We start from the raw sequence: 72,089 nt of genomic DNA on the forward strand, positions 1-72,089 counted from the left end.
GAACATCTCCAGCGACACCGCATCTTTGCCCTCGATGGAAAAGGTGAGCTGCGTATCATCGGCGTAATTAATAACCGAGATACCAAATGATTTAATCAAGCTCACCAGAGGGCGAAGATAGAGATTGAACAAAATAGGGCTGATGGCAGACCCTTGCGGTACGCCCTGCCCAGCTGCTTTGATCTCCGACTGGAATGGTGGCAAGGCCACTACCTGGCGTCTATCTCCCAAATAGGAGATCAGCCAGTCACGGGCCAAGCCCTTCACCCCTACATCCTCAAGCCTTCTGACCAGAATATCGTGGTTGAACGTGTCAAAGGCGGCCGACATGTCGAGCAACACTAAAAAGGCTGCTCGCCCAGTGTCGGCTCGCGAACGAAGATCGTCCAACACGGTCACTAGGGCAGATTCCGTGCCGTGTGCTGGTCTGAAACCGTATTGAGACGTGTCCAGGCAGCAGTTGGTCTCCAAAAAACTGGACAGATGTTTAATGACCAGTTTCTCCAGGATCTTAATGGGAAAAGGGAGCAGCGATATAGGTCTATAGTTCGCTGGACAGGTAGGATCCAAAGTCTCCTTCTTCAGTAAAGGTGAGACCACTGCTAATTTCCAACACTCCAGAACACGTGCCAAGGAAAGAGACTGGCAGCAGATAGCATACAATGGGGGGTAAAGCTCAGCTTGGAATACTTTCCAGTATTTGTGTGGCAATGGGTCCAATGGAGAACCAGAGGATACGCTGTTAGCTAACAGGCAGAACTCAAAGGCTTCACCATGGCTTCGTCCAGCGGCTCCCTGGCGATGATGACTCCTCCTCAGACACAGCTTACTGCCTTGCCCCACGGAACTCTACCTTCTCCTGGATTTTTCTTCAGAAACTTTTCCAAGTCCGAAGGTAAGCCAAGACTGGGCCCAATCCACCTCTTGTATCTGACCCGTGCTCCATCGTGGTTGGCCGTAACTTTTCACTTTGCCCCAGTCTCAGGTGAACAGCTACCCACTGTTGGTGCTTTGATCTTTTACATGCTAGATTTCACTAAAAAATGTCAGAATTCAAGATGGCCGCATAGGCTTATGGCTCTCGAGGGCCTCCGCAACCTCCCACGCCTATCCTGACTTAATCCTGGTTTCTTTGACGGGCTTTTGCTGATGAACTTGCGCTGCGGTGCCACCCGTTTTCCAAATTCAAATCGGACGCTGGGAACCGGAATGGTTGCGCTCCGAAGTTTGCGGCCTGCTCTTGCCTTGGTCCCGACCTCGAGTTGGTGAGGTGCCCGGGTACGAAGTGAACAACAGCGGCATGCCGGGCTTGACCTGCCACGTACCCCGCACTTTCACTTTCGTTTTCAAGCTTGTTTGCTGATATCGGCTGAGGGACTTCGGTGTTTCAGAGGAGCGCGGATGGCGGAGTGTCTGGCCTGACTCTCGGACTATACACGGGCTTACTGTCTACGACGGCTGTGTTCAATTGAATTAGCTGCCTGGTCCTTATTCCTGGTGCTGGCGGGTGCCAACCTTGGTGGCCTCCGGACGATGGCGGCGAGACTAGACGGAGACAAGTTGAAACCCAAGTCAACCCGGAGGGGTGCCTATACTCAGGTCAATAACATGGATCGTTATGCGCAGACAAAGGGATCCCCTAGTGGCTCGCATAAATCGCCTGAGAGGTCCAAAGAGGTCTCGGGCCCATCGGCAGAATTGACTTTGCTGGACGTCATGGGCGCCATTGACTAGATGAAGGCTGCTGTGGGTCAGCAGTTTGATACCCTGGCTCATAAATTGGACGCGGTCCTGATCGATGTGAATTTGGTCAGGGCAGACCTGTCCAAAACTAACGAGCGGGTCGACTCCTTGGCTCAGGCTGCGTCGAGCCTAAATGTGGACGTGGCCGCCCTGCAGACGGAGGTCCGTAGGTTACGGCTAGCCAGTGACCTGACGGACCGTCGACTTGAGGACTCCGAAAGCAGGGCTAGACGGAACAATGTTCGTATCATTGGAGTGCCGGAAAGATCGGAGGACTCTGCTGCTGATCTTTTTTGGAGGATCTGGTGATCAATCGTCTCGCGCCCAAGGGACTGAGCAAGTTCTTCGCGGTGGAGCGGGCCCACAGGATTCCGGGTGGTGCGCCCAAAGTGGGTGCTCCCCCGCGGCCTATAATCGCCCGACTCTTTAACTTTCGGGATAGGGATGCTATCCTTCAGGCGTCGAGGGTGGCCGGGCCGCTGAAGTTTGAGAACTCTAATGTCAGCTTTTACCCGGACTTCACGCAAGCGGTTCAAAAACAACGGCTGGGATTTTTGGGCGTCAAACGGCGCTTGAGGGACATGGAGCTGAAATATGCGATGTTATTCCCGGCTAGGCTGCGGGTTGAGTTCGGGGGTCGCTCACACTTCTTCGACCGGCCGGAGGCGGTTGGAGACTGGTTGGATGCCCTGCCTCGGGGACAGGATCGGGATGGTCGGATGGCGGAGAGCGGAGAGGGTTTGGCGGAGCAGGACTAGAACTTGGTTCCTGGTGATGGACTAGACTGGTGACGTTTTGTACCTTGGCTCAACTGGACTCTAGTTTGGCACAATATGCCCTTCAAATGCTTGGAGGTTGTGGGGAGCTTATTGGGGCCCTTTCCTCCTTCTGGGGTTCTTTTTGTGGTATATGTTAGGGCGACAGGCACACTGCGAGTTGGGGGGGCTGTTTGGGCTCAAGCAGGGGTGCAGGGAGGGGGGAGTTGTGGTTGGGGGATTGTGGGGGAGGGGGGGTGTTGGGGACTGTTTGTTTGTTTCGCAAGGCAATGTGAAGTTTCTCTGCTGACTTGTCCGGGTGGTGCTCTCCGGGATGTGGGTATCATGCACGGGAGTGGGGTGGGGGGTAGGGGATTGAGAATCCTTTCGTGGAATGTGAATGGATTGGGGGACAGGATCAAGCGCGGGGTGGTGTTGCAGTTTTTGAAACGGATTTCGCCCGACATTGTTTTCCTGCAAGAGACACATTTGATTGGGAACTCCTTCCATGCCCTGAATAGGCGGGGCTATCGCCTTGCCGCTCACTCTGGTTTCACTTCTGGCTCAAGGGGAGTGGGCATTTTGGTTAGGGCCTCTCTCCCATTGGAGGTGGACGAGGTGCTTCACGATGATAGGGGGCGCTATGTGGCACTGGTGGGGAGATGGGAGGGTAGGACTGTTTCGCTCGTTGCTGTTTATGTGCCTCCGGGATTGCAGACGGCTACATTTGCTGATTTGGGGCATCTGGTCCTGGGACTCCCTGGGGGGGTTCTGGTACTGGGGGGTGACTTTAACGCTGTTGTATCCGGGTCCCACGTCTGGGAATACCCATCCCACTTAGGGCGAAAAGCGTTACAACAAACAAATGATGGACGGAATGCTGACAATGCAGACATTCTCCCCCAGTCAAGAGATCTGGGTTAAATCCATCGTTCTTGGCTGGTTTTTAGGCAATCCGGAATGGATCCTTGAGAGAGCAATGCATTGATTATCTTGGTCCAAATGGGGATGATAGTATGGTTGATAGCTGTCAGGCAACTCGGCAGACAATAAGATTTTGGTGATGTCTCTATGGGCATAAAGTTTGAAGGAGGACCAGTGGGCTTTATTTTTGGAGCCTGACATAGTAAGTTTAGTTGGATGAGTGATTGGAGAATTTTTAGGGGAAGCAGCGTTATCAGCGGCAGTCTTGAGTTCCTACTCCCGGGACGTGGCTTTAGCAGTAAAGAAGGAGGATAATTCTTCGCTGTTTAAATGAGATTTCGATGTCAAAGGTGCAGATTTGGCTAGTTAATTTGATTATTGTTTTAGTATTTTGAAAAATTTCCTCGGTCTGTTTTTGGCGTTGTCAAGTTGTGATCTGAAGAAGTCTTTTTTTAGATTTTAGGATACGTTTGTTGTATGAGTTTCTGCCGCATTTTGCAGCCCCCCACCCTGCCCCTCCTCTGCCCCACGTCACCGCCCCGGTAACACGCCCTATACGGGCCGTGGCCATTCTATGCAGTCTTAAGTGAGGAGATGAAGGATGTTGTCTCTATTGCCATTCAGTTAGTCTCAGTTTGTGTCTTTCTTCGTTGAGAGAACCATTCAACCAAGGGTTTTTGTCTTTGTCCAGTATCCTTTTGAATTTTGGCGGGGCTAGATCATCAAGAATTTTTGTCATTGTGGAATTGTAGTATTCCGTGAGCTCGTTGAAGTTCTCCATATTGATGGGAGGGAGAAGTTCTTTCTTGTATTGTGTTTTTAGTAATTCCAACTTTAGTTTTTTTGTGTCATGAACCCATTGTTTAGGTTGTGAGGTTGGTTTCTTTCTTGTAGGGGGTATTTGGAAGGTGATAATACGATGGTCTGACCAATCGCAGGGGCCGATTTGGATTGTATTAATCATTTTCTCTTTGGAGATGATCCAGTCTATTGTTGCACCTTTATTGTGGGTAGGAAGGCTGCAGGCTTGGACTAGGGATTGGTCTGTAAGGAAATCTTTGGCAGCATTGACTTGAGGATCATAGGGGTTTTCCCAGTGAAGATTGAAATCCCCTAGTAAAATATCATTGGAATATGAGGCAGAGTTTGTTGTAATGATTTCTATTAGTTGTACAATGAATAGGGCATTTTTGCCTGGGGGGGGTGGCAAAATACGTGTAGTTTGCAGATCTGGTTATCTGTGGATTTTAAGGAGATCCCAAGGTATTCACAAGATTCGAAGGGGTCGGAGTGAATTATAGTAATAGAGATGTCAGCTCGACGGATACAGGCAATGCCTCCGCCCATTTCATGTGGTCTGTCTAGCCTAACAATGTTGTAGTCTGGAGGCACAAGAAGGTCTAAGCAAGGGAAAGAAGATTCCGTAAGCCACGATTCCGTCAGGATGGTTAGATCAACTTCTCAGCTCACAATGAGGTCAGGGATGTCAGCAGCGTGTTTCATTGCTGAGCGGCAGTTGAGTATAAGGCAGGAGTGTAATGGCTTATTGTTTGATCTGAAAATGCTACTAATAAAAGATTTTTTTTAAAAGCTTGTTTTAGAATGTTGGGTTCGCAGTTACATGCAGCAGAATAAAGATAAGTAATACTAAGCTCCTTGTGTGGCTTGGTCATTGGCGGGTGCCAAGAATGGGAAGACACCACACATAGGACAAATATTCACTTAAACGCAATTTCCACACCTTATCGTGCTACCTAATTTCACACCCTTACCACTCTCTTTTCGAATGGGTACAGCTCATTTGCACCACTTATTCTTTGTGTGAGGCTTGGATTTTTCCCAATCCTCATAAGTTCAGTGATGTAACATTGATGATGGCACCACCACTCAGAAAATTGTTCCAGCACCAGTGATTTGGCACGCCGACCTTTAATAGTGCCTGTATGGGTTTCAAAGCAAAACTCTGGGCACCAACACTTTTTTAGGTCTCGCCTGAGCCAGCGCATGCCCAGCACTGCGAGACATTTAGTTAGTGGATTTTTAAAGTGCTACCAGAGGCTTTTCCTAGCCTCAAGCTTGCGTTCACGAGCTCGTGCACGCGCGCAGCTGCCATCTGTCTTTCCTCCGTCTGGCCGTCATGGCTCATAAAGCACAGCGCTCTCCCAAGCGCCTCACTCTGCCCTTCCCCACCACAGAGCGTGTCCCTGCGATCACTTCCCGCTCACTTTTATTTTTTTTCCGCGGCCGCGTCAGTTTCATTTTTATTCTGTGCCGTCAGTTTCATTTTCTTCCGTGCCATCAGTTTAATTTTCTTCTGTGCTATCTGCTGTGCTTTCTCACGAGCGCAGCCGCTCACTTTTATTTTTCTTCCCGCGGCCACGATTTGTGCTTTCTCACGAGCGCAGCCGCTCACTTTTATTTACTTCCCGCGGCCACGATTTGTGCTTTTTCACGAGCGTGGCCGCTCACTTTTATTTTCTTCCCGCAGGATTGGTCTGTGCATTGAAAAGTAGGGCTGGTGCTGCTTTGAGCCAAGTGGCACAGGTGGTGAGGTGGGCAATCCTAGTGAAAGTCAGCGTGCCAACTTAGAACCAGCACAGCTAATGTCAAGGCACTCAAGAAGATAAGGGCCCGCTTCCCAGCATCATGCAGTGTCCATGGGTACAGCAGCACAAGCAGCTCCAACAGTACACAGGTCAGGCCCCTCGCAGCCACACTCCGCCTCCTTGGTTCGCACTGTGCACCAGAAGCGGGCGGCGCCTAGGTTCACACTAATGGAGCAACTTACACCTCAGCTCAATGTAGTTTATATAAGCAATGCACAACATTGAATAAATGCTTACCACCCTCCACCCCCAAATAAAAATCAGCAACATTTTTAAATTGAGACATTATGGTAATGCTTTTTGCTTTTAAGAAATGCTGCTCTGGCCCCCTTTCAACAATGAATTACACAAAGCAGGCCTTCACATGCACTCTTCCAGTCTGAGTCAATGAGGACTCACACAGGCCTTCTTTAGAGAGAAAATGCATTGTTATAGATTCAGTGGCATGTTTACACTTCTGGGAGAATAAGCGTTCACATATGATCACAAATGGTTTGGAGTTTGAATCAGACACTAAATCTTAATATGAAGGAGGGCCCTTTACTGAGACTACGGAAGCCTCTAGCGCCCACCTTCAGAGAGGCCTTTTATTTTGGCACATAATACCGCACTTGGGATGTACAACTACTGCAGGGTGAGGTATTTACCAGGCATGAGTATTCCCTCCTCGGTACCAGCTGCACACCTGCAAAACACTGTATATTATCTGCGTACATATGTAATATGTGTGCATTCCGTTGGTGTATGTGTGTGTGTGTGTGTGTGCGTGGGGCTGTGTGTGTGTGTGTGTTTGTGCATGTGTATGGCGGTGCCACTGCAACAATCAGCATCACCACAGCATCAGTCTGCACCACCACAGCAACACTCAGGGCCACCACAGCATCACTCAGGGGCAGCACAGCATCACTCAACGTCACCACTGCATAACTCAGGGCCAGCACAGCATCACTCAACAACACCACAGCATCACTCAGTGCTTCTTACACTATTTAATTACAACTTCTCAGCATGCTGCACAGCAGAAACACTTCTCTACAGCACAGCTTAGAAACATTGGCAAACTCAATAGCTCTACCTAAACACTTATAAGGCCCCCACAATGCATAGCCAATAGGTCTCATCTTTTGGACATCATAAGTGTTTAGTTATCCTGCACAATATCATTCATTAAACAACATCATGTGTTGCATGTCTAATCACTTATAAGGTCTCAAAAGCGAGACCTATTGGCTATGCCAATGCTTGTTGATTATTCAAATTGAGCACTGGTACTGGATGCTTATAACACGAACATTAGGGAGAGTTTGCCTGCTTCTTTCAGCATCCTGTGATGCTGGGCACATCATGTAATCTCTTCGTGCCTACGAAAATGAATGTGTCCTTGGGTAATGTAACTGGTGCTCATGCAAAGCGCTCCAATAACCTCGGGTTGACCGCGCAATATAAAACCGCAAAAAAAAGGATGTTCTCGGTCATTGTGTGTTAATTCGATCAAAGAGCAAGACCGAAGAAATGAGAGCAGTGCATTCACAAACAGGTCCGGGAGCAGCGTATAGCTCACAGGGCCAAACATGGACGACAGGGGCGCTAATGGCTTTTAAAAGACCTTTTCCGAGGGACACGCGGTCATCCTCCGCGTGCAACCCACACACATTCTCCTGCAGCCTGCTCGGGCTGTTTCACCTCGTGCTTTCTGCACACCAGGTGCTCGGGGTTCACGCACACATTGCTGTCACACCGAGATTAATGACAATAATAAAATAAAGGAGGAACCAAAAGCACTGGGCTTGGGTGAACTGACTGCTCTCTACTTGGTTTCCAGAGGGGCGTTATCTCTTCATGTTAAGCCCCGGGCGTAGGCGGAGGGAAATCGGCGCCCTCGCTGATGGGCGTGAATTCAATGAGGCGAGGGAGGGGTGCGGGGGTAGTGCCTTTGTGTTCACTGATCAGCACCTGGCTGAGCCCCTTGACTGGGCACTGAACACAAGCGTCCCCGGACCTCCCCCAGCTCACCTAAATCACCTGAACACAAGCGTCCCGGACCTCCCCCAGCTCACCTAAATCACCGATAGCTAAGCCGCCGCAGGCTGAAGATGGTTTGTTGATGTGTGCCAGCAGGGGTCAGAGGTGAAGAGAGGGCAAGAAAGGGGGCTGAAGGGGTGTTAAATCGCAGGCCGTATGATAATGTAGGACTAAAGACAGAAAAGAACAGGCATGGACAAGGACAGGGCTAGAACAAGATGAGAAGGGGCTTCTGTTGGCATAACCTTAATTCACATCACTCCGTGCGCCCCTCGCAAGAAATGGGCGGCCTGGGCCAGGCTCACTATGTTAAAGGCCGACGCTGATGTTAAGGGTGAGCCATGTATTGTCGATGATGTCATTCACATAAGAGCGGCTCACTCACTCTCCTCGACACGGTGCCCCAGTCCCCTGAGGAGCAGGTCGCTCGTGTCACACACTCAGGAACTGCGCTGGCACCGTTTCCGGTGCAGGAAGCGCAAAGAAAGAGGCAGCCGTGTGACCACGAGTGTACAAACACAATAGGTGGCAACACGTGTGAAGGCTGGTCGGGATGTGGTGGACGGGGAGGGAATGTGCCGTTTCAAAAGGACGTGAAGGTAAATTTGCGTCAGATAGTAAAGCCAAGGCGAGTTCAGCAGGCCGCAGCCCGGCTTCGTGCATGTGACAGTCATTCAGGGTCAGTCAGACGAGTCTGAAGCGCGAGCTGGGCCTGTCTTTTGGACTTCATTAATCTCGACAACACAGGATGGGCTCGTGAACTGTTGACATACTAATGTGCCCCAGTGGCATTACAACATTGTTCAGATACGGAACAAAAACACAAATTACGAGGTTCTTAACCCCTGGCTTCCAGGGGTAATTTAAGACGCTCACGCTAGGGGGGGGCAGAGCGGAAACTGCAGACCAGCCTCCAGGTCCCCTCTGCTGGGAAAACTTTTACAGGAGGGAGTTTTTAATGGAAATAAATGAGTGCGGGTAATCACCAGAGCTTGGGGCAGGTGTAAGCGCGGTGCAAATGGCGGGACAAAGGAGGGGCTAGATTTTTGACCTTTCCAAGCTTTGAATGAAATAAATCTGCTTGCGTTGTAAGGATGTCAAATGTACCTGTCTATGAGTTATTACACTAATAACTATTTATTTAGTATTTAGTAATAAGTGTTCATTGCTACACAAATTAACACTTTTAGCATCATTAAAATACCAAAAGATTGAGGGAAAAAACGTAAGGTTCTAAATATATGCCCTGTCATTTACATGCAGCTGCTTGTTGCAGGGTCATAACTCATTAACCACCACAGTTATTAAAACGCCATTGTACCCTGGAACTTGCTGGGTACACAACGATCTTTGTACAATGTAATATTTTGTAACGCAGCATGTTGTGAGCAGTTAAGCCAGAACAGTGGTGGCACTATGGAATTTGTCTTGTTGTCATATTTTTGGAGCAGAGTTAAAAAAAAAATGTATAAGATCAGTCATTGCTCTTTGTGACTCCATTCACTTTCTGCTGCCAACCCTGGACCCTTGCGTCTTCCCGATTAATAAAACTGGTGTTGACCTCACGCGCAATAAAAAAAAATCTAAAAGCTTTTGCCCTCGTTCACACACACGCTTAAACTCAGTCCCACCCTCGGCACTTCAACACCCATTTCATAGTCTCTGAAACACATTGCTTCACACACATGCACCACTTTTCATTCTCACAGTCATACTCACACGTGCAAACTCACAAACTTTGCTTTTAATTTCCATCTCTCACAAAATCTCATACACATGCACTACTGGACAGTGGCGGCTTTCAAGAATGTTAGCAGGGGCATCATGAAGGCTGGGGTCACACGGCACGCATGTTCGCTTTATAAAAAAAGTTCAGAGGCTTGCAGGGATGTGTCTTATGGGGACAGAGGTACATAGGACATGATTTGTCTGTTCCAACTCACCTAATTCATTTACAATTCTAAAGTAACATTTATCTATAAATGGCACACCAAGGATTTATACTAGTCCTGAAGATTGTTTTTAAATCATTAATGTATGGATTTAAGAGTAGATCACTTGTTGATATTTGTTTATATTTATGATGTGTGTGGACTCCCACAAATTAAATGGTTTGGGGATTAGTAGCTCCCATGTGCCTCCCTGCTACGTGACTTATTATTTGCATGAAGGATTTTTTGTAATCCCTTATAATGAGAAAAGGACACTACAAGTCCCAGAATGCAAAGCATTGCCAGCTAAAATCCAGAACTGCCGAAAGTGTCACACATTCCATAGAGCCTCATGTCACATTTAGTTTATGTCTGCTTTTTCATGTGAAACAAGAACTTGTTGGGGTTTAAATGTATTAAACCACTCAGTAAAAAGAAAACAAAACATTTGCTTTGCTTTTTATGTCAGGAATCAGGAGATTGGTGGAGATGGCAAGAATTTACATTCCAGTGAAAATGTTTAATTTGAATCGCTAATAGGGGAAGATTTTTTGTAATTTAAACCAGGCATGCTAAAAAGCTGTACTGCCCTGAACAATGCGTCCCACACCTGCGCCATTAGGGTTTACACCCACGTCTTTATTCCGCACTATTTAAAATTCAAGGATAAGCTAAACACACTGCAGTCACCACCCTGTTCTGATGACTTTCATAGCAGCGCATGCAACGCTGTGTCCTTGTGAAAAGAGCAGCTGGTCTGGCGCTCTTGTGCCAACTCAGTCCAGGACATGTTAAAGGTGTTGCTGAGGTGTGAGATATTGAACGGAACACCACCGCATCAAAGCCAGTCCCCTATGAGTACCGGTACTCTCCTTATCCGAGGAAAAGTTCTGGTACTCAGAATGAGAAAATGAAAAGGGGCTGGTACTCAATACCGGTGAGTACCGGCCCATTTAAAGCATTGGTTCACACCATACCGCGGGCTAAAGTGTATCACAAATCTCTGATACAATTTTCTCCCCTCTACCCAGTCCTGGAATTGGAAAAAAAAGAATACTCTGGAAACCCAAAAATTGGGGTTCAAGGTGTGGCAGAGTCACAAGTGGTGAAGCTTCAACAGCAGAGTCTGATAATCAACCTACATATCTATTTCATTTATGTATATATTTTTAAAATCAGCTGCAACTGGCATATGTGAGGGTAAATCTGGTTTAGCTTACTTGAATGGCTACAAAAGGCTACATTTCAAAATATCTTAGAGGGTTAAGAAACTTGCTGCAGAGATCTTTGCACCCTTGTTAATTCTGAGAGGATTATAAGAGTGGTAAGATAACTCTAGTGGTCAGTGGCGTAACACAGGCCTCCACAGCCCCAACGGTGCAGGGGGGCCCCCCGAGCTGCAGGAGGCCCCATCAGCACAGTACTCTGGCCTGACAGCTCCGGATTAAATTTGGAGCGTGGCCCGTCCATGTACCATGCAGGGGGCTCCCTCAAGTTTTGTTACGCCGCTGCTAGTGGCTAACACAGTTCTAGGCGAGTTCATCTATTTACTGACATGAAGGAGTTGCATGCAAACTTTAAGCTCTGGAATTAGATCCTTGTTGTTTTTTCAACTCAATCTTTTGTTATTCTAAGCCTGCAAAAAAGGGTTCCTCTGAAAAGTAATGTGAAGCACTCCAACACCCTATACATGGATGAGTAGCAATGTAAATTAATTAAATAAAAAAAATAGTAGGTGCCATTCAATTCATTTTTTGTGTAATTACTCAATACACACAGATTAATGTTGCATCATTACAGTGCGTGCACATTTCTTACACAGGGGGTTGAACAAAGTCAAAAACCTGCCTCCAAGTGACAGTTTCTCTAAAGCACTTGTGACGTGGTAACAACATGTGTGTCGTTGGTTCCTTCCATTACATTGGTGTCTAGGTGTTTGTGTTTTTGCCCGTTTTTGTAGAGTTTTATATAGTGCAAACTAGACCCGAGAAATCGGGTATCAGAGCACTTTACATGAGCACCAGTTTCGTTACAGAAGAACACATTCATTTTTGAGGTGTTAGGCTCCAGATAGCTACCAGCCAGGGTGATACTTCACCAAAAGAAGGGCTGCTGGCCCTTTACATCAGACTTTTGTTTTATATCCAGCTAAATGTCAAAATAAGAAAGTAAGAAAGCCCCCACACCACCTGCAGGTTGCTGCAACAAACATAATGCAGACAATGCTCTGCTGCTGCCACATTTTGTCCAGGTGTCCGTAAATGACACCAAGACAAATTCAGCATGGTTCCATGTGTCAGCTGGTCCCAGATCGGGCCAGACATAGTTCCCAGACTGGGATCCAACAGGATCCCTTACTTTCCAGGACAGCCTCCACCCTTCTCACCCAGAAACAAAAGCTGTATTTTCTGCAACTGAAAATACTACTATATATTTGCAATATCAGCACATTATCTGAGCTTCTTCAATAAAAGGTGCCACATCGTCAACTCAAGAGATTATATTTGAGATCTCTGGGGACAACCTTTGAATACCGAGCTTGAGGCTCTGGCTGTGCATACTACACTTGGAAAATCCAACAGTAATAGATTGTAGCGCCTTTGTAGGAAGGGGCGCACAAATTAAAGAAATGCCCTAACTTGATACTGTTTAGGTATCGCCTAGAGCACAGCGAGCATGCGCTGCTCTAGGAGAGGGCCTCTTGGCATCACTACAGCTTTTCTTGAAGCTCGTGCGTGTGGTGCTCACACGCTATTGGGCTTTGCGTGAGTCTTTATAAAAAGACAGCACGCAATTGGACAAAGGCGGGTGCATGTCCCACCTTTGTATCCGCCCACGGCCTACGGCTTGCGAGCAGCAGCGCCATCTGTTTCCGATTATCACGCCCGCGTCTCACGCTCGCTTTAATTGTAAACAGATGGCGGTCAGGCTGCCCTGGCTTTTATTTTCTATTTAACCATCACCTAGACCTCTGCCCCCTGGAAGGATTGAAAGTCATCCAAAGTTTCCCATTTCAATGCTCCGAAATGGGGACGAAATCACGCAACCCAAGCCTAGCTGGGCAGAGCAGGGATGACTCCGCCCAAGTGAATGATGGCTCCACGCATCACCATCACGCAGTTTCTCGAGAATTACTTTGTTTTCGTCAATAGCTCCACGAATCCCCATTGGCGGCCATGACAGTTACATCTGGGAATACATACATCCCTTAGCCAAGTCAGTATCATATGTTAATGACCCTACACCATGTCTACGCTATGACAGCCCTTTACTCTGTTTCAGGAGACTTCCCAACACTCTTTCTATCATTCCGGCATGAAAGAGAAGCAGTCTCCTGATGCTCAATGTGAACAAGACTGCGCTCCCACATTGTGGCCTACTGGAAGTGGCCACTTGAGATAGGCTTTCATGTTCAGAGGTTGTTTCTGGGAGACGTGGGTTTTATGTTAGGTGGATGTCAGTAGCTCTTTGTTTTTGCCACGTGGGTGTATTACCATGTACTTTCATTCAAACTGTGGTCAATTTTAACAGTTACATCCGGGCATTGTGCTGCCTTCAGCGAATCAGCAGCAAGGTTGGTAACAGCCACCTGGCGGAGGGATACGCGCTCTACCTGGACCCGCTGTTCTTCTATGCTTGCTTGCTTGTACTGGAGCTCAAGTAGGAGGAGGGATGAGGGCAGGAAGGAAGGGCCGTTAATCATTAGAATTGCACACCCTAAACATCCATGGCATCTTAATAAATATGCATCTAAAGTTTTGCGTGTATGACATGAAACAATAGTCACCCCTTTATGCCGTCGAGGGGAGTCATGTTTTTGAATTTGTCTTCCTTTGTGGAGTTGAATTTGTTAGCAACAGGCATGCATCCATGTTTGTTGAGCATGAGGCTTGGATACAGAATAATCCAACCCCATGCGGTTAATAGTTGTACATCACAACCAAATAGTTTCTAAAATCTTTATGTAGTTCCCTTGTTGCAACGAATTGAGTCACTACTAGTGGCACTTTGAAGAAAGCCTTAAAATCTACTAGGGTGTGTGGACTTTAATGGCGGCTTGTTGCATCACGTGACACCGGGCAGTTTGAATTCTGAACGCCACTTCTTTTGATATATTTCCATTTAAACGAGAAATGAAAGTGCATGCGCTGTGAGATAATCGTTTTAAGGCTACACAAACACACTCTTGTATTTTTAGTACATATGGGGTTGTTTTTTAAACTGTTTCCATGGCAGCCTTAAAACGATGTGGTAGGAATCATGAACAAACACTTTCTTCCTTTAATTTTCTCTGCACCCGTCTCCCTTTGGAAAAACGTGCCGCCCTCTCCTGTGACGCTGTTTGGCATATTAATGTATACTGCATGTTTTGGTGCTTGTATTTCCCAAAGTGGAGGGTAATATGCTGCATGGGCTAAACACTAATAAGGTGCCAAAGGCGAGACCTTTAGGCTATGCCAATGCTTGTTTTATTAGTGGCTGCTGTAAACGTGTTACAGTCACAGGTGGTGGGTGATTTTCTTACCGTCCTTCTGCCCAGCATCAGTGTGTTGTCTCTTGCCTGCAGAGGAGCGAGATAAGACAGAAGGAAAGTTTTTGTCACAGTACTGTCAGCACTGGACGGAAACTGTAGCACTTGAAGCCAATTGTTAAAGTGAAACTTCAGAGAAACCTACAAATTTGTAGAATGAAAACACACAGTGCCTCAAAGTACACACAGGAATGCTTAGGCGTTCTAGTTTGTTGCAAAGATTTGCATCGCTCAGTGGTAAGGCCTCGGAACGCTGTATTGTATTGAGAATATAATAGTAAAAACATTGCGCGTGCCCCGGGCTTTCATCTCTTAGGGTGTTCTGCCGAAGGGGAAATAACCTAGCTTGTAAGTGTCACACAAAGTAAGGCCTTTTCAAAAAGCTCTGCGAGTGAGCTCATTTTTGTGTTTAACAGTTAGAGCCAACATAAACTGATAACAACGTGACTAAAGTGAGAAATCACTCGAGTCTCTCACCCCTTTTACATTAATGAACGCCCCTCTCACAACAGAGCTACTGAGCCACACCGAGGCCTCTCAAACCCTTCAAACAACAATGCATGGCATGCACCACGTGTATCAGTCAATCTGAGGACCTGCCCTGGGGGAGGAGGAAGGCCAGACCGGCTGATAAAGGCAAGACCTTGGCGACCTTTGGACAGAGGAATCTACTCGAAGCCAGGGCGCCCTGATAATATCAGAGCCAACTGTCTCTTGTGGCGCTGCACTGCCGCCGTTACTAAAGGAAAGAGTGCGCTCCCGCCGTTACTAACGGAAAGAGTGCGCTCCCGCCGTTACTAACGGAAAGAGTGCGCGCGTGCGCCAGTCTGTGTGCGTGTGCTGGGATTACCACAGAGTGCTCCAGCTCGACCCGTAAATTGAAAGCACTCGCAAGTATACTCTTGCTAACATTAACAAAACATGCCCTCCTGATTACCTAGATTATCTATAATTATAATTATCGCCTCATCTAAAAATTATCAAATTAATCCCCAGTGACCTTCACTGGTTCCCTACTGAGGCAAGAATAATGTTTACACTACGGTGCCCAGCCTACAATCACCCCCCTCAGCTATGGAGGCCTGAGTAAACCATCAAGGGGCTTTAGAGGCCTCGGAAGTAAAAACAGCTTTTTTTTCTTGCAGATTTCTATAGGGTGAACTCGACCCGAAGGTATTGGAGCGCTTTACATGAGCACCAGTTACATTACGGGGAGACCAAGGGGCATATTATCAAGAAACGGCGTTAAAATTATCGCCGCTTTAGCGGCAGAAAACTTCCGCTAAAGCAGTAATAATGGGCTTGATAATATGCCCTCGAGAATTCCCATAGAAGCCCAGGTTCTGGTGTCAACACGGGCTTCTATAGGAATTCTCTGTGGCATATTATCAAGCCCATTATCGCCGCTTTAGCTGTCGCTAAAGCGGTGATAATTTTAACGCCGTGCTTAATAATATTCCCCTAAGTGATTTACCCAGAATCTCAAACTTTGGTTTCCCAGCTCCAAAGTCGGCAGCTCTAGCTGTGGGACCACGTCCTTTCACCTAGAAAGGCGAAGCTTCAAAACACAACAGTTTAACATCAAACGTTTTGAGGGACTTCAAGCCGCTTATGGAACTCTATACCTGTCTATCCCAGAACTAAACCCACGCTTTTTTCATTCACCTAAAAACACATTTGTTCAGAGAGCATCCACTCTGTCTTGTCGCTTTCCATTTTTAGCCCACGTATCTGTCATCCTTCTAATATTTGCTACCTCTCTACCACCCGATCTATCCCCTGCGGCCCCATTGCAATTAATTTGCGCGTTAAATCTTTCACCCCATCTTTGATGTTCAACGGATCACGCCTCAGAGCACCCTGAACTGTTTCTCACAAAGTTGTTTGTAGTTTTGTTTATTTATTTATGCATTTTTATATAGCGCGGACTTACCCAAAGGTGTCAGAGCGCTTCACAATAGGACCAATTACGTTACATGAGGAAAATGTTACAAATGTACATGTTACATAAGCAAATGAGATACAAGAAGAGGTATAATACAGCAATGGATGGCAGTCACTCAAAAACACAAAAACACACTGAGATGACACTTGTACAGGCATAGAGTACAACATTTACAATAGTGAAAGAACTTCCTTGAGGGACTTGAAAGGGCGTGTATTAGTTCTGGAAGTGTATTTGGAAGAGAAGAGATTTGAGGTCAGTTTTGAAGGTCTGGGTAAAAGTAGTGGTGCGGAGCTGCTGCGGAAGCGAGTTCCAGATTCTCACCGCATTGCCTGAGAAGGATTGAGCCATCGATCTCTCCCTTTCGAATGTGGGAGGCTCAAGCAGTAATTTTTCTGCGTTACGAGACGGTCTAGTGCCTCCAGAGATTTTCAGTTTATTCGCCGGGTAGCGGGGGAGAAAGTGTGCAAGGCTTTGTGGGTGATACAAGCCGTCTTGTAGATTGATCTTGCCTCAATGGGAAGTCAACGGAGGGAAGACAAAATGGGTGTGATATGGTCACTTCTTTTGGCCCCAAATATAAAACGAGCTGCTGAATGGAGAACGGATTTAAGAGGGGAAAGGTGGGATTTGGAGAGGCCAGTAAGAAGAGAATTGCAGTAGTCCAATCTAGATCGAACCAGTGATTGGACCAGGGTTTTAAGGACTTGCTCCGAGAAGAAGCGTCAAAACCCTCAAAGAAGGCGCAGTTGGTATTGAGTATTCTTTGCAATGGAGTTGATGTGGGAGAGTAGATTGAGCCTTTTGTCGAGTAAGACACCAAGGGATTTGGCGCTGTTGACAACAATAGTTTTATTTTTAAGTAGATTCAGCTGATTCATCCAAGATTGAACAGGAGGAGGAGAGAGAGAGGTTGAGAGGAGGAGGAATTCTGTTTTGGAGTGATTCAGAATGAGTAGATGAGTTAACATCCAGTTTTGAATAGAGTAGAGAGTAGAGTTGAGGATTGAGAGATCATGTGTGGAGGACACCTTAAGGTAGATTTGGGAGTCATCCGCATAGAGATGGTAGAGGATCCCTGATTTACTTTGGAGATTTCTCAATGGTTCCAAATAGAGATTGAGCAATGTGGATGCAAGGATAGAGCCTTGAGGGACACCTTACCCTACTGCCAATGAAGATGAAAGACTGTTCGCTATTTTGATCATTTGGAATCTGTCCAAACGGAAAGAGGCAAACCATTAAAGCACTGTGCCTTCCAAACCCTTTCTCTGTTGAAGAGTGTTAAGGAGAGTGTTGTGATTGACAGTGTCAAAGGCTGCAGAATGATCAAAAAGAATCAGAAGACAAGACTCCCCTGAATCGAGTATACGCAGCACACTATCAATTACTTGCAGCAGGGCTGTTTCCGTGCTGCAGTTTTGAATGAAACCAGGAAGATCATTGTCCATGATATGACGGGAAAGTTGTTTCGCTACACATCTTTCTGTGATTTTCGCAAGAAAAGGGAGGTTAGGGATGGTGCAGAAGTTGTTAAGGTCGTTCACATCAGCGGTGGTTTTTTTAAGAAGAGGGGTAACCTGTCCTGTTTTAAAGGAAACAGGAAGGGAGCCTTGACTGAGGAAGAGGTTAATCAGACTGGTCCAATAAGAAAGAGTATGGGTGTAGAAGTCATTGGCAATGTCACTAGGGGTGGGGTCAAGAGAATAGTTGCAGGGCTTTGTTTCAAGGTTGCTTTTGAGGAGGGCATCTTCAGAGATGGTGTCAAAGTTCTGCCAAATGACTAAGGATTTACGCTCCTCTAGAGGGGTAGGATGAATGACCTGATCCACCAATGATTTCACTTTTTCGTCAAAGAACAGCGAATTCCACTGCTTTCTTTGGAGAATCCTCCGGCTTGGAGGTTGGGGGAGAGCAGTTTGGATTTTTGATGGGGTCGAATAGTTTTTAGGTCTCGCTGAGCCCAGCGCATGCGCTGGCTCAAAGAGACATTTTGTATGTGGGCTCCAAAAAGTGCTACCAGGCCAGCCTAGAGCTACAGTGCATGTGCGCGGGAGCGCGCGCCACGCTTAATTTCACTTTCGCGGCCGCACGGCCGCTTTGATCGCGATCGCGATCACTTTCACTTTCGCAGACCCAGCCTCCTCTGCCGGCACACCCACTGTTTTCATTGAATCACTTGTTTATCTTCCTATGTGTTCGGGCGCCACGCTGCCTTGCACGGCACCAGGTTTCATGTTTGGTTTTAATCAGATGTGTCAAAACACTTAACAGGTCAATGCTTGTATAAAATCTTATCTGTTTTGAAATGTTTTCAATAGTGAAGCCAAATCAACATCCTAATAACTCATTGCACCCGAAGCCACCGCTAGTCTTCTTTCGATGTCTATGCTTCGTTTACTCCTTTATGTCAGCGCTTTCACGTCCTATTCTGTGAGCCAAATCAACATCCTAATAACTCATTGCACCCAAAGCCGCCGCTAGTCTTCTTTCAATGTCTATGCTTCGTTTACTCCTTTATGTCAGCGCTTTCACGTCCTATTCTGTGTTGCCAATCGAGGATGTTCACTACAGCGGCCCGCTAGGTTCAGAAAGCAGCCTCCCTGGTTTTAGGTTCATGCCTACCGGGTGCTGCTTGGAACAGTGACCATGGGGCGGCGATTTCAGCCCCTTCTCCGAAGAATAGCGGGAGGAAGGTGCTCACCCTCACCGTTGCGCAAATCAATGCAGAGTTTAATACCCAGGTACATGCTTCTTATCCAGACCACGTTAAGAGAGTGCTCATGTTACGATCTCACTGAGCATCAGTTGTGAGTAGGGACTCCCATAGAACATAGAAATCTTGTTTAAGATGAGGCAGACCTTCAGTGAGGCGCAGGAACTCAAATGATGCACCTAAAGTAGCCCGAGATAGCTCTGTGGTGTACTTAGCTGTTAATACTGCGCTAATGTACTAGAGCTCCCTCCCCTCGATAACTCGCAGGCAGCATGTAAGTGCAGCCTGGCGCTGCTTTATTTGTGTTGGTACATTTGTCGACTTTCCACCCCCAATTTAAATAAGGTTGGTCGGCGCCGCGCTGCCTCGCACAGCGCCTGGTTTCATGTTTTTTTTAATCAAATGTGATAAAACACTTTAAAGGTCGCAAAGGCGAGACCTGTTGGCTATGTTAATGCTTGTTATCAACATGCACCCGAGTCCATGGGGCTTCCGTGCCCTAATTAGTAGCCGCACTCTCATGGGTTTCTTCCCGGCCCTCCCGTTGTCTTTGTTTATGCCCCCTCTTATTGTCCGTGTTTTATTGTTGTTCACGCCCTACTCCCGTTGTCCGTGTTCTTTTTCTTCCCGCCCCCCTTCATGCTGGCTTTATTCCTGCCCCCTCCCTTGCTCACTCGTGACCCGCACAGCCATAACTGCCAGCAGCTTCTGTGTAAGAAACAGACTCCCACTCCACACAGCAAAGAGGGAGGGCTGGTCAGCTCGGTTCTCATGTCTGATGCTTAGCCTTCAGCTGTAATCCTTCGTCCTATCCTTCGTTCTCGTGTTACTCTTTCCCTTTGTTGCTTTCTTCCTTGTTTTGTTAATTTTGCGCTTTTGTAATGTTATGTTTTACTGTTGCGTTACATTGGTAATAACGTTACGCTTTTGTGTCTGCTACAGGGTGTCCCACAGCAGAGCTACCCCTCGATTAACACAGAGCCCAGTGTATTGTGGAGTAGATAGCAGAGCCAGGCCTCTACCTACTCAGAACAGATGTTTAGGCCTCAGATAGCTGAACTAGCCCTCGGGGAACAGAGAGCATTCACGCTCAGGCCTCAGTCACTAGAGCTGTCTCACAGGTTACCCCGCATATGTCACTGTTGTGACAGCCTTGGACTCTAAAGTTTCACTGCACTTACATGGCCGAGTAAACATAACGTGGATCAATCAGAATAATTGTCGAGGGTCACACGTGCCAGCAAGGAACAGTGATCTCATAAAGCAAAGCGCAACCTCTGCGCTGCCTGTCTGCTGTCCGCCCTGCAGAGCCCCTTCCTTCCTTGGGAAGTAGGATGAATGTTTTGTATTCAGAGTTCATTCCGAATTGTTTTGATTTCACGTTTTGCTTTCATTCATGAAGCAGCTGTCGCCACCATTCCCTTCAGTACAAAATGTCGCACTCATAGCCTCTCATTGATATTTCCTCTGTCTCTTCGTCTTCCTTTGCTTCTCACTGTTTGCATCTCTCTCATTGACTGTCGTTAATCCCAAAGGTGTTCGGAAGGGGGTGCGGGTCTTTACACAAAATGATCCTCCCAAATATGTCTCCCGCCTCCCCCCCCTTGCAGGCAGTGTATGTGCACTGTTGCTTCCCGGTGACCTGTTGTGTCTTAAAAAAACACTCAAAAAGGTATTTTCTTCTTTGTGTTGTCACTTTAATAGAGAACCTAGACCAAGTACTGAATTCATACACTTATTTATGTGTCCTTCGGCTGGTTGCAATTGGTTGGAGGTACTTGTTTTTTTTCTCCATCCCACCGCCCCATTGCTTGTTGCCACCGTCCTTCCTCCTCCCGCGGTGTTGCTTATTTTTTTCGTCTGCTCGTGCCCCTTTAATTTCAGAGGGGTGTTGACTTCATTTACTTCCAGTCAGAGGCGCCTATTTCATCTGAAAATCTTAATAAACTGTTATTTCTGTTAACTCCAATATCAACTCTAATAAAAACAAACAAGCATTGGTATAGCCAATAGGTCTTGCCTTTGGGACCGTGTAAGTGTTTAGCCATGCAACTGTTGATATTGTTGCACCAAGGATATTGTGCTGCATAACTAAATACTTATAAGGTCCCAAAAGCGAGACCTATTGGCTATGCCAATGCTTGTTTAGGTCTGTTTTTGGCTGAGTCAAGGAGGGTTCTGAAGTGTGATGCTTTTTCAAGGAAGATGTGTTTGTGGTACTTGGATCTTGCTAAACATAACGTAGCAAGATTAGAGGTGGATGGAGCTTGTCTGTTTCTCCAGGATTCTCAGGTTCTTCCTTTCTTTATAAAGGGACTTGTTGAACCAAGGTGCTGAGTGTATAGGCCTTTTCCTTTGGAAAGGAGCGACATTATCGATTTCGAATGAAAGGACTGAGAGGCATTGGGAGGTGAGTTCGTTGTCATCCAAGTTTGGGTCCAGCCTTGGAAGTGATAGCATAGCAGAATCACAGAGAGTATCGAGGTCAATGTTTTTAGTGTTACGGAACCAGTTAGTAGTCCTTTTAGGTTGGCCAAGAGTAACAGAGTGTGATAGGTGAAGAGAGAATGGGATGAGGAAGTGGTCAGACCAGTCTACATGAATAGGGAAAGCACTAGTAAGCATGTCTGCTTTAGAAATAACAAGGTCCAGAATTGAGCCCTTAGAGTGTGTTGTTTCAGTGCAGTGTTGGATAAGATTGTTTGCTGCGAGAAAGGTGGCCAGCATATTAGCAGAGGAATCTTCCAATGAGCCCCAGTAAAGACTGAAGTCTACCAGGAAGATCTGTGTCACTTTGCGAGTATTGGTCGCTGATGAAGTTGGTGAGTTCCTCTAAACAAGCATTTATAATGCAATGGTCTCAGCATTGTTAAAGTTGGAGCTATTGGCATTGCTCATGACATTATTTTTGTTTATGTTTTTGATTTTAAAACATATAAAGAAACGGCATTGTTATTTACAATGTCAATAGCTTAATCACTCTCAAATGCGAGACCTATTGCATTTGCACCCACACACAGAGCAACACACACAAAGCCACCCACACACACAGAGCCACCTACACAGAGCCACTCACATAGAGCAACCCACACACAAATAGAGCCACCCACAGAGCCACCTACACACACACACACACTCAGTTATTAAAAGGTGTTTATGATGGCGTGACAATCGTCTGCTCTAAATACACAAACACAACCGGTATAGCCATTCGCCGCAAAGCATAGGCTTTTTATTATCTTTAATAAAGTGTTATTTTCTTACAGCCTCACAAGCACGCACAAGAAACGAACACAAACTTCAACAAACACACATTTCTGCATATGAGTGCACCTTAGTTGGCATAAGGAACCGCGCTCAATGCTTAAACGCATTTCTATATCCAAAATAATCCTAACACAATAGTTAACACAACCACAACGCATGCGTGCATTTCGCAGCACACATAACGGCATAACACTGACACCACACACACACTGGTAAATGTGAACCGGTGGTTGCAGGTGGCACTCACTGGCACTCATTTTTTAGGAGAAAACCTTATTTTTCCTCAGCATACCTTTATCCAAAGAAGAGAGAGAGAATTATACACAAGCATTTGCAATGCATTAGGTCTTGCATTTACGCGAGTTTGAGCTATTGACATTGCAAATGACAATGCCTTTTTAATTTTTGTTTTTAAAACATAAATAAAAGGCTTTGTGATTTACAATGCCAATAGCTTAAACTTGCGTAAATGCTTGTTTGTAGTAGCAAATGGTGACACTGGATATCCTCAGGAAAATAGACTGAACAGGTGTCTCACTTTACTTTTGTGTGCAAGTACATAGCCCACATACAATTTTCACATAGAAGTCCGTCCAGCATAATTCAACTAAGAAAATGACATTTATTTCACGAGGAAAAAAAATATACAATGCTGCCTACTTGTAACTGCCATCGAACAGCATCACATGTTACAAGGGACACTTGACAGCAATGGGCATATTCAATCAGCTTCCTTATTCCTTTCCTGCATTGTTTCTCTCTTTTTTTGCCCTTCTTCAGTTGCCTCCATCCTTGCTTCTTCCCTTTCCAGCTCTCTCTCCTTCTGTCTTCCATCCCATCTCTCTCCCTACTGCTTTTTTCTGTCCCTTCTCTCTGGACGCCCTTCTCTCTTCTGCCTCCAGTCGTTAACTAGTTAGGCGGTGGCCACCATCCCCTCCCTGCGGCTGCCACTCAAGCTGCCAGTCTTGCTTGATCGCCTTCAGGTGTTGTGTTGGTTGTGGAAGGGGCGGGTGCTGATGCAAGGGACTCCAAGTGGGCTCTTGAGGGGGGGGGGGGGCAATCTGGTATCTGCCCTCTCGGACTGAGCTGAGAAAATAAGCCATCTGTCAGAGAAGCAGAGGCCCCTGACTGCTGCCTCAGCCTACAAGCAGGGAGGTGGGTACTTCCTAGAAAACTCTCTAAAAGCAACCGTGGGCGAAGGAAAACCTGGACTGGATTCTGTGCCGGTTGTGACTTGGGGATGAGGTAACGGACTGGATTTTGTTCCACCGTAACCTCTTTGTAAGAGTTCACTGGCGAAAAATGCTACGTCACCCGGAATGAACTGTTGATAAAAGTATTTTTAATTGCACAAACCTTGCCTTAGGGGGTTACAATGGACCAAGCCTAGTCACACGTTTTTTGCCCAAGACACAAAGGAAATCAAATGATTTGCTTGACAGGCGCTGCGATCTCTTGCCCCTATGAAAACTATACCCGCGCCCCCAGTGCCCTGTCATAATCTCCGCAACCCCCCGTGCTCGTGAGTCCCCCTGTCTTCACTCACTGTGCTGCTGCCGAGCTGTTGAAGTAGTCAACTGTATACTTGCCGGTCAGACAGGGCCTGGGCAAAGCTGGCTTGGCACCGCACCGCCCACTCGCTCGGAAGTTACTTAGCAGTACGAAAGCCGGCGGTGGCCAGGCCAAAAGAGTGTAGGGGCAGGGCAGGGTCCGGGGGGTGGGATGGAGCATGGGGGGACACTCTGGGGGATCAGAGGGCGAGAGATGAGCACCGGCCATGGAGGCACGGACTGCTAGGGGGCGGCACAGAGCACACGACATGGCTACGGGAGAAGACCGACTCTCGGGACTTTAGACGCGACGACGAGAGAAAAAAAAAGACGCAGGGGCATTTTCGGATTCGGGGACGTTGTTTTGTTAATGTTGTTTGCCTCATATTTGTCTTGGACCACAACTCAAAATATGGTAAATTACTACATTCCATACCACGGAAGGCGGCACTTGCGTCGCCTTTCGTACTGCTTGTTAAAACATGACGGCCTTTCCCTCCTTGCAAAAATCACGACTGAATTATTAGCAACGCCCAACCACCAAACCCTCCCCTCGCCCCTTCCTTACAAGACAATAAACCGCCTTTAACACCAACCAGCATGCGGCAGCGGCAATTGTGAGGCCTGCAACTCGTGCGGAGTCTCACAGTATCCCACACTTTCAGAGACAATACAGCTGCCGCACATGCGAGGAGCCTCGTTTTAAAAACCTCACATGTCTGGGCAATCATCTGTGTAACTAACATGACACCAGCTCCTTTGATTCCCGCGCGCGACTCGTGATGCATGGACGCTCGGGGCTCGTGTTTCACGCCACAGGGTCACCGTCGGCTGATTCGTCAGTTCGCCTTCGCTGTTTCTCGCTGCTGCTTCTGAGGTTATTCATAGCAGCGTGCGAGGCCGCCGGCAACTGAATCAGCACAATTTGGGGACGCTTTTTTTTCTGTGTTGGAAATAGAAATATTCTGCTGCCTACCCGTGATAATGTCTATTTCTGTCGTTGTTATGGTGACTCTTGAAAGGAACGCTTTAAATTAACAGCAGACATCTCACGCGATGAAGTGCAATTAAAATGTCAACTGTATACTTGCCAGTCAGAGAGGGCCTGGGCAAAGCCGGCTTGGCACCGCACCGCCCACTCGCTCTGAAGTTACTTAGCAGTGCGAAAGCCGGCGGTGGCCAGGCCAAAAGAGTGTAGGGTGAGGGCGGGCTCGCAGGGTCAGGGGGGTGGGATGGAGCATGGGGGGACACTCTGGGGGATCAGAGGGCGAGAGATGAGCACCGGCCATGGAGGCACAGACTCTCGGTACTCTAGACGCGACGACGAGAAGAAAAAAAAATGACGCCGCTGCATCAAACATAAAATGAGAGGTGTCGTTGAACTAGGTATCTGTGAGGAAGAGCATGTCGAGATTGTGAAGGATGATGGCATCAGAAATTTTAAGTTTGTGTTTCATTGCAGATCTGCAGTTGTGGAGCAAACAGCTCAACTCTGACTTGACTGTTTTGGTGATGGGGGCAGTTGGGCTATGTACTTGAAAGGGGGTGCCTTGGAGGAAGAAGGCAGACAATTAGTTCTGACAGAAGAGATGGTCGGAATAGTGTAGATAGTAGGGTTACTTGGAAAGGAAAGTGGAAGGGGGGTGGCGTTCGAGGTCTTGTAACTTGCCAGTAAGTTAGTGATGTCTGCAGAAGACAGATTGTGATTCAACAGAGTGAATAATGGCTACAGGTGCCCAGGCACCAACCAAGGCCAATCCTGACCATGGTGCCCAATCCAGTGCGGGGGAGGGAGCGTTTTCTGATTTATAATTAAGTTGTTCAGCGTCCCTTATTGGTGAAAACATTTATTCCTTATTTTGTGTCTGTGACTGTCCCCGTTTTTTATTCTGGAAATATGGTCTCGCTAAGCGTATATTGAGTTTTGTCACGAATGGGTGCATTGACTTTCCTGCTCAGTTCAATACTACTTTGCTTCAGTGGGTGTGTAAACCGATGTTGCAGCACGCCGGGCCCTCACGTGCAGCTGCCTCCGTTGGTACTGATTCAAGTGCGTAATTAGTGCAATGGTTGCAAGAAACGGCGCCGGCATTCCTCTTTGGAGCTCAGGGCTTATTTCTCGTCAACCGACTTTTGATTGAGTGTAAGAAAAGAAACACAGAAAATGGAGAATGGAAGAGAAAGATATGAAAGAGTCACAGAAAGAGAACGTGAGGATGAAAAAGAACCTGCAAGAGAAGGATAAAATAATAAGTGATTCAGGAAAACTTGGGCCCTCCCTGACATTTAAGTTTTTCTACATTTTAAGTGCAAAATAATTCTATTGATGAGCTGAACAACGTCTTGTAGTCGTAACACGAAAGACTACGTATGTTTGTCAAGATGCCACACTGATGTTAGTCGGGTCAGCGCAACCTCTAGCGGTCAAAGATGAAAGCGCACTGTTTCGGAAGGAAGGTTTTATTAGAATCAAACGTCTCTTGCCACCAATAACCGGGGAGCCCCTGAATTACCAAGTTTTCTGGAGTTCCACGATGAGAAACTTATCGAAGGAAAAGTAAATTATTTATATTCGTATAAGATGTATCTCGAAACATCATTTTGGAAACCTGTGGAAATACCTCTCCAAATATAACAACTCTGAAACTTCTACAGACCGAACACTCACTTTGTAATTAATGTGTGTGATTTTTTTAGTTAAGCATGTTGCTGTACCCCTTGTTAAGTGTTAACTCGTCTGCACTTGTAGCAGGTCCGCTCGGGAACACAAGCGGGAACTTCAACCTCTCGTTGGTCCGCACAGCTGCGCAGCGCGCTCTGCCCCGCGCGCTCGCTGGGCGTCTCATCCATCTTCCGATGCGGAGCACAGCTGAGGAAACCCCTTCGATCTCTTGCAGCCAATTGTTGGCGAGACGGGGCGGGGCGAGTGGGCCGCGCTAGGGAAACTTGAACAGTACACACGCGCTCAGAGGTTTCTGCCGGGCCGGCGTAGGAGCACATGCACAGGAGCGCCAGGGACCCTACGCGCTATCAAGGCACGGGACCGGCTGCGTACACTGGGAACGGTACAGAAAGGTGCCTGGCACACCACGGCAAGCAAAACTTCGACGCCTGCTCCAGAGGTCATAAGGGCACTGCCTGTTTGGGGCACCCAGCGAAGAGACGGGCGCATTCCTGATCTGCTTGCTTGCTACACACACAAGGGGCCACGGGACTTCCTGCTCCAGATACCCTGCGCAGAACCGGGTGCAGGTCTGCACTCCCATCTCCAGAGATCCTACAAGCACAAGAAACGCCGGCCTGCAAGCCCTGCTCCAAAGTCCCTGAACTCGAGAGACACGTGGGTGCCCTGCAAGCCGTAGAAATCTAACTGGCAAAGGGGTACGGGAGTGCTCTGTCGGCGCCAGAGACCCTGCACACTCCAGGCACCCAATTCCAGAGCGCACAAGGCTGCTCTTGCTGCCCTAAGCGTACGAGGAGACGCACGGGTGTCCTGCCTCCCTTTGAGAGTGCGTTAATGGGCACACGAGAGGGCAAAGGGCTGGTCATCCTGATGTAGAGATGCCCGAGCACACAAGGAGGCAAAGGTCTGCCTAGCCTGCTCCAGATACTTTTGAGACTTTGAAGAAGAGCAGAAAGCCGGATAAAGTGATCCAGGGCTGACTACCCCAGCTGATGACCCTCGGCGAGGAAGGGGGAGGAGGGACTCACGGCCAGTACACGCCCAGGCAAAGAGCTGACGGCTTCCGTGCACACTCACACAGTCCAGGCCACCTGGAGCTCACGCGGTGCTGAGGAGCTGCCCCACTGCAACCTTCTCAAAGTCTGTAACTCACGCCCACGGCAGAGCGTGACAGGCTGGGAGCGGGCACCTGGCACCTTCATCAGCAGACCTCAGCAGCACTGTGGAGAACAGGCGAGAGCTATGAAAGGGGCAGGATCCGGGAAAGTGATCTCCCCTGAGGACTTAACCTGACGGGCAACCGAGAAAGCAGCATCACAGAACCAACGTCACCTGCCCGCAGAAAAAGGGCACTTTCCCCCACAAACCACCCCAACCGGGGCTTTCTTTTGACGAACGAAATTCACTGGCTTGCATTTCGTTTTCAAGACATTATTTTTGGGGAAGTGTCAATAAACAGGAAAGCGGATGTGCTGCAATTCTCAACTACAGCTTTAAGCAAGATTTGATTACAGTGTGAATGCAACCACTTGCTTTGCTTTTATCCAGCTTTACAAACGCTGTCCTGCGCAGAAGTTTGAGGGAATTTAAGAAAAGCAACACAGGGTTAATACACTTTAATGTGCTATTTGGCCAGACTCCGTTTTGGCTGAAAAAGATTGACAACGACAAACTGAGCTCTGCGTAAATTGGGTTGGACACGCATACTGTGAGGTGGTCTGGATGCTCGACAGATTGAGGAGCCCTTCTCCAGCACTGGTCCTTGCATAGATACGCACGCCTTCTTTTTAAAATAGAATTCCCTGTTTCCTTGCAGGAGACAGCCCCGCGTTGGCTTGGTTGAATGAACTTTAGAGCAACCGCAGAGCTGCATCGTGCTAAACTGAAGGATTTGTTCTTGGTTTAAGGCGCTCACCTGTTAAACGCCAGTCCAGCTGCGGACGAAATGGAGGGGGAACACATGGCAGATGTTCTGAACAACTCCATGAGGAACTGGACTCTACAGCCCCTCATCAGCGTGGGGCAAACTTCGGGGTCCAGCAAGTCCATCACCATTCCCGCCATCATGTTCATCTTTGGCGTGGTGGGCAACCTGATCGCCATTGTCGTGCTGTGCAAGTCCCGCAAAGAGCAGAAGGAGACCACTTTCTACACCCTGGTGTGCGGCCTGGCGCTCACCGACCTGCTGGGGACCTGCCTGGTCAGCCCCGTCACCATCGCCACCTATATACAACAGAAATGGCCCGGTGGGTACGAGCTGTGCGAGTACAGCTCCTTCATCCTGCTCTTCTTTAGCCTCTCGGGCCTCTCCATCATCTGCGCCATGTCCATCGAACGCTACCTTGCCATTAACCATGCCTACTTCTACAGCCACTATGTGGACAAGCGCCTGGCTGGCCTTACCCTCTGCGCTATCTATGCCTCCAATGTCCTCTTCTGTGCGCTGCCCAGCATGGGCCTGGGCAAGTCCACGTTTCAGTACCCGCAGACCTGGTGCTTCATCGACTGGCGGAGCAACGTGTCGCGGCACGCTGCCTACTCGTACATGTACGCGGGCTTCAGCTCCTTCCTGATCCTGGCCACCGTGCTCTGCAACGTGCTGGTGTGCGCGGCGCTCATCCGCATGCACCGGCAGTTCGTGCGGCGCACCTCGCTGGGCGCGGACGCCCACCACCGCACAGGGGAGCCCGCCTCTCGCCGCCGGGGCCGCAGCTTTCGCCGCATGGCTGGTGCGGAGATTCAGATGGTCATCCTGCTCATTGCCACCTCGGTGGTCGTACTCATCTGCTCCATACCGCTGGTGGTAAGTACAGAGCTCCACTTGGCTCCTTCCAACACCACGAGCCGTATTGCGTCTCTTCGTACTTTATCTGCTCCACACTACTAGCGAGGCTGTGTCTATTCTTCACCCATTACCCAAACCTCATAAGAGGTAAGAATACATTCATAGGCCTGTGTCTTTGCCAACACACCTCCCTGTCTCTCGTCTCCTCCATTGCACCAGTGGTGGGTTCAGGTCCTCTACCTTACCACTCCATATGCCTCATCAGTCATAGAGCAAGCTGTGTGTCCGCCACCTCTGCAGCGCATCCTTATCCCCTGGCCATCCTGGATTTCAAACTTCCAAAATACTATTTAATTTACGCATATTGCACCCGTATGCGCATACGATTCTGTCCAAGCCACGTAATTAGCAAGGGTGACTCCAACATGAACAGCCACCCCAAGACAAGAGACGGCCAACGGCGCATTCTAGCAGAATCCCAGAACCATTTATCAAAGGTGCTCCGGGACCACAGAAAAGGTGGTAATGCGCTATACAAAAGCATCACTACCTGATTATTATCCTACACTTAGCAAGCTCGCACCTGGCTGCTCCAGCCTCACTTCCACCCCCCCCCCCCCCCCCCTCCTCTTTAATCCTCTGGTAGTTAATACATTATGTAAAGGTCTTTTTTTTAAAGCAACCCCTTCTGTTTGTGAAAGGATGTTGGTTAAACAGCCTGTAAAGTTCTCACTCTGTTCCCATATCCTCTCCAGTATGTCCTCATCCTCCCTTCTGCATATTACCTGTTATTGTGAAATGTATAAGTTTGTAATTTCTAGTGTACTTTGTCTATATCTTGCTGTTATACCACTTAACAGTTTATGACCTCGACACATAAATGTGATCCCCCAAATCTGTTTATTTTTAAGTAATGTGAGAAATATTTTAGCAACATGCCTACAAACGTTAAGTGTCCAATGAACGGTTGCACCTATCTAACCATTTTACTTTTTGACATGTTTATTGCCTAGCTGACAAGTGGCATCGCGCCCTACCAGCCATAGCTTTTCAGCCACCAACACTTTGGATGCTGGGGCTTTTGCGCACATACTTGCAATGTGAAAATTGTAACTACAGGTTCCAAAGTGCAACGAGATGTTTGCTGGCTAAAAAGCCGGGATTGGTTGAAAGTCATAGGACCAGCGCTTGGCAGCTGAGCAGCTGTCCTTCCTAGCGCTGCTTTTTTGGGTACATGGCCCCTTCTCACAGATGTGACTGTTGTGAACCCGCCACTGATTCATATAAACAAACATACGCTTAACCTAACTTTGTTGGTGACTCATCGCTGAGCTCTACCATTACTCTCTTTTGACCTCGCAACTTTCCCTTAAATCATCTACGTGGCCGGACTACAGTGACGTTTAAATGTCTAACTTTAGACAGTTAAAAGCCCCACTGTCAGCGTTGACCTAATAAGCGGTGTCCATATTATCGCAGAGTGGGGTGTGCATTACATCCCTCCGGTGCAACGCACCAGCGAGCTCTGAAAGCAGAAACATGATGAGACGGGGAAAGCGCTTTCTCCGTTAGGTCGTCTCTGGCCCTGGCTGATGATAAACCCAGAGTCTGTACGAGCCCAAGCCTGGCGGAGCCAATCTCATCAACTGCGGAAAGAAGCAAACTCGAAACCAGCAGGTTTCAGACGGGTCCTAACGGAAGGCTTCACTGGGCTGTTCTGCTTCTTTAGAATATCGTGGTACTACTTTTGATTTCCCCTTCTAAATAGACAGGTAGAAATTAAACAACCTAAACTAAAAAGTAAAGTCGCGAGTAGTCCTCCGAGCCGCGGGGCACCTCAGTGTCAGTCAGTCCTATACCAAGTTTGAACACTGTGGAGGTGACCGGCGGCAGATTAGAAAGATTTAGGGACGTTGTTACGACGTTCAGCGACGTCGGGTTATCAAATCCGCGCGTGAGTGAACATCTACAGTCGTCAAGAGCAAACGTCATGGGACGTACTCACGCATCCTTTACCTGTCACCGAGCAGCAGCGTCGTACGTTACGTGCCCATGACGTCAATGTGCTTGCTTTTTCCAGACCCGCTGGATCTGCCGCATAATAAATGATAGAAATGCCCTGCGGACGCATCAGGAAGGGAGTCATGTGACTTGATTCTTTCGTGTCACATAGCACCTGTCTGAGCCGCAAATAAGGGATACATTTCAGTACGGGCTCGTGCCTAGGGGCATCCGTGTACTATGAACCTCGGGCGTCTACCACTATTCCAAAAACGCACAGACAGCCGATGCTTCGGCTGCTTATCTTACAGCCCCTCAAAAAACAATTCGATTGTCTAGCCAGCTGCCTACAGGATTCCGCAGCACAAAAACTGCCACAAGGCTCATCTACTTTAATGCTTGCATTAGGAAAGCACTTTATCAAGCAGCTATCTTGCCACGGCCAAACCACACACACGTCTTTTAGGTATAAGTCCGTCAGGCATTGTCCTCTCTGGTCAAGCAGGCCACGCTAATCTCTACCATATTCACTGGCAGATATATATGCCTCACATGGTGTTATGCATGCGTGCATCCTGCTCTGAGTCTAACGCACATTAGAATGCAAGCGTACGACACCGAAAAGTTCTCAAAAAATGAGACTATTACACCCCACCCAACTCCATCGCCATTGTTACTGCTAGCAATACCAAAAACTCACCGAGGATGTTTAGACCTCTTCAGATTGCTGTGTACGTTTGTTTCCCAAAAGTATGTGTGTGATTAGCATCCGAGGGACTCTGATTTCCGTTTTGAGTCAGAAGTGAAATTTAAACCAGTCCTTTTCTGCACGACATAGACGCCATAGTTTGGTTGCTCACTGCTTCTGTCTAGTTTTAGGAAGTAGAGATTCTAGAAGGAACTCATTCGATGCTCATGCATCCCACTCAGTTAAGTCGCAGACCACACACGTTCGTCTGTCCAGGCCCCATGCAAAGCCACCTCCAGTACACAGCATTTGCATGCTGCCATCAATTTGAATATACGCTCCCTTTTGACCGGCAACACAATCTGTAGCAGAACTGATCGGCATTTTGTGGTTGGAGGGAAAAGATCGCCCATGTTGCTGGAGTGTAGCCATTGATGCCAAAACAGGATACTTTTAGGGAAGTATAGAGACTTCTTCCACAGGCCTGTGTCCCAGGGGCGGCTGGTGACATTTGAAAGTGGTGGGCGTAAAAGTTGTAGATGAGTAGCCTGTGATGAGTGAGCATAACGAGCGAGCCCTACTGGCATAAGGGGGGCCACTTTCAAGCAAATTTGAGAAAGCAAGAAGGTTAATAATGTACCTCTGAGCTTCCACTCTCCCTCAACCTTTCTCTTATCCTTCTCAAAGCCTCAGCTTCCCCTCAGCTTCTCTCTCCTCCACTTTCAAGTCTCTGCACTCTCTCCTCCGCTTCCAAGTTTCAGCTGTCCCATGGCCTCTGCCAGTCTCTCCCTTCAAGTTTCTTCTCAGCCTCTGCCACCTCCAAGCTCCCGCTCTCCCTCAGTCTCTCTTTCCCTAGGCCCTGCTGTCCTACATTCCGGGCAAGAGAATGCATACTGTAGTGCACACATGTCCTTTACACATACAAACAAATCCCCTCCTGTCACTTTAGGACTGCTTGCTCTCCTCTCTGTGTAGGTAGAAAATACATCCCCAATCACCTGTACTGCCTGATGACTTCTTTGCTCTTAGCCCTTCATAAGAGACAACCAGAAAGGAACTTGAGGGCTCTGAGGCCCTACACATGGCAGAAACTATATAACTGTTTTACATTGGCCTTCCACTTAACTTGGATGAAGATTTTTTTACAATTATAATGCAGCGCATGAGTGCCAGAAACAGGTTGCAGCACACACCTCACATTGATGGCCTTTTTAGGGTTTCAGAAATTGGTTTTTTTGTAGAAAAGTTAACAAAATCAACATCCTCTGCTATACAAATCTATTGTATCTCTGGAGCGCTTGCATGACACTTGCACCAGTTTCCTGCACAAAATATGTGACTTTACATAGCACTTCCCATTGATGGATTCCTCCCAAACTTCCTGCACACCCATGAATTCCCCCTCCCTACCACTCACAGCAGCCCAGTTCCTCTCGAGCAACTGGAACACCCTAAAAAACACTTCTCCACCACCTCAAAAACGCCTATTGGATAACATTGCATTTCGAGCCTTCAAAAAAAAGCGTTTTTTTTTCGCACTTCCCCTACTTCGATCCTCTTGAACCTCACTGGGACAGTAGTTCCAGCGATTACGAAGAATCGCACCAAGAATTACACAAATCCATCCAGTGGAAGGGGTACGACTTTTCGATCAAACACGCGCCCCCCGCAAAACACCCCAAAATCAGCCAAAACTCGATCGAATTTTGCCGAAGCACTGGAAAACCTTCCCAACACCAACCCAAACAAATCAAAATCAAATCCAGCAAAACCTTCCCAACCCAGCCAAACCACCCTATAACTAAAATTAAAAGACACTTGCCTGACCGCCTCTTCTCCTGGTCCGCGTTGGCGCCTCTTCCCTCTTCGAACTGGAACAGCACGACGTCAGAACTGCGTGGCAACCCCTCAGCCAATCCTGGCGCTGCTGCAGCGCCTGGATTGGCTGACGGCACAGCCTACTCCTCGCCCGCCGCCTGCCCATTAGGAGTCCGAGGGGCTCCTAATGGGCATGCGCAAGGCAGTAAAAACACAAGTACGCATGACTGGGCACGGAGTAAACATTAAGCTCCATGCCCACTCATGTGCACTTGTGCTGCCCTTCCCTGGGGTCTGACAATGCATGTCAGTCAACATGACGCCGGACCGCCCGCGGTCCGACGTCATGCTGACTGACATTTACGAGGAGGGAGCTGCGGGCAGAAGAAGTAATTCGCTAGTGGCTCTGGGTCTTAGAAGCAAAATCCAGAGAGCAGTGTTCCAGTTCTGAGAGGAGCAATTTCAGTGAGCAGTGTTCCTGGCTCGTGAGGAGCTGGCTCAGTGAGCAGTGTTCTGGATTCCGGGGGCAGGGGGGCTACACCCCCACGCCCCAATGGACGCACCGCGCCTGCTGTGTCCATGAAAAACGGAAAGATAGGGTAGAGTCAGACACCTTTTAGGATGTACTTACCTCGCATTGATTCTGTTCCAGCTCTCTTGGCATTCTAAATTTGGTGTGGCAGTTGCCCAGTTTTCGTACGGCCAATTTCAGTCCTGTTTTAATCGTCAGTTAAAGTGCGACAAGAAACAGCCCAAAACATCAAAAATAGAAGCCAGGATGTCAAAGACTTCAATTGCATTGTGTTTAAAGTATCACTTCGTAATGCTAAACATGGCTAGTAGTATCATTATTAATTGTAGTTTTCATTGACCAATTTGTGATCCCTCCATGGGTGTAGGAAGTGTGGGGAATTTATTCCCCCAGATATTTTTTTTCGAGGGACAAACTCATGTGCACTCCCCCTAGAGTGTTCAACACTACCTAGGACGGCCCTGCTTTTGATCTGGTTTCCTGCCTTTAGTCCGGGTCTGGTGTATTCCCCAGTGTAGGGGGACACATTCCTGAGGCCAGATGTGGGCTGTTGTTTTTCAGGTCTGGGGCAGGCCCCCCCATTTAGCACGTACTTGGCCTGCCATTGTCATTCTCCATAGAATAGCAATGATCAGCCCGAGCAGGCACAGCATGTGGTGCGTCTCTCCCTATCCTGGGCCAAGGGCACCCCAGGGAGGCCTCTGTCCCTGTTTGTGAGTAGAGAATTCACACCCTCCTGGCAAAGGGAAGCGCCGGGAGCTATAGAAGGAGTTCCTCTTTGATCAGGCGATCAACTCCACAGAAATACGGGGGGGGGGGGGGGGGGGGGGGGGGCAAACCTGCTCCTTGCCCGTTCACTGTAGATTTGCCACTTAATGGAAGTGCATTGCCAACATATTCTACCCCCCCCCCCCCCCCCCCCCCCCCAATTGGAATGTGTTTTCTGTGCCTTCTGGCAGGGCTATTGCAGTCTAGCGTTTGAATTACTCTAGTGCAACAGGAGGCCCCCCAAAAAGCATTTCGGTTTAATCAAACCGATAAAAACGTTGATCGTTTACTCCTTAATGAGGAAAAAACGTATTCAAATCAAACAAGTGAAACAGTTTTTTTTTTGTCCTGCAGTCTAGTAGTTGAGAAATCACCCTGACTTAACTGCTTTCTGCTGTGGTGTTGCGAGGGTCAGACTGGCTGGTAGGGCAATCTGGTGGTGCCAGAAGGGCTGGTCCACCAGGCCAGTGTTTGGCTGTTTTTAAGGCTGTGTGTGGGGCAGTTTTTTGGTCTGGTGAACTGTTTTTTTTACTGTTGGTTTCCCTGATGTTGCCACAAACATTACTTGTAGCAAGCACGTGTATGCAGTCTGCGACACCCAAGGCCACTGGAATTATGCGACTGTTCAGCCACATGTTTTTCAAATAATTATGCATTTGCCACATAATCCATCTGTTGCACAATCTGCAGATTTTAATGGGTAAAATGCCTGTGGTTCAAATATTACTTAAAACGCATGTTGCCACGCAGTGGAAGACCCTTAGCAAAAATTGACCATTTTCTGTTGCATATTGCTGTATTTGGATATTTAACTGGTACTAATGAGGTACAACCAATGCTTAGACAGTGTTAACCAGTGTAAAAAGGTCAAAATAATACTATTACAAAATGTGCTTTATTACACTGCATAATTTGCTTTTTCTTGCCACATAATTTTCTACTCTATGTTCCTTAATTTGGCCTTTACCTACAGCATAATTCCAGTGGCCTTGGCCATACCTTGCAAAACATCTAGGCAGTGTGTCTTTACAATTTCAGCCCTGTCTCGATTTGCAAACGTGAGACGCTTTTTTTAGCTACCTGATTCGCTACTTGGCCGCTTTTATTTTAGTGCCAGGGCTTGTTTTCTGTCCCAGTCTGACCCTGCCTCCAGTACTAATGACTACCTTGCAGGTCACACAATGATGCTGCTGTTACGAAAGTTCCCTCCCCGAGACAGTACATTTGTGCATTATAAAACTGTGATCCTGAGTACAAAGTGGAGGTGGGGTCAGAGATGTTACTGCAAATGTTTGCCCCCTATTTTGGCAGAACCAGAGAAAACCAGGCGCTTTCTACCCTACACCTTCCCTGGGTCTACCTACCACTGCACTTTAGTAGCCCCAGCAAGGCTCATACATTTTCTATCTGCACATGCCCAGGCCTATCCCCACTGCTCATCAGTAATCTTTGAAAGAAACAAGCAGATGGGCCCAAACAACCTCACTCTTTCCTAACACACCATAGTGGCGTTAAGCAATATCTCTCCTTTCCTGACTGCTCCACTTCATGATGCACAGACCCGACTGCCCCACTCCATTTGTAACAGACTTCTGAGCAACACGAGGTGCCGCCTTCTCTGATAACCATAACCCTAGACTGTGAGGAAAAAAAAGACAACAGAAAGGAGAAGATCTTTCCGTTTCAAGGCTCCCAGCTCCAGGTGAAGCTCAGACGCATTTTGAGGGACCTTTCTACCCCCTGTTGCCTCTCTGCTTTGAACCATATTTAGTACATTTTGCTTAGTATCCAACAACTCTTTTCAACCAGTTCAGAGCACATTGACACCGCACATTTGGAATATCAGCGTGCAGTCAGGGGAGTCCGGTGTTTTCTGGCCATAAACCCAGTTAGGAGAGCTACCTCCTGCTCAAAATACATTTTGTTGTATTTTAAGGTAGAGGGTGTGGCATTATGGCCAGAGATGCCAACTTTAGAACTGTGGAACCAGGTTCAAGTCTTGGTATGGGCTCAATTATGTGATTCTGGGCATGTCACCTACACCTTCTGTACTTATCATTATTATATTTTTATTAATGCATGTGATCTTACGTAATGTAACTGGTGCTCATGTGTAGGTCTCCAATTACTTTGGGTCACGTTGCAGCTATGTAAAACTGCAAAATAAAGTCCTGTCCCTGCTCATAAATCGCTTCCATGTTCTCACAGTCTAATAGAACAAAAGATTGCAGGGGTTAATATTACACCAACCCAGTAGTACTCGTGTTATAAACCTTTGAAGGATGAAAAACAGATCCTGCAGAGATTTAAACCATGACCTCCAAGTTGCATGTGGCCTTTGGCAGCAGGTGCCTTGACTCCCTGAGCTACCGTACATTAGGCTGTTTGATAAAACCGACCTGAACACTCTATAGAAATGATAGCTTATTTTAATATCACTATTTCATTTTAAAACTCTGTGACTGTACAGGTTTAATGGAGCCAGGGACCTGAAGACCAGAGGCAAGTGTTATTGGATCCCCGAGGCTGACCCGGTCTCCCTCCGCCCCCTCCCCCATCCCAAAATTGTTTCCTCCTTCCTCCCACTCTGTGCCCATATACTCTTACAAAACCAGTTCAATGACTGTTCAGCCTTGTGTTTTTTGCACACAAAGTAGTTTCAGGAAGGCAGGATGATGCCAGCTGGAGCCTTGCCAAACTATTGTTATCTGTTACCTTTGTTCCACCCGTTATTTCACTGCAACCATTTTAAGTATGGAAGTATTTTGACTTCCACAACTTTGGATGGTTTCTACATTTGCAAGCACAGTTTATAAAGTCCTATTCACCAACAAGGTAAATGCAAAACTACAAGTCTCTGAGGCTTAATACTTGTGCCTGAAAAACTAGGACTCTGGCTGAGTCACCCTAATACCATGGAGCTAATTGGCAATGACGACAAATTTCTATTGTTGGTCGCAGCTCTGAAGGAGTTAAACTATGATTTAATCGACCTGAAACGACCTTTGTTATACTGGAGAGGCTGAATCTGCAGTGTCCACAAAATTCTGGGGTGCAGAACATTTTATAATCTATTCCTACGTGCTTGTCCTCCCAAACGTTATGTAACTTTGTCTGAGATACCCAAAGAAGACTCTTGTAGGTAGCCCGGCCACACCCCCTTGCATAGCTACAAAGTGGTCTATGTCTTTTATGCAAAAGTTAAGCCACCCCTTCGCTTTTTGCTTTCCCCACGTTGCTTTCTGTGATTAATAGCTTCGGTTCTGACATTGTCAGGGTGAGCTTGAGTCACAGCATGCAATGTACTGTCGATAAAGAAGGCGGCCCTGGCTATAGACTTCAGACATCCCGGAGCCGTATGGCGGTAAAAAGATGAAGTGCTAATGATATATAAATGTTGTCACCACTGTAGTAACCGCGCTAATAATCAGCCATCAAGAATGCTATGATTTTTTTGTACAATTTGGGGTAGTGTAGTTGACATAACCTTAGCTTTGTTTACTTCCTGCGTTGCTGCCCTGCAGCTCAAGACTCCCAGACTTGTGCGCATTTAACCACCTTCGCTTCCTGTGTCAGTAATTGTTACAATATGTTCATACTGTGGCAGGAGTTCTCCTTCAGAAGGCAGCCCACACACTGGGAACACAGTGCACACCCAGCAAACGTTATAGCAGACTAGTGGACCATGCAACGTGTGTCCGCAACCCCCAGGCCTGGCTCTTTATCCAGCATCACTTGCTGGAGCTTCTAAATTGAACTTTTTACAGTTTTAAATAATCCCAGCATGCAAATGCATGCACCTCTGAGTCTTTTTCTCTCTCCAGGGAGGGTGTAAGGAAGTGGTTTGGGTTTTGGAGGGTGAATCCATTGAAATCACTGGCGATTGGAACTATTTTGTCGGGTAAGAGTTTTCAGGGTCTGTGACTGTGAACCCACCGAAGACTGCGGGGCATTTAGCTTGTTGGCAGGGGGAAGATAACTGAGGGGGGAGTTGAGACATGTAGTACAATGTTGTTGCCTAAAAAGAGGAATGGCTGAAATTACCTTCCATACTCGTGGCCATTTACCAGCTCTGTAATCGCATTGAAAGCTTTCAAATTTTGGAGAATCCAGGTATGCAATATAAATAAAACACAAAATGCTGACGGGCATAAATAATCCGAGTGGGGAAGCCATTGTAGAGTGGTCTGCCCTCTTTACGAAACTACAGAAATCCACGTTGACCTGCGAATCTGGTATATTGGCGGTGGGGATGCATTATTCCTTGTAAACCCAGGTGTCCTTTAAGAGTGTCCAGTGAAACCGTGTAAAGCGCGAACCCGGCGGCCATCCTGACGTACGAGCAACCTGCATGTTACAATCTGGAGCTTGTAATTCCCTTTTTAATGTTCTCTGAATTGGCTCACACACCCTAGCATGCAGCCTGCTGCTTGTAATAAGCCAATACTTTGTGAAAGTCTCATACGTACCGATACCACCATGTTTTCTGTGACCTCCTGGGCAGGCTGTGACCTTTGAACTTTTCTGCACTAGAGACCGGATTTCTTATTTCGCACCTTGACTCGCACGCATAAAGCATTCACTTTAGGAACGCACGGATACACGGGCCATCGGTGCCTGTTTACATTAAGTGACGGGCAGATATGCCTCATCCAGGCCCAATTACAATAGCAGCGTGGGGCTTCTGTGAAAGCCGAGGTTTGGGACCGGTCGAGGCACGCGGGGAGGCCCGGTTCAAGTTACCACCGAAACCTTCTCTTCACTGATCAGCAAATGTCCCCGTGGCGAGAAGCGTTGAGGCTTGTCTTTAAAGAATCCAGTGTAAGAGCAGAGAGGAATGTGTCCCAGGCGTGGTGAGGAGTCGGCTGGGGTGGGAGAAAGTACATTTGATAAGCCCTGCTGTCTGTCATTCGGGGAGGGAGCGCCCGCCAGCCCGCCAGGCCCGGGGCCCTTGCTCCTCAGAGGCACGCGAGGGGCAGTCTTCAGAAGGCATTTTCAAAAGCGGGGTCTTTGGCATGCAGGGTTGGATTCGGATCCAGAACAGGGCTGGGCACCCTTAATATTTTATTTTTTTTAAAGTGGACCACGTTTGTGGATTCCGCAATATCGCAAAACACAGCTTCAATGTTATAAAAAGAGGGAGGGAGGTCCTCTCCTCCAGGCATGGTTTCTCAAATTCACCGAGATTTTTCTTTATCGATATGTTGCCACGACTTTGTGCACGGGTTAGTTCACAGTGATGAACCACACCTGATTGAAGTGGGGCCACTTCTGCTGAGGCCCACTGTTCAATCTGCATACGTTAATGGGCGAGCTCAGTGAGGGCGCAGGAATTACCCCTCTTCCACCCCCTCCTCCCCCTAATAGAAACCCATCTGCCTGGGAAAGGCCGCTCAGCCCCCCACTGGGCCATTGGCGGCATCTGAGACAGCCCACATCGGCCACCCCTCTGGCCAAAAGGCAGCTTAGGGCTGCATCTCCGATACACGCCCATTGCCCGAGTGCCCGCCTTATCAATCGCTCCTGTTTTGCAAGTGAGCTGTGGGCCAATGTGTTTTTTTTTTTTTTTTTTTTACAACCGGTGGTGCTTTTTGACCAAAATGGCAATAAAGAAATGTAAACAAAAGTATGTAAACAAAAGTATGTGCTTTACAAGGCATGGGAGACGGCATCGTGCAGGCAATGTTTGTTGTAAGATTCGGGGAATCCACAGTAAACCCCGGCCCACAAACAGTCAGAAAACCGGGCCACACCGACCTGTCAGACCAGCTCTTCTGGCACCGCCAGATCGCCCTAGGCCAGTCCCACACGGTCTCTCCCTAGTATCTACTATCTAATCACAACACGAAGCCACCACTACCTCGTTTACATTTTATTAACTATATGCAGCACGCTTTTCGCTGTGCTGAAGGTGCACTTTAAGTGTGTCCATCCAGCCGGTACCGCCTGTTTCTTGTGAAACTTTTTGACTGACATTTCTAAGTTTAGCGGCCCATTTCCACAAGGAAGAGTGAGCACGAGTTACACAATATGTGAAAGAACTTATTTTCACGGCTGTGTGTAACTATTGGATTTGTGGTTTGGCACAGTCTATATTTAATCAGTAAGTTGGCGCCTCGGTGCGCTAATAAAAAAAAAAAAAAGGGGGAGAACGATCATTGAATCACCCACCATGGTGCGCTCTCTTTAAACATATCACAATTATTGTTGGAAAAATGGAGCTTTTAAATGTATCTTCCCAGTCCCCCCCCCCCCCCCCCCACTCCCCCCCCCCCCCCCCCTCCAGCACTTCCCAGCATGGTATTTTGTTTGGGTTAACGAGTCGGTGGCCTGTTTTTTTTTTTTTTTTTTCTCCTTGTTAGGTAATCTACAAGTTAATAATATGTGGGCGGTCTCCCTCCAAACCGGTAAATTTTGTCACAAAAGCAGGAGGTTTCGAGCAGGGTCAGTCTTTATCTTTTTACGCCAGAACCATCTGGAATTTATACTTAATGCATGCTTCAGTTCTTCCTCGATTCGTTTATGCTTTGTAAACAACCTTGCATTCCGATTAAACCTAGAAACACGAGGGAAGTTGTCATGTGACATTCTGTGATGTCACGCGCACCATACCCTTGCTGCTTAAATTCCCCGACAGTGGGGCAGATTTACAAGCCCCTTGCGTCACCCGTAGTCACTTTTCCAATGTTAAAAATGACGCAAAATTGGCGCAAGGGGCTTGTAAATAAGCCCCTAAATGTTTTAGGACGTATGTCCTGATGTTGCGTTAATGATTGAAGGAGGGAGCCAGGTGGAACACACCTACGACTTGGAGATTTCTCCATTGAGGCTTATATGCTCCAGAGGAGGATGACACAAGTCGTTGTTCTTCCGCTAACTGCAAAGCATTCTGGAACTAGCAGGTTCCTACTTGTAATGGGGAAAATAAACTACATGTTCCATAATGCTTTGCCTGTTAGTCACGCTACGAAGGTTTTTTTTTTTATTTTGCAGTTTTATACAGCGAGGATTCGGCGCGAAAGTACATTGGCCCGCTTTTCACAGTACTAGGTACATTAAATGTTCCTTTTTGGTAGTTTGAGGCTTGGCTAGAAGCACAGGATGTTGAGCCGACCCCGAGGCTCGAACCTGGTTCCCGAGTTCCCACGTCTGCAGCTCTGGCTGTTACGTCACATTGCTGATGGTATCAAAGTGTTATCTGCCACCTGGACCATACAGTGAAATTTTTTGTCCCAACAAAAATTGCTTAGCCTGTAAATTCTCTTTACTGAAGTCTGCGCCCAATCGGATCTCGGTTAAAGAGTTCAGGTAAATGTCACTTTAATGCTAAAATCACCGTGTACCTCCACTCTGAACCGGCGCGGTGAAAGGTGATCTGGGGTCTTTTCTCTGCCAGGCCCGTGTTTGCCGAAGGCATTACCTGTGTGTTATGAGAAGCTGTTTGGGCTGGCACCGACCCTTCCTATTTTTACCGTATGCGAGGTGGCACGCAAGTTTGATTATCCACATTACGGACGTGGGAGGAACGGAGTGCTTCGGGACGTGACCGCCATCTACTGGTGGAAAACAACACAAGCAGTGTGTGCTTTCGGTATCATTGCCCGAACCGCAAAATTGTTTTGTTTACTTGATTTCCAGGAGCAAGTCGTTCCTCGGTATTCCAATCTAAAACCAGGGTCGGATTGGTAAAGCGTGCACTCGGGCAAGGCAGCTTTTTGGCCAGTGTGGTGGCCAATTTAGGCTGTGCCTGTGCTGTTAAGATGTCGCCAGCGCCACAGTGGGTCCCGAGGAGCCTTTCCTAGGCAGATGGGCCTCTAGTAACTTCCTTTACCAGGTGTAGGTGTCCTTTCCAGTCTTGCTATGCCGGCAGATTAATGTAGCGGTACAAAAGGGGGTGGTGATGGACGGAGCATCAGAACCAATCAAACAGTCACACCAAGTCAACAGATCCGGGTTTGATCCATCACCGTTCTTTAGCCCACTCTGCCACCCCAGTTCAGACATGGCCATATGCAAATCAGTCTGACCCTGTGCCTCATGGGAACAGTCCAGCCCGAACTGCCAAGCCATGCCTTCCCTGGACCGGAAATTCCGGTCCAGGGAAGGCATGGCTTGGCAGTTCGGGCTGAACCCCCCCTCCACCCCCCACACCCAGCCCCACTGCTCTTGCTGCACAAGCTGCGGCTGCTAGAACTCCATTTTTGATAGATGAGCATTTCCACTCCGAACATAAAATAAATAACCTATGTGAGATTATAAAGACATTTCCCATATGCACCAGGCTACTAGGAAACTGTCTCTTGTTGTTGATGTTGAATAGATCAGATTTTGTTCCTGCTTTTCCTACAGAATTGGTCACTTTTCATCAGTGCCAACTCTATGTGGAACTACTGCAACGCCTTCAGGTCTAAAAAAACGACGATGCAACACGAGGAGTCGGGTTAGTCTGGGGAATGAGGATGTGGAAGACTTTGCGCAGCCAGGATAAAGGGGGACTACCCAGATTCCATTCAACAAGGCCTGCTCGGCTCGAAAGGTCCCCATCATTTTGGCCCACCCTAACTAACGCATGAGATCTTTCCCTGCCATCCCTCCTAGAGGCTCCAGGCCGCTCTGTGCCCATGTGTTTTGATAGAAAGCGGGTATGTCATTCTGCATACCGGTGGCTAAAACACATAATGTCTACGTTACTTTATCGCCAGTGTCATTACCTTTAGGAAATTGCTTAAGAAGCAGATATTCCTCTAGCTTCAGACAGGCCTACGCTGGACCCAATGCCTGGAGACCTTTTGGTCGTTGAATTGTACATATTTATCAAGAATCAGTCACTAGTGATTGAAACCGTATAGTTTGGTGTTTAAAACCTGTCCCGTTCGAAATGCGCTGCACATGGGATCTTCAGTCTCTCAGGTGCTATTGATTTGGGTGGTCGTACTATGTGAGCGTGAGGGAGGCAGCATTGAAATCTTTTAATCCCTGTTCAAAGAGCTGACGTGACTTTAAGTCCTTGAGCGGACACGTTTCCAATTGTGGGTGTTCATTTTCAAAATATTTGTTTTCTGAAAAGAAGATATATTATGTTCAAATTTACTAAATCAAGACTACGAGTCCCAGAATGCACTAGTGTGGCAAGGGAACGATTCAGGACTGGAACAAGGTATATCTGTCGCAATGACTCCAATCACAAGCTTGTATTCAGCTGCTGTGCTCGTGCAGTATCACAGCAGTGCACCGGTGCCTTCTTTCCGTGCACATCGGACTCCACCACCAGAACCCTGCTGCCACCAAAACCACTTATTACTCCTGACGCTAGTGATTTCACTCTTGGAATTCCGCATTGTCCGGAGCAGAACAGAGCGTCACAGCAAACTTCGTGAATTGTGCCTCCTGGTATGTCTTGCTCTTCTGTGCACTCTGTCACTCCTGAAATGTAGTATTAAGGCTGGAACACTACAGGAGTAAGTCCCATCTACTCGCAGCTAAATCTTGGTGAATCAGACTCCGGATTTGTATCCATCAGCCCCTCAGTGCTGATTGACACACTGTCCGTGGCATGTATGCCCCTAGAATAATCTGAGGCTTTTGGGAGTTTGTGTTTTCTTGCACGCATTCATTTGATCAAATCCACTAGGGCTGGAATGTCCTTGGCCAAACCAGAGCCACAAAGCGGTTTTTGCCTACGACCAACCACTGTTCAATCTGCAACAGATGAGGCGGCCTTCACAGCACTTTCCGTCTTGTTTGCTGCAAACTTGTCCTCACTAATTTGTGTAATAACTATATGAAATATTGCAGGAGTTAAACGGGATTTTCACATGCATGATGCCAGTTTGTTCTTTTCCATTGCTAAGGTGTGTTTTTCACCTCTTGACCAGCCCCTGTTGTGAGAAATCGTAGTGTCGAGATCCCATTACCTGATTTATGCTATTTTTGGCATTCTCAAAGATTATTTGATACTTGATACAAAACCCGATAGAATTAGGTGTGTGTTAAAGCTTTAATCTCCAAACCGCAGGGTCGGATTTCTAAAGAAAAGCATCCAGATTTCCTCGAGCCAGCCTTGAATACAGCGCAGGAGGCCAGGGCTGTTACAGGATCTTATCAGCCAGAGGAATTTCTACTGCCACCCATCTGCAGCAGCAGACTGACAGGGGGTTCTAATTGGAAGGTTAGACGTGATCCTTGTGCAATGTCTGGCTCAGCAGTGGGGGCGGACTGAACCCCTCTTAACCTTTCATGGAACCGCCCCAGTCTCAGAACCCAATGGAATGGAGAGCAGCAGATATGGAAACTCCAAGCCTCTCACCTTTCCCCTCTTCCATGTGTGAGAAGCTCAATCATTTCGGGGGATAAACCACACATGTACTAGAAAACAGGAAAAACCCTGATTACATCAGCTACTTATGCCTGGAAGCGGGCAACTTAAGAGCTCTGAAACATTAAGCAAATTACTGGGATTCGCTAAAGTTCTTATCAGCCGGGGATTTAACTTGTCTGTGCAAGCCACAAATTTCAAAGCATCCCCTCGCGAAATTAGGCCTTTGTATTAGTGAGATGGCTCCTGGTAGCGGGGGGCCCCTTAGAGGACGGTCGTCCCTTCTCATCCAGTCTTTCATACTTCTCTTTTGCTAGGTAGGGCCTTTAAAAAGTTCAAATTTATTGATCGTTTCAATTTTCCTTGATCATATCCACTCCGTGCTCTAGTAAATGTAGACCTCTCACTTACATATTCTTTCTTTAGTTCACTTCATTTACTCTTCCATTGGGGCATGGGTCCTTTAGAACTCAACAGGGAGAACTGGAAAATAAAGTAACCTCTCTCCCACTGTGGTAAAAGTTCCTATGAGGAGGAGTGTCTGTGGCGGGGGTTCATTGAAAAAGATCAGTCTTTTCACCGCTCCCCCTCGGTCCTCCAAAGGGGGGCCGTGTATACTTGCCACTCGATTGTACAGGCTCTGCATGACTGTTCCCAAGCCACATATGTACACACAAGCTGAGCTTTGACCATGAAAGCATCTAAATAGGTAATTTCTTTATATGGATTATGATGTAACATTTTTTTCAGACTTTAGGGATCATTTATATGGTAAAATCCATTCAAAGCAAGCAATCAAATTGTACCTTAAACGAAAAATGTTTTTATACCATGACCACTTGCAAATAAAAACAATTCTATCAACGTTTTTCAACTGAGGCTGTGAATCAAAGGTACACTGCTTTTCTGCAACCAGTCTTGTATGTGTTCCTGTAACATATAGTGAAACAAAACACACTCTCTTCTCTATCTCGCACACACTCTTTCTCACTGGCCATCACTCTCTTTGTGTGTGCGTCTCTCTCTCTCTCTCCTTTGAGTGGTTTTCTTGTGGTGTTCAAAATGCAGAAACCCAAATCCCCATATTTCCACTGGTAACAATGAAATATTGTGTCAAATATACAGAAGCATATCCCCTCATATTTTCACAGGTAACCATAATGTATGGAAAACATTTTATGGTTCCCTGTTAAATATGAGTTTCGTCATCATGATGACATTACCCAAACTCCAAAGTTTCACAATTATAAAGAGTCCTTATGATTATGTAGCAAGGTTATCTAAATTATCTCACGAGCCTATTTAAACATGCAATACAGTCTCCGGCAGTTTTATTTGTATCCATTTGAGCTATATATATTTTTTGTGAATTTGCAAATTATGTTGCAAATGTGGTTAATATTGCATTTTGTAGTAAATGCTAAAGCTACAGAATCTCATAACTCCACTGGCCCTCAACACAGCCCATTGTTATCCAACAGTTTACTTAAATGTAAATCAGAACATTTTAATTAAAGTTAGGGTAAATAGTTATCTTATTTAGAAGAAATCGGTCTTATGAAGTTAACCCCCCCACCCCCCCCCCCCCCCGCCCAAATAAAAATATAAAAAATGTGTAACTTGCATATATCATATGAACTTACATTGCTATCTCTGGGTTCACTTGAGTTTTGACAATATGGCCTGTGATGTCACCAGAACCTCTCAATGATAGTATTGGACCATATTACATGGTTATCTGGTGGCACATATATATATGCAGTGGCAGTAAAAATAGGAGGCCCAATAACATTTTTTTTTAAAGCAACTGTACTAATAAATTCACATTTACACATTCATTACTACAAAGCAAAGTTTAAATTCCAGTTTATTACCACAGTAAAGTGAAATTTACATTAAAAAACACTTTACTGCTTCACAGTTTGAGCATTACAATCACTTTTACACAGGAAAACGGCTCTGCTTATAGGAGGCCTCTTCAAAGTGATTATATCCTTTTGCACAAATGTAACCCCTTGCATCCTTGTGTGTTTTTTAAAATGCATTGAAGAAACAAACACACATGAAAAATCCCAGGTACACGCCATATATACAGATGAAGAAACTAAGTGCAATGTGCTATTTATTACCATATTTATACACATTGAGAGCATGTGTTTCTTTCCCACATATACAACTTGTCTTTGTTGCTCGCTATGGGTCACATGTTATGCATAATATTAGCTCTAAAATAGTACATAGAATGTGTTTATCGTTTGCTAAGCCATCTAACCCGATTTACCAGACTCGAAAGACGGTGAGCAATCGAGTGGTTGATAGCAACTATTTGTTTTTACAACATGTGTCCACAGGTCGCCTTTGAGAGTGATGAAACCATTGCAGTGTATACCCTAGCAATTCCTGCTGCTAGGGAACCTGTTTTGGAAGCAAAGTCAGGGCATCTGAAGACCTGTTGGGAAACATGTTTTTCCAGAGTAGCTAGAAAGGGGTCCTTATTAAACCGCACAAACCTTGGAAGCAAGTTTTCTCCAAATTTATCTACTAACAAAATAGCGCTCTCAGGACTGTAGATGTAACTTGGCAGCTGCACAAAGACTCCATAAGGTAATGACGTCCAAGAAAAAAGAAGTCCTCACTCATCAAAATAAAAAAAAAACAATTGTTTTCAAACTACAAACAAATCCCAAAGGCTCATTTTTTTAATACACCTGACCAAGTGCTGTAAATGTTGTAATGCGTTTTGCCAATGCTCACTTGGTTCCAAAGTGCTAGGCATTAGAAGTGAGTCTGCCTTACTTGTAAGTAATATTTATGTGTAGTTAGTACTGCCTGGAATATCATAATTTAGCTTGCCTAGCAAAGTTGTAAACCTTTTCCTGTCTCTTTATCTCTCTCAAGGTGCGGGTCTTCGTTAACCAGCTGTACCAGCCTGAAGTCGTTATTGATATCGCGAGGAATCCAGATCTCCAGGCCATCCGCATCGCCTCCGTCAACCCTATCCTGGATCCATGGATCTATATTCTACTTCGAAAAACCGTCCTCGTGAAGCTGATAGAGAAGATCAAGTGCCTCTTCTGTCGCATGGGTGGGGGCAGGCGATCACACTCAAGAGGCAGCTTCAACTGTGTGGAGGGCAGGAGGACGTCATCAGTTATGTCCAGTCACTCGCCTTCCTTCGTCTCCCGGGAGCTAAGGGAGGTGACCAGCACCTCACAGACACTGCTTTACCCACTGGAGCTGAGTGACTGCAGTATGAAGGGCAGCAACATGTTGCCGGGCACAACTATCGGTGCGGGTCTGTCCCGGACATCGGAGCGGAATTTGCGTGGCTCAGACTTGTCAGACTCCTCACAGGGGACTGATGTGGAGCAGTCCTGTTTAGTAAAAGACAGCAGACCCACAAGAACATCAAACCGAAACTCCCCGAAGGACAGTAACCTTCATGTGACTTTTCCAAACGAACCAGTAAATGTATCCGAAAAATGTATATAGTGGTAGATCAACTGCTCACACACATCCTCCAAAACTGTACAATGACCTGGTGCAGTTGGCAGACATGCACATTGCATCAAAGACTCTTCCTTCACTGGGAGCCATCACAGTGTTGGTTACACAGCCTGACAGGACGTGGTTGTGTTACCTCTGGACAGTTCCCCTGTTCCAGAAAAATGAATGTCACCGAGTGGACCATGCTGTTCGAAAACAGATGTCACAGAGAAGGAAATTCCAACACAGCTGTTAGTTGAAAGGACATTGGTTTGTGTTGTCTAGAACTTGGTGGTGGTATCCTGTAGTTGGAATGATCTCTACCTTCTTCGTAAGAAGGTCAAGAGTCTTTCTTTTTAGAACTGAAGCCTATTGTGGTTGAAGGCGTGGCAGTACTGTGCACTTCTAAGGCAATCTTACTACCTACATGCTGATATTGATGTGTCTAACTATGCGTTGAAATGTGAATTTTTATTGCTATGTACATAGGAAAATTATTTATTTTCTTCTCTATGAGAAGGTGTATTTTTCAGATGATCAGCAAGTGTAATAAAATCCAGTGCCATATTCAAATTACTGTTAATTACATGCGAGTCAGACCAATTCTTCACTGGACATGTTCTGTAGTTTCATGTTGTAGTATCAGTGCACAGTTACACATGTGTGGGGCCAAGTGTTGTAAACTGGGCTGATAGAAAACATATTTGTGTTTGCCTTGTCCTCAGGGAGGAGCTGCAGTTGAGGGATTTGATAAAATTACTAATCCTCAGCCTCTACAGTAACCCTGTTTGGGCTAGATCTTTCCAAATAGTTGGGGTTCTTTGTGTCTTTGGGTATTAAGTCGGGATCCATGGCCATATTTTGATTGCTTGCGAGGTAGAGCTGGCCAAGCAATTGTGTTCTGTAGAAAGTGAACAGAGCAATGCATGCCGCATCTTCAACTACTTGAGGAGTTATTACCTGTGCAAGTTTATTAAAGGCGAAATCTAGTAAGAACTAAAGTCCACTTACCGTAACTGCATCCCACATTACTTAAAATTGCCAACAATAAGGATTTTAGAAATGTCATTTGTTCAATAAAGCTTGATTGGGGTTTGATAAATTTAAAACAAATCAGCAACTTGATGGATTCACCAGGGAGGTACAGGACCACCGACAGGCTGTCTTGCATTACCTCTTCAGAAGAGCTTCTTGCACAGCAGACCTAGGCTCCGCCATTCCCTTCAGTGCGGTTTCATCTTCTTCCAGACATACCCAACTCAACATGTGCTACTGTGTCCCAAATGATGCTCTGACCCTCGGTAAACACGTACTTTAAGACAAAATTAAACCCACATGATTGTGTGCTGTTTTTAAGCAAGCGGTCACATGACCAATTTGACTAGTCTTTTGAAAATGGAACATTTTTCTTTTCACATCGTTGATTTATGCTTGTGGGTTACTGTCGTAAAAAACAGAATATTTGAAACTCATAGAGGTGTATTTAAGGTCTTTGTTGTTATGTCAGCCCCTTGAATATAACACAACCTAAATAGCTGAAAAATCAAACCATTCACCATCCTATGAAAAGTGCACTTTTGCCATTGTCGCACTGTTGGTTTTCAGCAGCTCTGCGGCGACTGGTTTTCTGAGACTGAAGGGAATAGTATGTTTTAGCTAGAACTCCATATGCCCAGATAACCCAAAACAGAATTTAAAGCACATGAAAGAAGTGCCCCTAAAAACCAAAGTGGAAGATAAGCACATCGATTGAACCACAAATCTTTACATATCCTGAGATTTCCTAAACACAAATTTAAATATCTTTTTTTTTTTTTTTAAAGTATGAAATATGGTCCGTGTCCTTAAATGGGAAATGATAGACAAAAAGTAGCTTTTTGTACAAAGACTGTCTTGCAAAGTTTTACTTAATTATGTTAATTTTAAAGCTATTAGTGTTTTGTTGTTGTGGGGCCCGGTTTTGGTCATGACATCACAATCTTTGACTCGGCATACAAGCAATTCAAAGAAAATAAAGGAGTCTACCATTGTGACAATGGCAAAAACATAGCCATAAAATAGTCGCCATTGTACAGACAGACATTAGCAAGAGAACAAACCTACGGTATGTAGAAGTACAAAATCAAGTTAAACTTTGCAAAACTGGTCCTCAAAAGATTCCCCAGTATAGGGATACACATAAGAAATGCAAATGGATTCCTTAAAGGGAGAGTAACTATGGACTCATTTCAAGACTTGCTTTAAAGTTTTGAGTACAGCGTTTGGACACCATAGCTAGATTTGTGTCAGGAATTTGGGATCGCTAAATACGATACATTTATTTACAATACATCTTAATTGGAACAGTTTACATGGAGGTTTGCCTAAAAATCTGCTGCCTGTAATGGTTCTGGTTGTCATGGACCCAGGTTCAACATGCCCTGGGCAGGCGCAAAGCCGCCTGAGTCTTGTTTCCTCATAATTGCTTTAATGTCCATGTAGTAATAGCAGCAAAGAGGAACTTCTCCCTAAAACATCTGTGCTCCTGTGTAGCTTCATACTCCAACAGATAGTTGATAAACTGAAATTTTTCTATTCTCTTTAGCTGTCATCCCTTACCTTCCACATGGTTTACACTTCATGGCCGACCTACCGCTGGCAGTATTCATAGGTTCATGTCTTACTGAAGAACAAGGTACATTCATTTCACTCTATTCCAAATGCTACCGGGGTTTTGTAAATTATATCTAAAACTGTTTGACACGTAGAAACTCCAAGGGTACAGTGCAATGCAGTGAAATGTATGATCAGTGCACACTACAGTAGGTTATGTGTTTATTTAGAGCATTTTCTAGTTCCTTTGAGGAATTAGGCCCCGTTGTTAGTTAAGCTCCTACCAGGGGACAGAAGTTATTGTCTTTTAGCAGGAGTTGGTCCAAGACAGCCGGATCCAGGCCAGCTTTCAGGACGTCCACATGGGTACCTACAATGACACTAAATGCAAATAATTTATACAGTAGTTGATTGAAGTGAAAATAATGTATGGATTTAACCTTCTGGCACCAGTGGTGGACACACCTGTTTCAAGCTCTCGCAGCATTGTTGCCCATTGTTTTTGTGCGGAATTGTGCAGGGTTTATCAAATAATTAATATCAAGCATGTTCTGTTGCTTAAAGTGTTTATGTGAATTGCTTCGTTGTGATTACATTATGCACCCGATGTTGATGGTTGGTCAAGAAAGCGGTTGTGCTGGCCAAAGTGTTTTTGGAGATCACAATAAAACGGAATTGTTCATTTTACTGTGGTTTTGTATGTGCTCTTTCAATTAGTAAATTGTTGACTAATTCTTTTCATCAATATTTCTACAAAAAATAAAATCGGTGAGCGATTTGCAACTCCTTATCAAGGATGCATACAATCCATTCCAGTTCTGCATGAATAGCAAATCTTTTGCATCACTAGAAAAGGTTTGATATGGCCATTATTAAAACCGTGTTGGCTAATATATGTGATGGTAGATTATCAGAAACAGATGACATTTCCCAATAAATCCAGCTGGGAGGATAGGTGTGGCTAGTAATGTTTCATCTTTGAGGACTCAGTTTTAGCAAACCCAATAAACGGTGTTCTCCAGTGACGCGTGCCTACCCCTTAAATGATCAGATCTTGTAGGAGGAATGAAGCTTCAAAGCCAGTTTTGTTGAAACCAAGGGTTGAGTGGATTCTGGTGAGGTGACTGCTCACATGTTCTCACCTGGGAAGGTTCTTGTGGTGTGCGCTGTGTGGTGAAACACCAATACTTCTATAGAACTACAACGGGACAGGTGTTCAGATGGATAATGGGGAACTAGGGTCTGTACTTTGATGTACAGACTAGAGTTTCAGACCAGATTTCATTCATGCCATCAAGATGAGTTTTGCCAATTCCTAGTCTTCTAAACCTTAAGAGGGCGAATACAGATGATGCCGCGCGAAGAACATGCCTTTTCCATTATATAATGACTACGGCTTTCTATTATAGCCTGGCATTGAGATGGACTCAATCTAGATGTGATCATTTAACCATACATGGCTAGTTACACGTTAGCTTCGCTTTGGAATAAACCAAAAAGAAAGAAGCATTGATCAAACAATTACGTCTCCCTGGTGTGTAGTCGATGCCCTCAAAGACACGCACCATGCTTGAACAAACGCTTGACGGTAGGTGCACGAACTGTGTAGCAGTGGAGGGAAAAGGAATGTGATAGCATTGACTGCATTTTGAAACAAGAAAAGGTAAATTATGTGGTGCCATGCAGCACAATCTGTAGAATTATATAGCTATTCTATAATGTTAACGCACATTAATACTGTGGGCAAAGATTTCATCACATTAGTAGCATTTAAAAAAAAAAAAAATACAAGTGATCATCTGAAAGGTGACCAGTTACCCATTACAAAGTGTCTGCCACTGTGCATACCAGCACTTTTTTAAAGTATTTTTTGATCGGTTTGGATTAGAAACAGCATTTTTATTTTCTTAATCTACAAACAATGCAGCAGATGATGGGTGATATTGCAAGCACAGTCAGTCTATTACTATGCAGAAACTGCTGTGGGCACATAATTTCATAGTCTTGGTGCACATGCATAACTGGAGATATATATCAAATCGCCTACAGGCATCCATGTGCAAGTAGGTATTTTAGTACCCAGGGATGAAACCCATACATGCATACAGACTCCCAGATACACATGCAGTCACACTTGGTGAGGGTGATTCAAAGATAGACAGATAGATGGAAGTGTCTGGGTGGTGACTGGACAATGGGTAGGTATGAATGTATATATGAATGGGTGTGGATCTATAAATGGATCCACTGGTTTGGATTGGTGAGTGTGTGTGTGGTCGCTGTCATTCTGTTCTTTCGCTTCTTTTTTGCTCTCATGACATCTTTTTATAGTCACAAAAAATCCCTCCCACTGTTGAAATTATGAGCATATTTCCAATTTTTTTTCGCAGTGAGAGGCAAATTATTGCTCCCACAAAAAGTGGGACGGTTGTTGACCATATAGAGTTTGGGTCAAGTTTGGATTACCCATGGGTTGCAGCAATTGTAGGTTTACACTTGAGACGTGTTTCATATGGACATTGGGTAGAGGGCTGCTCCCATAGATCCCATATTCAGAAAGCAAATTGTTCATGGAATTTTAACATGCATGAATAAATGGCATGATTTACAAGTGCAAATTACCTTTTGTAATTCAATAAATGTGAGTCTGTGCTGACTGAGATGTATCTGTGTGTAATATAACCCAGTATGGTTAATATCATGCACGGGCAAATCCTGTGACAAGGGTGCAGAGAGGTTGGACCTTATTACAATGGTGGTTGGACGAGGGGGACCGTCCGACAAGGAGCCAGTGGTCCCGACAGCCAATTACGAATCGGCTGCCGTGGAGGTGGTCATAAAATGCTGTTCATCATTGCATCTTAAACAGTGGCCCAGGAAAAGGGCCACTGCACAAGCCGTAATGGTAAAGAGCATTTTTCAAACATCCATGTGTTTGTGGGGGCACCACAGGTGCCCCCAGGGCCACAAAGCGGAGGCCCATGGGCACCCTGCTAGGAGCCCCCAAAGTCCTTTTCCATGTCGGTCAGAATGCCATGGAAAGGCTGTTGGAAAGGTGACATCGTAATCCCTACGCCGCCTTCATTGTAGGGATTACGATCCGACCGACGTCCCGACTGGCTCCTTGAGCCTGTCAAAGCATCGGTCTGTCCCTCGGACTGCTGTGGTCCGACCGACCACACCATAATGCAGCGGTCGTACCGCTATGCTTGAGGTTGGTTGGACTGCCACCGAGGGCCTGTTGGTGTTGTCCCACCAACATCATAATCAGGCCTTTAGTGGGTAGTCACATATTCCTTCCCAACCCACTTCCATCCAAGAAATAGTAGAGGTTTATTGGAATGGTAAATGCCCCCTAAATGTGTATGCTTGTAGGTGTAGGGTAAAGGCTTTCTCTGTAGGTAATATTTTCCCAGTCCATAAAAAAAGTGCGAAGTCATTTACACATGTAGAATAGTACACTGTGCATTATTTTGTTAGTGGATCTGCTTTCACATAGACCTTATTAGGTATTGGAAAAACATTTTCAGGACTCCTCCTAGGAACCTGCAATTGTTTCAGGTTTTCATGGAAACCACTGTGAATTCAGAAGGTTTGTAAATATACACATAAGCGAGGGAGCCAAACTGCAAGTACAGGTTTGTTAATTTATTATAGAAATTTTGGCCCCATATTTGATAGTAAAAGACAGGCAATTCCATCCTTTTCTAAAGCATTTATATATGGCCCTGCCACAACTCTAAAGGTCCCATCAACAACCCGACTCCTGAACTTCCCATCTGCATTGCATGATAACTTCTCTGCTACATTAGGATACAACAAGAGATACAAAGCCTGTCTTTACTAGGCCAACCAGCCATGACGTTATTCTCATACAACGTAAAAACAACCCCCTTCATGCTGGGATGCAATTCGTTTTGTATATTTGGACCAGCATCACTTGTAACCCACCCACAACTACATGCCCCTCCTAATCACAGCTGACCATTTCCCAGTCCAATGGCCACCATGATAAATAATTATTGGAAACTTAGCATTTTTAGCCATTGACACATGCTGGACCCTAAACAAATATTACTGCAATCTGTATTGCCACTTTCCTATTTGTGGAATGGCCTTACCTGCCTCCTTTGTGGTAAGCAAATACATAAGAGACGTACGATTCATTCAGAGCAAATATTTGGGGGCAGGTTTACTTAGCCTTTGCCTTGCCCTTGCATCACGAAGGCGATGCCTTGCGACATAAAAGCCTATTTGGTATTTACAAAGTCATGTAAGGCCTGATTTGCATTTCTTTGTTTAAAAACAACAACAACAAAAAGTAACACAATGACGCTGCTTGCGTTACATTTCTTAGTGGTCGGTGAAGCATGGGCGTTCCTGTGCGTCCACCCATGGATTTTAAAAGAATTCTATATTTCTTAAGGTTTGTAAAGCTGGCATCGCATGAAATTGGTATGCCTACCACAAACAGGTGTAACAAGGATAAAAATCCTTTTTCCTCCTCGTTATTTCCTCATTCTATGCATGCGCATTGTGCATGACAAATAGACAGAGGAAAATGCCTCCTTGTATTGTTTATGTGCAGGAAGGTATACCTTCCTGCACAAAAACAATCCAGTGGTGGCTTCTTCACAAGGGCGGGGGAGTGTCGCCCACCCGCCCGCTGCGAGCTGTACAGGAAAAAAAAAAGGCAAAGAAAAGCTTTTATTGCCATTTTATTTTTTCCCGATGTGTGCACTGCAGTATCCAGCCTACCTTGAGACCAGATGCTTATCGAATCCCTCAGAGCAGGAGGTCTTGCCAATCAATTGGTCCTCCTTGCTGCTGAAAACATGTGTAAGGTTGTAAACAATAAAAGGAAATTATATATAACGGTTCAGAGAAAACTGTGTGCAGGTTGGTGAGTGATTTTTTGTTTCATGACTGAGTGACATAAATGAATGTCTTGAAACCCAAAGTAGGCAATGCACCAAGTCCTGATATGCTAGACGAAAAGCATCAATGCCTCAGAACCATGAGCTGGTCAGTTTGGAAAAGTTAGTGATTCTGGAGTTTAAATTTCAATAGTATTAAAAATGCAACATATGTTTTTTCCAGCTTCACCTTGAAATACAGGGAACCAAAATGCACTGAGGGCAGAAACAGTCAAAGGATTTTCTGTGACCCAGGGGAAGGCCCTTTTTTAGGTCTCGCCTGAGACAGCGCTTTAGCGCTGCTCTCGCGAGAGCTATTGTAAAAGGGGGATCTGGAAGTGCAAACAGTGCTTTTCAGGCCTCCAAATACAGTGCATGTGTGCCAGGTGCGCGCACTATTTGGCAGCCTGAAAAGCACTGCGTGATCATTTTCGCGGCCGCTTTGATGTCCTCAGTGAGCCGCGCGGCCACTGAGGACATCAAAGCGGCCGCGAAAGTGCACCCCATCTGCCACCCTCTTCCTGCTTGTTTGAATTGATTAACCCGATTTCGCGTGCTTCTTTAAAACTTACTTCTTGTTTGTTTTATACCTCGCTATCTCCATCAAGTGCTTGAGCCACTTTACGACAGTTTAAAAAAAACTTTTTGATAAGCGTGTAGAGCGCTTGTTTACAATGGCTTTCAGTGACGCTTGTTCATTTAAGCTGTGCCTTATTTCATATGTAGTTGCCTGAAGGTGAAAGACAGAAAACGTTTTAGAATATTGTTTTTAAACACCTTTTACATCGTTCCATGCTCATTCACCCCGCTCGCATTGCGCACAGCATCACAGTTCCCATGCGTTTTTTAATGCACTTCGACCACTACTTAAGGTAAACACAAAAAGGTGCTACGACACGGGTGCGGCGCTTTGTTTTTAATTACGTTGAGCCATACTGTACAACGGCCCGTGCTGATGTGCAAGTGCTACATTCTAAAAACGGCAACGCCGATAGATCCCACATAGATGAAACTTATTGGCTTTGCAAATGCTTGTTTAGCACTTATAGCCTGCAAACGAAACCACACCCAACCACATGCATGAAAATACTGGACAACAACGGCCACTGCAAGATCCTACACCGTCACCTCCCCTGCCTCCCGGATGCTGCTTTCGATTTCATTCTCTGCTAGGTTCCATGTCAGCGAACAAAATACCCTTCAATGCGACAGCAACGGGCGCCTTGACCCACTGAGCAATGTTAGTAGTGCCAAGTGACCCCAACTCTCCTGCTGTGTCTAGCGACCTCAACTCTCCTGCTGTGTAACTAAGCAAGAATCTGAGGCTCGCTTGTATCCGCGACAGAACAGACACTTACTTAAGGGGGCTCACCTAGTTTATTTTCCTTTAGAAGCACTTTTCATGAGCACTGTTTTACCTCGCACTCACTGCTCATGTCGCCTCCCATGGACCTATGTGAGAAAAAGCGAAAGTAAGTGGCACTGCGTCAGTTGAACAAAGTGCTGCACCCCCTGGTAATAATTAGGTGCGTGCTGGACCTCCCTGTTGTTATCCTGCTGAAAGGAATACGCAGTGAAAAAAAGTGCAAAATCATTTATTGAACATTAATAAACAAGTTATTAATGGGGCGTTCCGTCTCTGTCTACTGTGACGCTCCATTTCTCTCTCCGCTTTTAATCGCTAGAGCCTGATATTCTTGAATCAAGCCACATAAACATTGAATGCCGACTGAGACACGGAACTGCACAAACCCCAGAACACCACAACATTTGGGAATATAACACATCCGTGGGTGTTCCTTCTTCCTTCCCTGACCCCCATCTTGTGACAGTTGCCCCCCCTCCCCTCTTCTCTCTGTCTCATTCTCTCAGAGAAGCACAGCATTGAAAGGTCTCTGTCACAGCTCTGGTTGCCCGAATCCCTGTTCTGCTCTGTTACAATGAAGCTTTTGATCTTGTGACACATTCGGTGGTGCGATGCAGCCTCGTCTAGTGCTGCCTGTAGCTATGTTATTGCTTGTGTGGTCTTGATTCCAGTGGGACTACAATGGCAGTTTACTCCTTTGTTTTGCAGTTGCATTTCTACAGCGCTACTTCCTCTTGACAATTCTGATGCACTAAAAAGCTTAGAGTTTCTACCACCGGACAAAGCTATTCTGTAAAACTGTTTGGATGGCAAATGAGTTTGGTATCGGAACAAGTGTGCATCTGAGTTTCAAACACATCAGCACCGGCAGCCAAGAAGCCGGACTGAACTCCTTGCGGCTTGCGCTTGAGAGACATCTGTTTAAAACAAGCATTTACAATGCAACGGGCTCGCATTATTGAAAGTTTGAGATATTGGCGCTGCATTATTATTTGCAACGTCAACAGCTCAAACTTTCAATAATGCCAGCCTTACTGCATTGCAAATGCTTCTTTAATTTGTAGTCCTGCATTGCCCACACTGAATACATTCCAGTGAAACGTACCTTCGGAATAACGGCTTGCTTTTTAAGTAGCGCTTCATACTGAGCCTGCCATTTTTAAGGTCTGTAAAAACGAGGAGGCAATTTTACCAGGCAATTTTACCAATTTAAATGTATCCATTTCTGTCATTTCAAACAACTAGAGGCAGAGTTGGTCTTGGTCTTGCTGGGATTCGAGCTAGTGACATATGGATAAGTGTTCCATTGTCATATGTCATAAGCCCGGCCTGGCTAACGCCGTGACCTTTGCTCCCGGCAGCAGGGCTGGATGTACAGAGAGAGGGGAGGAGAGAATATTCCGTTCTGTCACAATGCAAATGCATGACCTATTGCTGCATCAAATGTAAAGAAATAGAAAATGTCTTTACTTTTGATGCAATTGCGGCACCCGCGTGGGTGCCGAGATTGCAACAACAGTAAAGTAATAGGAAAGAAATGTCAGGACGGACGCATTTAGCATGCGACTTGCCCCTCTGCTTAAAAAAAACAAAGCATTTGCAAAGAGTTTAACCTATTGGCATTGTAAATGACAATGCCTTTTTATTTATGTTTTAAAAACCAACACATAAATAAAAGGCATTGCCATTTACAATGCCAATAGCTCCAACTCTAACAACTGCGAGACCTATTGCATTGCAAATGCTTGTTTTATGGGGTGCTCTCCTTGTTCCAGCAAATGAGGCCAGAGAGGAGCACTTCTATCCAGAGAGCTGTGTTACTGCAGTACTTCATGCCTGATCATCTTTCAGCCCATGAATGATGGCGGCCTGTTTCAAGAACAGCTGTTTTCAGCCTAGCAGCCAGCGTGCAACAGTGGTATTGCACATTTCACTGTAGTGAATTTTTAGGAGACCTTACTAGGGTTCATACTTTAAGCTCTAATTACCTTAAAACCAAGCTTAAAGAGAACTTAGGGCGTGAGACTTGTTTTGCATTTTTTTTCACTTTAAATGCATTCGAAACTAGGCTTCTGCTAATAAAATCTGTGTTTACTCTGTCTTCCATCTTGAATCACTGTCGTATTAAACCACGTGATGACTGGTATTACCGTTTCTTGTTCTAAATAAAGAAATACACGTTTACTCTAACAAAGAACGTTCACAGAGACTTCTCCCAGCACTGTGCTTCATCAAGGGGACACGAACTGTCCCAGGCTGTTGGTATCCAATGTATCAATAATATGCTTGAATTAACTCTTAGAACAACGAAATCCCCGGTAACACTACGAGAGAATCCCTGAATGTATTCTGTATTAAAATGTTTCCTCTCAGGGCCGGCTTTAGCACTGGTGGCGCCCTGTGCGACAAAGTTTGTTGGCGCCCCCCACAGACTCCCTTACTACCATCCTTTCACAGTGTCCCCTCAAGTCTCCATAATCACTCTCTCTCACATGTATTTAATTAGTTGTATAGCACCTCCTATACCAGTGTAGAGTGTCAGGGCACTTTACATCACAAACACACTACACAGAGACAATCGATCTTAGGTGTGTAAATCAGTGTATAGGAAATGTTACATAAGCCAGAAGACTACAAGGTGTAGGAGTCACATGACATACATACTGGTAGACCTTTTAGTTTAAGAGTGCTTGATCTGGTGAAGCACAGACTCAGAATTTAAAACATAACCTCGTGGTTTGGGGTTACATTTAATAATAGGGATCGTTTATTCTTACCAATATGAACCCCTTTTGAAACATTAGAATAATGAAAGACAGAGGAAAAACTATAATGCTCTAATCTATATCTTGCAGTTTGCATGTAGCTCTTTGACAGTTATTAGCTCACAGTTCCATGTTAGGACAAAAGCACTGACTGACATATGCACTTTCTGATCTGCATGGTATACATTCTTGGCAGCAGGCATATTAACCCTCTGTGCTACCATAAAATTAGTTAAAACTTCCACTAGACAAAACTCTTCTCTCCAGGAAGAACATTAATCACGGTAGTTTTCTTAACATTTTTATTGCTGTATGAGAATTGCCAGAGGCTAGCAATGCAGCAGCAGGTGCTTTTAAAGCTATAAAATACTTCCAAGTACAGCGCCCCCTTGAAGAGTCAGCACCCGGTGAGGTGGCACCGGTCGCACCGCCCTAGGGCCGGCCCTGTTTCCTCTTGCTTGTTCCTTATTGGCGCAGATTCTGAGAACCATGGACTTGTGTAGAAATTTATGAAAGTTATTGTCTAAAATCCAATATAAGGATGTGCTTCTCTCTGTATCCCGGAACCCCCTGTTTCCACTCTAGAAGGCAAATCTATGCTGGATTTCTTAAAGAACTTAACTAAAGTCATTTGTACTGATGACTTGTACGCTTTTATGCTAAACTTACTGATGACATATTTCTTGTATTTTGCCAAGTAACTTCTTATTTAAAATTCCAAATTATTACTGGTGTCTGGCATTCTTATTGGAATGTCTCAGTATTGATCATTAAACTTGATCACAAATGTATTATTGATGCTTGAAATTCCTGTCATGGGTGCGGTTCCTTTACCCAGAGCCCCTGGCAAGAGTGATGGTGAATGGGGGCCGGTCAGTAACCTTCGCCTTAAAGAAAGGTACGTGGCAGTGATGCCCACTTTCCCCGCTGATATTTGCCCTGGTCCTTGAACCATTGGCAATTTGGATTAGAGGAGACCCCCTTAATAGGGGATTAAATTGGACGACGAATGGGAGGACAGAATTTCCCTCCATGCCGATGATATTTTACTTTATTTGGTCAAATCGTATTTTTCCATATACAGAATACTACATATATTGACCTTTTTTCAAAAATACTCCTCTTACACTATAAATTGGAATAAATCTCTTATTTACATACTTTCTGGAAGAGATTTTAGGATCCCCCTACATTGAGGAGCTAAGGTAGTCACTGAGGGCTTTTGTTACCTGAGGATCTATGTCACAACAGATCCAGTGGTATTCTATGATAACAATTTGCCCCCCCCCCCCCCAGCTCTGTCCCTTACAAAACAACGTACAGTATTGGAAGTCTTTGCCACTGTTACTGGGTAGAGCAGCGTTCTACAAAATGATGGCTCTGCCCCGATTTGTTTACACCTTACAAAATGCACCCTTCCCTGTCCCACCCAAATTTTTTCAAGCCGTGGAGTCAGAAGTCAGGACCCTTCTCTGGAACAATGGGATCCCAAGCATCTCATTGACAAAGCTCATGAAAAGCTGGTATGATGGTAGATTCACCCTCCCAGCAATTAAAAGTTGATACTGAGCCTCCCAGTTAGCAGTCACAAACCCCTGGCTACATTGGCCAGTAACCGAGCCCGCTTATAAAATGGATAGGAACAATATGATAGCAGGGTCTTCTCAACGGGCATTATATGGAGGAAGGAAAAATGCCCCGATATATACTGCAACTGTGACCACGGTTACAGTATGGCACGAGGCGACATCAGCCTTGGGTTGGAAAAACAAGATTACTCTGGGGTACCCCACTCTTCGAGACAGATTGCTTAGGGCTCCTGGCACATAGTCCTGGATTTCACAAATGAGACCTCATTGGGCATTCGACGGTCGGAGATATGTGGGCGGGAGGTACAGTAGTTGCGTTCACTGACCTTCAACAAGACTATAAACTAAGTACGAGGGAAACTTTCAGATACCTCCAAGTCTGGAACGGGTTGAATAAAGCAGTCCCTAAGGGTACAGATCTTCCAGACGCCTCGCCACTGGAGGACAGATTCCTTGATGATTACTTAAAAGAAGAATGGCAGGAGGCATTGGCATCCCCTCTAGAGGTCGCGATTTGGTCTAGGTTCAAATTAATCCAGCTGAAGCTCCGCCACAGAGTTTATTATACTAGCGTAGCGCTGGTTAAGATGGGTATTTCAAGCTCCTCATTATGCCCCAGAGGTTGTGGTCAGGTTGGGACATATCTACATCAGTGGTGGGAATGCCCAATTGTATAGTCGTATTGGAAGGAAATGACCTCAAAAATGTGGGATGTTTGCGGAAAAACTATGAAAGTGCCTTGTCAATAAATGGGATACAACTCACCTGATGGCAAAAAAGAGGATCCAGGTTCCCCTTGGAAATGTGGTAGCGAAACGTAATATAGCCAGTACTTGGCAAGGAGCCATGGTACCGAGGCTCCGGGACTGGGAGGCCGACATGGACTGGTGGGGAACAACCTTTACAACGCAACTTTTACAACGCACTACACTTACAACGCATTTTTTACAACGCACAATCCATTACAACGCATGACATTACAACGCATGACACTACAATGCATTTTTAAAAACTACCTTTACAACGCATTCCATTACAACGCATACTACCATTACAACGCATACCATTACAACGCATAATATAGTAATTTTTACCTCTATACTATCCAACACTTACCCTACTGTTGCACCCCCTGGAGTTAGAATAGTAATTTTTACCCCTATACTATCCAACACTTACTCTACTGTTGCACCCCCTGGAGTTAGAATAGTAATTTTTACCCCTATACTATCCAACACTTACCCTACTGTTGCACCCCCTGGAGTTAGAATAGTAATTTTTACCCCTATACTATCCAACACTTACCCTACTGTTGCACCCCCTGGAGTTAGAATAGTAATTTTTACCCCTATACTATCCAACACTTACTCTACTGTTGCACCCCCTGGAGTTAGAATAGTAATTTTTATCCCTATACTATCCAACACTTACCCTACTGTTGCACCCCCTGGAGTTAGAATAGTAATTTTTACCCCTATACTATCCAACACTTACCCTACTGTTGCACCCCCTGGAGTTAGAATAGTAATTTTTACCCCTATACTATCCAACACTTACCCTACTGTTGCACCCCCTGGAGTTAGAATAGTAATTTTTACCCCTATACTATCCAACACTTTCCCTACTGTTGCACCCCCTGGAGTTAGAATAGTAATTTTTACCCCTATACTATCCAACATTTACCCTACTGTTGCACCCCCTGGAGTTAGAATAGTAATTTTTAACCCTATACTATCCAACACTTACCCTACTGTTGCACCCCCTGGAGTTAGAATAGTAATTTTTACCCCTATACTATCTAATACTTACCTTAAATGCAATTTAATATTATGCGTTGTAATGGTATGCGTTGTAAAGGTAGTATGCGTTGTAATGGAAATGCGTTGTAAAGGTAGTTTTTAAAAATGCGTTGTAGTGTCCTGCGTTGTAATGTCATGCGTTGTAATGGATTGTGCGTTGTAAAAAATGCGTTGTAAGTGCATGCGTTGTAAAAGTGTGCGTTGTAACGACATACATCCTGGACTGGTGCATGCAGACGGAAAGTGTGATATATGAAGTGAAAGGCTACCCACAAAAATGGACTAAGAATGGGGTGTGTGGAATCAATCAATCAATCATTGCATCATTGCATTTGTAAAGCGCACTACATACCCGTGAGGGTCTCAAGGCGCTGGGGGGGAGGGAGCTGCTACTGTTTGAAGAGCCAGGTTTTGAGGAGTCTTCTGAAGGTCAGAAGGTCTTCGGTCTGCCGTAGGCGGATGGGGAGGGTGTTTCATGTATTGGCGGCGAGGTGGGACAATGATCTGCCGCCGCCGGTCACTCTTCGGATGCGGGGGACGGCGGCGAGGGCGTGGTCTGCAGAGCAGAGCTGGCAGGTGGGGGTGTAGAGGCTGAGTCAGCTGTTGAGGTACGCTGGTCCAGTGTTGTGGAGTGCCTTGTGTGCGTGGGTGAGGAGTTTGAAGGTTATCCTCTTGTTGACAGGGAGCCAGTGCAGATCTCTCAGGTGGGGTGTGATGTGGATGCGGCATGGGATGTCGAGGATCAGGCGTGCAGAGGTGTTCTGGATGCGTTGGAGCCGTTTCAGGAGTTTGGCCGGAGCTCCTGCGTAGAGCGCATTTCCGTAGTCAAGTCTGCTGCTGACGAGGGCCTGGGTGACCGTCCTTCTCGTTTCGGTGGGGATCCACTTGAAGATCCTGCGAAGCATGCGGAGGGTGTTGAAGCAGGAGGAGGAGACAGGGTTGACCTGCTTCGTCATGGAGAGGGTAGAGTCGAGGATGACCCCTAGGTTGCGTGCATGGTCGGTGGGTGTAGGGGGTGTTCCTAGTGCAGTCGGCCATCAGGAGTGGTCCCAGGCCAAAGGGGTAGATCCGAGGATGAGGACCTCCGTCTTGTCCGAGTTCAGCTTCAGTCGGCTGTTCCTCATCCAGTCGGCGACTGCCTTCATTCCTTCATGGAGGTTGGTTTTGGCAGTGTGGGGGTCCTATAAAGCTAGAACTAGAGGAATGTTGTGTGTACCATTTACTGATCCCCCTCTGCAGGAACGTATAACTCTTTGAAGAACAGTGGTCACAAAGTAGAGTTGACATTCTGTGGCATAATGGAAATGTTGGAAGGTAGCAACAAAATGATGGGAAATGTACAAATGCACTGTATCACTTTATTGTCAACTGTTATGTTTCTGTTTTTATTTAATAAAAAAAGAATTTATAAAACAATCCACAATGCTTTCAACTGAAGGCAGCAATTGATGCCACTTTAACCCTCTCTGGCCAACCCAAGTAATGTCTACATAGGATAAGCCTAGGTCGCTGTCAATGCCACTCTTTCTAGCACTCTCTCTGGCTCAAAACACAAAACTATGACCCACAATCAATCACGTTTGTTAAGCGAGACTACTCAGGTTCCAGTCTATCAAGAAGGGAGTCTGTCGAAGAGCCAAGTTTTGAGGTTTCTCGTGAAGATGGGGAGTGATGTCTGTATGAGCTGGAGCGGTAGGGCGTTCCAGGCTCTGGCCACAAGGAAGGAGAAATAGCAGCCTCCCGATCTGGTCTTTCTGGCGTGGGGAACCACGGCATAGGAGAGCTGGGCTGATCGTAGGGTTCTTTGGGGTGTGTAGAAATTGAGTCGGCCCACAGTACACACACTGACCATTTTGGAGACAAACAGGACAGGAATAGCACACAGGAAAAGTCTGCAGCAGAATGTGGCAGTTATGAAGATCAAAGGCCGTTAAAATGGAAGGCAGCAACTAAAATATAAAATAACATATTTGATTGGATGGTGGAGATATGCAGGGAAATAATATTAGGTAGTGACTTTAACAAAAAAAGTTACTACCTCTATTATTGGCTTTAGAAAATGAAATAAATAGTATTGTTGTTTTGGTTATGCTTGGAACTGCAAATAGTCAACCACACCTCCTACAGTTTAATTTGAATCTAGCATGCTGTTCAGAGGAAGGTTTATGAACTTGTGATCTAGTGCTAGCAGAGAGTGTTCCAAACATGGTTACTGTGGAAACTGTGCTAAAAGAGTGTTGGGGGAAGGGAAGAAAAGAGACTGTACTGTGAAGCTTAAAAGCGCAGTGGTGTACAAACATTGCTCATTAGGGAGTGTTTGGTTTCTAGATGAGTTTTTTTATACAAAGAATTAACAGCAGATTGTTAAATGCTAATAAGGGATTCCGTGTTGATCTGCCACAAATGTATTTGGGGGGGCCACGCTGACCACTGAGGTTGATCTGCTGATCTGCCCAAAAACACTACCACATTGGGCTTCTTTCCCAAAAACGTGGAAAACGTTAAAAACCAGTGACTATTTAGAAGTGGTATAACAAAATGAATGCATGAAAGGAAGCCTGTGATTTGCTTAGTACAGCAGTAGCAATGAAAGGAGAGTGGGAAGGGTAGCCATTATTGGTACTTCTTTACTGAGAATGGAAGAGCATTGCTATATTTCAATATTGAGATTTGCACAAAAAAGTGATATTAACTGATATCAAGAGAAGAGTTGGAGAAAAGCAGTTGGAAAACAGCAAAGGCATTTCACTGGTATGTGAATTAGGGTGTACTGTAAACAAACGAGATGTAAAAAAAAATATATCTGCATCTAAGCTGAGAGAAAATGTGTACTTTACAATAAAAGGAAAAATAAAAGGGAGGTTTGTTGAGGACATTAAGTTCAAACATAGAGACCAGGAAAGAGGAATTGGTATGCTGGAATTATAGTTATTTGCCAGTATGAATGAATGTGTTGAAATTAGATGTGGGTGCTTGCTCATAGCATGTAATTTATTAGTATGTAATTTGCACCTGCTCACACAGTCAGGCTGGCACTTAAACACCCAGTTACACTCCCACAAAAGCAAATATGTATCCACCACTCATATAGTTAGACAGTGACTGACATACTCAGTCACACACCCATAAAACCATTCACACACTCATTTACTCACCTATACATCCACTTACATATTCATTTGCACACCCCTACAGGTACTGCCACACCCACTTCCACATCTATACAATGATGTATGTACCCAGAACCCAGATAGTCAGTTACACATGCACTCACATAGCCATACACCCAGGTATACACCCAGTCACTCACCCAACTGCCACTCATATACCTATTAACAAAACCATACAACCAATCACCCAGTCAGACAGAGACAGAGGCACTAACACATACATTCACACACAACACAGCACTTATGTAGCCACCACTACTAGAGTCACTTGCACACACAATTACATGCCCAAACACCTACTAACATAGACAGTTACCAATACATATAGCCACTTCCACACCTATTTGGACACCCATAAAGTTACTAACATACCCAGTCATACGCCCGCACAGCTACTTACACATCAAGTACAATACCCACAGAGGCACTGATACACTCACTCACATACGTACTCAACATCTCACCCACCCACCCATACAAGCCCTCATATAACATGGCGTGTATTTGTAAAGCTCATGCTCACCCAGAAGGCTATCTTGGCACTGAATAAGAGATTTTTATTGTTACCCAAATCAATGGTACTAATTTTTTTGACCATAGAAGGATGAAAGGCAGAGTAAATGTGCCAGAATTTGAACAGATAACCATGAGATCAAATGTAGCCCCCTACACTGGACACATTAGTACACTAAGCCACCAGACCCAGCTATACTCATTTATACACACATAGTCAGAATTTACATTTATGTAGATACTCACTTGCTTATACATAGTGGGGCTGCCACAGATACACCCAGTTACACTCCCAAAAAAGCACTTATGAACCCACTACTCATACAGCTAGACAGTGACTAAGACACTCAGAAACACACCAATAAAAGCATTCACACATGTATGTACTTATCTATAGATCCACTTATATAGTCACTCAAAGATCCATACAGACAGTGTCAAACCCCCTCACATACCTGTAAAGCCATTCATACACCCAGCACTCAGATAGTTAAGTAAACAGGCACTTGCACACACATTTAACTTGTTATACACCCAGTTACCTACACATATTAGCGCTCATATTCCTATTTACAAAAATGAAACAGTCACACACACACACAGAGGCAATTGCACATCCTTTCACACACCCGCATTGCAGTTATATATGTAACACTAGCAGAGTCAGTAGTACACACAGTTACACACCCACACAATGACTGAGACAGTTAATTACCAATCCATAGAGACACTTGCATACTCATTTACACACCCATACAGTCAGTAACACAGCCACTGAAATACCCAGACAGCTACATACAGATCCAGTGCCACACACACAGAGGCACTGATACAGTTACTCAGATATCCACTGAACCTGTGACACACCTAGACATTCACCTGTAGTGCGACTTATATACAGATATATACACTTATAGTTAGAGACTTAGAGAGCCGGTTACAAACTGAGATAAACATTAATATAGCTACTGATTTGCTTATAGTATGTAATGAAGTAGTATGAAATTTAAATCTACATGTATTCTATATTTGCTTTTCAAATATTTACTTGCATACCCATTTACACACCCATACAGTCAGTAACACAGCCACTGAAATACCCAGACAGCTATGTACAGATCCAGTGCCACACACACAGAGGCACTGATACAGTTACTCAGATTTCCACTAAACATGTGACACACCTAGACATTCACCTGTGGTGCGACTTATATACAGATATATACACTTATAGTTAGAGACTTAGAGAGCCGGTTACAAACTGAGATAAACATTAATATAGCTACTGATTTGCTTATAGTATGTAATGAAGTAGTATGAAATGTAAATCTACATGTATTCTATATTTGCTTTTCAAATATTTACTTGCATACCCATTTACACACCCATACAGTCAGTAACACAGCCACTGAAATACCCAGACAGCTACGTACAGATCCAGTGCCACACACACAGAGGCACTGATACAGTTACTCAGATATCCACTAAACCTGTGACACACCTAGACATTCACCTGTGGTGCGACTTATATACAGATATATACACTTATAGTTAGAGACTTAGAGAGCCTGTTACAAACTCAGATTAACATTAATATAGCTACTGATTTGATTATAGTATGTAATGAAGTAGTATGAAATGTAAATCTACATGTATTCTATATTTGCTTTTCAGATATTTACTTGTGTTTAAAGAGCAGGATTTATAATGCAGAGAAACATTCAAATTATAAATAAACTGAGGAAACAGTACGACCTGCTTCAAAGTAAGAATGATAAAGCACATGGTGTGGAGAATGTACTGAGGGAAAAAAAGCTGCTGGTAGGAGAACTAAGGAGTTTGTTAAAACATTATATAGGAAAATGCAGAATGCTGATAAAGTTTCAAATAAAAAGCAAGGTTTATGATCAGCTCAGAATGGAGAAGGAGTAAGTCATATTGAAAGTAGCCAATCTTACAAAAAAACACCAAGTTTGAGAAGGAGACAGAAACAATTTAAAGAAATACAAATGAGAATGTTTAGAAGTAGGGTAATACTGAATTTGGTACAAAACATGAGGGAGAGTAAGAGAAGAAGGGCAGCATTGAAGCAAAAACAACATTTTGAGAGTGTGATTGATCAGGCATTTGCCCTGAAGCGCAAACTATTTATTTTGATACTTAACAGAATGACAACGCTGGACAAAACTGTGTTGCTTATATAGAAAAAAAAGCTAAAAAAAAAGGCTTATTAATAAAAATAATTTTTGCAAACTTTTCAAAGGAGAATGGAAGCATATGAAGAGTACTAAGGCTTTCTTTGGTGAAAAAAAATACTTACAAAAGAACACAGTGTATGCAGTTGAAACAAGTGGCCGATGCTTTTAGATAAAAGATGGTACTCCCATTGCAAAAGAGGAGATGGTTCCTAGAAATGCAGAGGAAGAAATAGCTGAAGAGGTACAAGGAAGGCATAGACCTGCCCCTGTGTATACATCTAAATGTTTATGAAACAATACTGATACTATCTATAAATGTTTTTCAAGCAATGGAACCAAAGATTGGGAAACTACCACTACCAGAAAGGACCTAAAGGTAGAGTTGTGCACTCACCTTTAGATTTTAAGTGCAATGTTGAAACTGTGGGTGTAGAGAAAGATTTGGAAGAACCGCTAGTTATTCTAGTAAATGGTGTGCCCAAAAAAAACTGTCAGGAACTAGTGGATGTGAATAATGTGAAGAAAGCTGCTTTCTAACTTAAAGATAATAGTGTGTACTATAAAGATGTAGATGTTGTCAGAAATGGAAGTTGCATGGAGGAGGAAATGTTGCATTCAAGTGGAAAGTTTGAAAAAGTAGATAGAAGTAGATCTAAAGAACTATAGGAGCACTATAGTATCCATCCACTGCATTTAAAAGAGGTTATGGTGGATGCTATGGAACTGTATCAGATGAAACAATCTAGAGGAGCTCCAATGAGTGTGTGGGAGAAACGTTTAGAGGCTTGATGTTTTCCTCAACTAATTCCAAGTAGGTGTATGGTATGATGACCGCCTACATTTCGACAAAGTATTACATATGCATTCCACCTCTTATTTGAAAGCGATTTGTCTGGACTGCTATACGTTGTTAGCCACATTCTTAAGACAGAAGTTCATCTATAAAATATATCTGAAAAAGAATTTGTTAACAAAATTCATGGAAAAGATCAGAAGCTGGAGTGCAATGTGATAAATTTGCTGGCATGCCAACGTGAGACCAATTAGTATTGGCATCATCGCCATGGTGAGCTGAAGTGTATGTTTCAAAATGTAGGTGCACCAACTTGCTTTGTGACCCTGAGTTATACAGAGTATGCATGGGATGATTTACATGACCTTTTGAAAGAAGCAAACTCTAACAATAAAGGCATTACATTGAAGACACCAGGAGAGCTTTGCTCTTTGGATTCTGCAAATATTTGCAGCTATTTAAACCGCAGATTTCAAGTCATGCTGTCTTTCATCTGCAACAAAATTAATCCACCTCTTGGAAAAGTTATTGATTTCCTTTCACGAAAAGAGTACCAATCAAGAGGTGCTCCTTATATTCACATGTTGTTGTGAGTAAAAGATGCACCTACATTTGGAACAGACACAGATGAGTATGTACTTTCTTTCATAGAGGAGTATAATACAAGTAGCATTCCAAAAGAAACTGAGGAAAAAGACCTACAGCAGCAAGTACTGCATTTTCAATCACATAGATGTAGAAAGTACTGTTGGTGGAAGTATACAGCAAAAGGAAAATCTTATGCCAAATGCTGTTTTGGATTTCCAAGACCTGTTATTTCAAAAGGGAGTGTGAACAGTTTTATGTCTGCAGTGAGACATACACTTAGTCGTAAATCACCTAAAAACACATGCAACCTCAGGAGAACAGAGGCTTTAAAATATATTAATGACTACAATTCCTCATTCCTGGAAGGACACTACGATTGTCCCCACATTTAAAAAGGGAATTAGAAGCCACCCCTCATGTTATCGGCCCATCTCCCTTTTGGACTCGTCATCAAAGATATTAGGTCATCTCCTTTTAGAGACCTTGGAAAGATGGGCCTTTGACAGTACCTTTTTTTCTGACATAAAATACAGCTTTAGGGCAGGGTCAAGACAGTCGAGCAAAGTGTAAATCTCCTTTTAATTTCAGGGAAATATGTTCAAGTGAGGAGTGGGGCCCTTCACTTGGCCTTTATGAACCTCTCTTGCACATTTGACATAGTTGACTGGGGCAAGCCATGGTCCATGTTGTGCAATGCAAGTATTGACCCCACTCTGGTTGATTTTCTTGCACGC

The 72,089-nt window shown here is 45.4% G+C and overlaps 1 protein-coding gene across 1 annotated transcript; it reads left to right on the plus strand.

Moving 5' to 3' along the window:
* The first annotated feature begins 26,953 nt into the window (after positions 1-26,953).
* Positions 26,954-52,345, plus strand: PTGER4 (prostaglandin E receptor 4). Its single transcript, XM_085631154.1, has 2 exons — positions 26,954-29,476; positions 48,479-52,345. The coding sequence occupies exons 1-2, from the start codon at positions 28,619-28,621 to the stop codon at positions 49,070-49,072; spliced, it is 1,452 nt and encodes a 483-aa protein (XP_085487280.1). The 5' UTR covers positions 26,954-28,618; the 3' UTR covers positions 49,073-52,345.
* Positions 52,346-72,089: the final 19,744 nt, after the last annotated feature.

The sequence above is a fragment of the Triturus cristatus genome, chromosome 2_1, assembly GCF_964204655.1.
Source record: "Triturus cristatus chromosome 2_1, aTriCri1.1, whole genome shotgun sequence".
In the NCBI taxonomy this organism is placed as follows: domain Eukaryota; kingdom Metazoa; phylum Chordata; class Amphibia; order Caudata; family Salamandridae; genus Triturus; species Triturus cristatus.

Bases quoted from the DNA above. Each gene is read 5' to 3' on its own strand.
- PTGER4 (XM_085631154.1), top strand. From the start codon at position 28,619: ATGGAGGGGGAACACATGGCAGATGTTCTGAACAACTCCATGAGGAAC. The intron at 29,477-48,478 runs GTAAGTACAGAG...ATCTCTCTCAAG, and splicing joins TCTGCTCCATACCGCTGGTG to GTGCGGGTCTTCGTTAACCA.